The sequence below is a fragment of the Nothobranchius furzeri genome, chromosome 4, assembly GCF_043380555.1.
Source record: "Nothobranchius furzeri strain GRZ-AD chromosome 4, NfurGRZ-RIMD1, whole genome shotgun sequence".
Lineage (NCBI taxonomy): Eukaryota > Metazoa > Chordata > Actinopteri > Cyprinodontiformes > Nothobranchiidae > Nothobranchius > Nothobranchius furzeri.
The window spans coordinates 20809936-20881593 of record NC_091744.1 but is presented as its reverse complement, the minus strand read 5'-3'; the positions used below and the strand labels follow the sequence as shown (position 1 = coordinate 20881593).

The 71658-nt window shown below is 46.0% G+C and overlaps 2 protein-coding genes and 1 long non-coding RNA gene across 6 annotated transcripts; 1 reads left to right on the top strand and 2 right to left on the bottom strand.

Moving 5' to 3' along the window:
• Positions 1-2155: 2155 nt before the first annotated feature.
• Positions 2156-5055, bottom strand: LOC129160810 (uncharacterized). Its single transcript, XR_008561294.2, has 2 exons — positions 4171-5055; positions 2156-3223 (listed from the first exon to the last, which is right to left on the bottom strand). It is a non-coding gene; the product is annotated as an uncharacterized lncRNA (long non-coding RNA).
• Positions 5056-41146: 36091 nt separating this feature from the next.
• Positions 41147-42316, top strand: LOC129160813 (P2X purinoceptor 7-like). The gene is made up of 4 exons (XM_054737828.2): positions 41147-41500; positions 41573-41639; positions 41766-41917; positions 41982-42316. The coding sequence occupies exons 1-4, from the start codon at positions 41286-41288 to the stop codon at positions 42139-42141; spliced, it is 594 nt and encodes a 197-aa protein (XP_054593803.1). The 5' UTR covers positions 41147-41285; the 3' UTR covers positions 42142-42316.
• A 62-nt stretch (positions 42317-42378) lies between these two features.
• LOC129160812 (uncharacterized) lies at positions 42379-47571 on the bottom strand. Of its 4 annotated transcripts, none has more exons than XR_011520431.1 (12): positions 46575-47571; positions 45863-45959; positions 45541-45721; positions 45192-45468; positions 44934-45111; positions 44780-44856; positions 44514-44700; positions 44186-44434; positions 43554-43725; positions 43295-43443; positions 42812-43218; positions 42379-42735 (listed from the first exon to the last, which is right to left on the bottom strand). XR_011520431.1 is itself a non-coding variant. In XM_054737827.2 (12 exons), exons 1-11 carry the CDS (start codon positions 46881-46883, stop codon positions 43055-43057), a joined length of 2040 nt encoding a protein of 679 aa, XP_054593802.2. In that variant the 5' UTR covers positions 46884-47571; the 3' UTR covers positions 42379-42969; positions 43043-43054. The 4 variants fall into 4 exon arrangements, 3 of the variants coding, with proteins under 3 accessions (XP_054593802.2, XP_070406737.1, XP_070406736.1); XM_054737827.2 differs by having other exon boundaries at positions 42379-42969; positions 43043-43218; XM_070550636.1 differs by having other exon boundaries at positions 42379-42965; positions 43043-43218.
• Between the last annotated feature and the right edge of the window lie 24087 nt (positions 47572-71658).

The window sequence follows — 71658 nt, the reverse complement described above, 5'->3', positions numbered from 1 at the left end:
TGATTGGTAACATTTGATTGCAGATAGCACGCTATGATTGAATTCAGTGATACACTGTAAAAAAGAACCTCAATATGAACTATTGGCAGAGAGTGATTGTTTAAAGTAATCAACAATAGAAATGTGTTTGTCACCTAAAATGAAATATACGTTCTGACTAGAATGCTGTGAGAAGCAACTTGAGGGGTGATGTAAGTTGTTTGTTTGGAGTGAAATTATAAGGAACTGAAATGGAGTAACAGAAATGAACCGTGTGACTATAATTTCATGAGTTTGTAAAATAAATGAGACGTGAACTGGAAGGAAAAGAGAGGCATCCTGTCTTCAGTACTCTGCTTTTGCCTGCTTTATACAGGTAACCTACTTGTGACGGCAGTTACCACTCCTGGGACCCGTTACATTTGTGACCCAGGAAATGTGATCACTTTTCTCTGTTAACCCATAATAAAGACATTAAAGAACCAAACTTCATGAATGTTTTTTGTGACAAAGAAGTATCTGTTCCAATCACTCTATCAGAGAAAAATCTGAGTTTTAGAAATAACGGGACACTCAGTAGAGCCATTATATTATATTTTTTACAAGTGTATGTGAACTTCTGACCACAACTGTAGGACTGCATGAGACAGCATGGTTTCATCAAATCCATGCATCCTATATCTTGGCTGAAGTAATGGCTCAGGAAAATAACTTATATTTCATAAATAATGACGTATCTGCAGTGTTTATGATAATGTTTTATCTTATATTGTACCTATCTTTAGTCTGGGAGGCAGGGCTGTGCAGAGACCTTTGAAGGGGCGGGTGCTCAAGTTTAAAAAGGGGCACACAGAATAATATTTTCAAACACCATGACATAACCACAGTATACCCGGCTGAATAACAAATCATATTTATTAGAAATTCAAAATGGAAGCAAATCATTATATGCATCCTTACCACATAAGGACAATGTAAAGCAAAAGTAACTTGTTTTGGTAAATGGTCTGTATTTGTATAATGCCTTCTTAGGGTTCTACAACCCCCCAAGGCACATTACAACACAATCAGTCATTCACACACACATTAACACACTGATGGTGATGAGCTATGATGTAGCCATAGCTGCTCTGGAGCGCACTGACAGGTGAAGCTGCTGAGCACAGGCGCCACCAGTCCCTCCGACCACCACCAGCAGGCAAAGCAGGTTAAGTGTCTTGCCCAAGGACACAACAGCATCAATCTCTGATTAAAGTCAGGCTCAAACCTGCAACCTTCTGATTACTGGACAACCTGCTCCACCTCCTGATCTATTGCTGTCCTATTTTACCTGATGATGTGGTACAATTAGGGCTGGGCGATATGACGATTTTAGACTGTTTTACGATCTACACATCTGACGGTCTGTCATTTTTGAGAGACCTTTATATCACGATTCACAGCTCTGCTGTTGAATTTCTGCCTCTGAATGAAAAGGGAACTTACCTCAGGCGAAGGACACGCCTTTGTTTGACCCTTAACCAATCAGAGTGAGTCATAGTAATATATTAGTGCCCCACTTGTTTTCACCTGTGTGTGAACAAACATGGCTTCGGCCGCGGCTGAGAGCGACAACGAAGTTTTCGTTCCATTATATGGAACTGGTTTGGTTTTTCACCAGATGACAAAGAGCAGCGAAACGTCATTTGCAAAGTTTGCAAGGAGTGCGTCAAGGCAAGTGATGGCAACACCACAAACTTGTTTAATCACTTGAAAAGAAGGCATCCCAAACAATACAATGAGAGCCAGCTGACAGCTAAAGCTAAAAAGCCTGTGGCTGCAGCGGCACCAGCTAGTGCTTCTTCCAGGCAGCAAACGCTAACAGAAACACTCACAAAACTCACTCCTTACGACAGAGACAGCAGAAGATGGAACAGCGTGACAGATGCAGTGACGTACCACTTGGTTAAAGATTTGTGTCCCATGCGAACAGTAGGATTGGGATTTAAGAAAATGATAAAAACATTTGATCCGCGCTACGAGTTTTCCAGCCGCAAGTATTTTTGAACACCGCCATTCCACGCATGTACGCTGAAAGCAAAGTGAGAGTTGCAGAAAATATTCAGAATTCGTAGTTATTTGCTACCACAAGCGATCTCTGGTCCAGCCGCACATCAGAGCCGTATTTGAGCTTAACTATCCACTACATGAGCAACTGGGAGCTACATAGTATTTTGAACAAGTTAATGTTTGCACAATACGTTTGCAATTGACATGTTTGCACTTAAAATACGTTTACGATTTTAATTTATGTTAAGTTACTTGAAAAACGAGAAACTGATTTTTGTAATTGTTTCTCTCAGGGCTTTTATCATCTCTGGTGTGAGTTTAAAATATAAGTGTGTTAGCACTGTGTTGATTATCCCTAATATGAATAAATGTTTATTTATTCAATGTTTCTCTTCTTTAATACGCAATTGAAGTTATGCTATTCATGGATAAAAAATCGTGATAAAATCGAAATCGTGATAAAATATTGGAAAAATCGTGATATTCTATTTTTGCCATATCGCCCAGCCCTAGGTACAATGTAGCTGTTGCAGGGTTGCTCCTCTTGCTGCTGCTGATGATGCTGGAGGGCAAGGCTGTGTTGATCTCAGACTGTAGGTAGTAAAACGAACAGAGGAGAAATGTTAGTCAATTACAAAATTATTGTAAGATAATAAAAAATGGCAAAAATTGGTGAAAACTTTAGAACTGTAAGACAGAAATATCTGAGACAACACCTGTGGTAAATAAATGGAAATCTAAACATTGGTGGATAATAGAGGAGTTTATGTCAGAGATAAGAATGTGACAGAAATATAAACAGAAAGAGTTGTGTGTGTGTGTGTGTGTGTGTGTGTGTGTGTGTGTGTGTGTGTGTGTGTGTGTGTGTGTGTCTTCAATCTCCTCAAGTGATCTGTCACTCTCCACCTGCTGTCCATCTGAGAACAAGGCAAAATTAGCTATTGTATGAATGAATTATGTAGTTATTCACATTTATCAGATCTTGCACCTAATCCATGATCAAGTAGCTAACAAAAAAACTTTTTCTGGCATCAAAACATTGCAGTTGTGTATATTATTGTCTCTACACTTGTTGCTGTGATGCAACTTACCTGTACTCTTTTTTTTATCCAGCTGGTGAGGGACCCACTGCTTTTAGCTGCCTCATGTAGCTCTTTCTGTTGCTGCTTCTGCCTCCTCTCCTTACGAGGCATGTCTGTACAAAGATATATCATAATTAATTTACAAATATTTTTTCATGCATATAAAACTCATGCATACACATACTGGTACTTTTCATTCCTTTTCCAGAAAACTAACTGTATATAATTTGGCCCAAATTTGTTTCATGATGCTGATCCAGAATATTTCCATACTATTTTAATCATAGTGCTTTAGTAATTATAATAAAAATAAAGAATAAAACAATGTTTATGCTTTCATTCAGTTTTACTATCTACTTTGTGCAAAACAGAGAACTGTACAGATAAAATAATTTTGCTGTGAAAACAGTAGTTTTTTAAATGTACATCTTTAAAACATAATGCTTTTTAAAACAATACATTCAAAAAGAGAGCAAATATAAACTCCAAAATGTTGAGAATATGCATAGTATTAGTGAACTAAAAAACCCACCAGAAGGGCTGAGAAACCTTAAAATCTAAAACAAAACTATGTTCCCTAAAACGCTGGACAGAGTTTACAGACAAGGACTGAATATTTTGTAACACAAAACTTGTGGCGGATGTTACCTTTAGTATTTTTCTTATTTCCTTTCACAAAAGGTAGCTAAATTTTAAATTTGTTCAAGTTTTATCAGACTGCGAACCAGGAAGTGATTCTGTAAACAAGAAGCAGGGCTGTGTGAGACCCCAGTCAAGTGACACGCAGCAGCAATAGGAATGCAACTTTGCGGTACCTAGTTAACAACAACGACATTTTATTGGAAAATTCCCAATATTTAAGATTGGAAAAATATTTTCGTACAAGTACTTATGTACAGAACGTTTTAGGTTAATCCTAAAGCTACTGAGGTTCAGAATCGGTACCCAGCCACAGACACACCCAGCTAGTAATATATCACACACACCTAGTGCCACAAAACAACTTAATAATGTACAAAATAATCTAATAACTGTGTATTGTAGTGTGCATCCTACTTACCGGTTAGTCCGTTTCTCCCAATCAATATGTATGTCCTAAAAGCTCTGCACCTCTCGCTCGGCCATGAAGAAAATGTGGGTACTCGCAGCTTGTTGTAACCGGCTGTGCGCTCTGGCGTGAGGAAGAGACGGTGTCAGTACAGGATCTGCTCGGGTGCAAGATCGGCTCGGGGTCCTTCGACTGCCGATGACGTCAAAGTACGGCAGACCACTCGGACAAAATACACTACACATCTATACTGTTGGAAAGAATTTAGCAGTTTCGTTATTAAAATAATGTTTCTTACGACGTAAGTTTGTGTTTATAATGGTATTTGTAAAATAAAACACTATGTTGTATTCATAATGTTGAACTCCTCTTTGAGCACATCCCTTGAAGGATCATAGGTATTAGCAAAACCTGTGAAATTGCATTTGCAGGAAAGAAGTGTGTCCCGTTTATTGAAGTATTTTGTGTTTAGTTTTTGACGTCTTTTCTATGCGTAGTTCAGGTACGCTCATAGCTGCTAGCCAAAACTCTGGAGTTAAAAGTTTTCTGGCTTTACTAAAATACCTGTCTGTACTTATATGATTGATGGTAGTTTTACTTTCTATTAGACTCCAAATGTAATCATTTGGCACGTTTCTAATTCATAATTTGTAAGAATGTAATTGGTGATATTAGCATTAGCATTCCTATGGGTTTTTCCACGTATATTAGCATTGCGCTAACCACTCGCTGCCAAATTGCAGCCTTTGCGATTAGAAAATCTTTTGTCACATCGCAATTTAATTGCACATGCAGTTAATCGTTCAGCTCTAATATACATGCAGCTCTATGCTAAAAGTGTATTTTCAAAGAGGTAATGATGGATTTCTTTGTAAAAGCTGTCCATCTTTCCAACAGAAAAATTTGCCTGGACCAACGTAACGTGATAACAACGTAAAATGATTACGCAGTTCTGTAAGGTTCATGTTCAGCCAATCAACTACTTTGACGTCACCGGCAGTCGACGGACCCCGAGCCGATCTTGCACCCGAGCAGATCTTGTACCAACAACGGTATGGTCACGTGACTCACGCCAGCTATATAACTTTATTAAACAGAAATTTGATTAATTATTATTTTTGTTATTGTTGAGGGGGCACAAACAGAAAATTCTTAAAAAAAAATTTAAATTAAAAAATTTAAATAAATATAAAAAAATCATTAAACCTCAAAAAGGGCACTTTGGGCACATAGGACAAAAGGGGCAGGGTCTCAAGCACCCCCCCCCCCCCCCCCCCCTCTGCACGTACCTGCTGGGAGGTGTAACATATCATGATACAAGCCTTTTAAAACCTGTTAAAGTGTTACAAGAGGAGATAAAAGCATGAATTTATAGTTCATGTTTGGAGACTAACCTTCACAGTTTGGAGGCTCACGCTGGTGAGGAGACACTGTTAGTTCTAGTAACACCTGGGCTCCCAAGGCCTATTCTGACAGGACGGACGTTACGGGACCCTTAAGGATTCCAGTTGGATGATTGGAGGAGTATTTAGGAGGGTTGGAATGAACAAACTGATTTCAGTGGTGAAGGGTTAAAGGTATTGTCTCGGCATTAAAATTGTAGAAATGCAAAATAACTACACTTTACCATCTATATAAACATTTACTGGGTTCAGTTTTTATTTTGTTATGGACTTTTGTCAAAGATCATTACAGAAAATCCAAATCCTCTCCTCCAGACAGTGAAGAACTGTGTTTCACAAACGTCACTCCAGCACGTAAGACAAGGTAGCTGCTGATGCTAGTATTGTGAATCACTGTTATTTGTGTTGAGGGTCTGCCCTCGTGAGAAATTGCTGCAGTAATTTTCTCCAAAAGACTGTGCTAAATTGTTCTGAAAAAGCAGATAAGTTCCAGTGCCAAGACACTTCATTTCCCATGATGTTTTGTTCCCAGAAGCAATGTGATGACGTCACCGCCAAGGCGGAGCACGGGTTCTGTACATGCGCAGAACCCACAACAGTCAGCCCGCGAACCGCCAGAGTCTATAAAAGGGAGACAAAAGTGAAACTTCTCGTCTTTGTCCAGAGTTCTACTGGCCGTGAAGACGCAATATTCCGCTAAAGCTCTGGACCGCATGTGCACAGGCTGAACGGCTTGAAGTGGATGACACCGCTCCGTGGGAAAACAGCAGAAAAGCCATCAAACGACTAGAGCCCGGATGACGAGAGGACGCCTTTGCTTTGGAACAGCTGTTTGCTCCTGCATGTTTTAATTTTATTGTTTTAACTTATTTCTTCTTCCGTTTCTTCTAGACCAAAATAAGCGGTCGTAGCGCGTGACCGTTTCAAAATACCAACGGCTTTTTCTCTATCTCCGGACCAAAAACGCCACCCGGATTACCGTGAAGTAAGGTCGTTTCTTTTATTAATATCTATGTGTTAAAAGCTGTGGCCACAGCTTCACACAGATCATTAGATAATGCCTGGGAGTGACCTTTCCTTTTGTGTGTCTCTTGATATTGTTTTTCTGAGTTTTGTGAAGGAAGTTAGTATTTGTAAGTCACTAACTGTTTGGGAAAGTTGAAGAAACTTTACACATCCAGGTTCTCACTGTGGAATGCGAGAGGGAGGGGAAAGTCCCCCTCTCACACACACACACACACACACACACACACACACACACACACACACACACACACACACACACACACACACTCTCAGCAGAACAAAGGATCCCTTTGTCAGGTTCGTTGGCAGATCTGAAGCGTGACTGAGAGTTCTGTTGCCCAGACGCGGAGAGACGGAGATAGCCGGTGTGGTTATCTCCTGTAGGTGTAGTTTGAGTGTTTTGAGGGCTGGTAAGCCTGGAGACTCGATACAAAGTCTGGTGAGAAACGATGACTGAGCAATGAATGAAACGCCGGCACTTCCTTAAGTAGTGCCGGCGTGATGACGTCAGTCGCCACGTTGGTGGCAGGAATGAATGGAATGCAGTCAGCTGGAGGAGTTCGTGACAGGACCCCCCCCTCGAGGGACGGCTCCCGAAGTCCCAGGACGGCGGGCCCAGAAGTCAGTCAGCAGGGTAGGGTCGACAAACGAGCTCGTGGGCTCCCAAGAGCGTTCCTCAGGCCCGTACCCCTCCCAATCCACGAGGTACTGCCAACCTCGTCCCCGGCGGCGAGCGTCCAGAATCCTGCGGACCGTGTAGGTGCGATCCGCCTCAACACCGCGGGGCGGAGGCACCCGGACCGGTGGAGGGTGGAGAGGAGAGGAGATCACCGGCTTAAGCTGGGAGACGTGAAAGACCGGGTGGATCCGGAGAGTAGCCGGGAGGCGCAGACGGCAGGTGACAGGATTGATGACCTTAAGGACGGGGAACGGACCCAGGAAGCGAGGAGTGAGCTTCCGGGAGCCAGCCGGCATCCTCAGGTTAGCGGAGGAGAGCCACACCTGGTCGCCAGACCGGAAGACGGGGCCAGGCCGGTGGCGGCGGCGATGCTGACGGGCATACTCCGTGTTGGCCCGGGTGATGGCCGCACGGGCCCGGATCCAGGCGAGCCGACAGCGGCGGACCAGCGTCTGGGCAGCAGGGACCTCCACCTCGGGCACCTGATGATCAAACAGAGGTGGCTGATAACCGTAACAGGTCTCGAAGGGAGACAGACTCGTGGCCGAGGAGGTCTGGAGGTTGTGTGACAGCTCCGCCCACAGGAGAAAGCGGGGCCAGGTGGTCGGCTGGGACGAAGCGAAGCAGCGCAGGTAGCGTCCAAGCTGCTGGTTAGCTCTCTCTGTTTGACCGTTCGTCTGCGGATGGTATCCAGAGGACAGACTGGTGGAAGCACCGACCAGGCGACAGAACGCTTTCCAGAAGCGTGAGACGAACTGGGGTCCTCGGTCGGAAACCACGTCCTGAGGGAAACCATGGAGCCGCACCACCTGTTCCAGGAGCAGTTCGGCCGTCCTCTTGGCCGTGGGGAGGCCGGCCAGGGCCACTAAGTGCACGGCCTTGGAGAAACGGTCCGTGATAGTCAATATAGTGTCCAGGTGGTCGACCGCCGGCAGTCCCGTGACAAAGTCCAGCCCGATGTGTGACCACGGCCGCTTGGGCACAGGGAGAGGCTGCAACTCTCCAGCGCCGGGTCGGTTGGAGGACTTGGATCGAGCACACACATCACATGCAGCTGTGAACTCGCGGACGTCCCTCCTCATGGACGGCCACCAGAGAGCCCGACGGAGGAACTGGAGGGTACGGGCTTGCCCTTGATGTCCCGCGAGCCGTGAACAGTGCCCCCACGTGAGCGCCTCTTGCCGGCAGGAGGCGGGAACGTAGAGGCGGTTCGGTGGGGTCTCCAGCGGCGCTGGATCGCCAGGAAGTGCCGCCTGTATGGACTGCTCCAACGGCCATTGGAGGGAGGCCAGGAAGCGTTGAGCCGGTAGAATGGTCCGAGGCTCCGGGGGGCCGGCATCTGGTGCGAAACGCCGAGAGAGAGCGTCCGCCTTGAGGTTCTTGGAGCCGGGCCGGTAGGCGATATGGAAGTGGTACGGCTCGAAAAAGAGGGCCCACCGAGCCTGGCGAGGGTTGAGCTGGCGGGCAGTCTGTAGATGAATGAGATTCTGGTGGTCGGTCCAGATCAGAAAGGGATCGGTGGTCCCCAGGAGCCACTGCCTCCATTCCTCCAGCGCCCACTTTATTGCCAGCAGCTCTCTGTCGCCAACCCCGTAGTTCTGCTGTGTGGGGGAGAACTTCCGGGAGAAGTAGGCACATGGGTGGAGCTTAGAGTCTGGACCCCGTTGCGAGAGAACGGCCCCCGCTCCCACATCCGAGGCGTCCACCTCCACGACGAAGGGCCGGGTCTGGTCCGGGTGGAGGAGGATGGGTTCCTTAGTGAAACGTCCGACCAGCTCATGGAAAGCACTGACAGCCTCTGGACTAAGGCGAAAAGGGCGAGGCTGATTGGTGGTTTTGGTGAGTGAGGTCAGAGGTGCTGCGAGGGAACTGAAGTTGCGTATAAACCTCCGGTAAAAGTTCGAGAAACCCAGGAAGCTTTGCAGCTGCTTCAGGGTCGTGGGTAGAGGCCACTGAGCTACGGCCTGAACCTTCTGGGGGTCCATCTTCAGGCCCTGGGAGGAGATGGTAAAACCCAGGAAGGAGGTGGACTCCTGGTGAAACGCACACTTCTCCAGTTTGCAGTATAGTCCATGATCCAGGAGGCGGGACAGAACAGCTCGAACATGACGGATGTGCTCTTCGGCCGTGCGGGAGTAGATGAGGATGTCATCTAGATACACAAAGACCCAGCGACCCAACATGTCTCTCAGCACATCTGTAATGAACCGCTGGAAGACGGCGGGGCAGTTGCAGAGTCCAAAAGGCATCACCAAATATTCATAGTGGCCAGTGGGCGTGATAAAAGCGGTCTTCCACTCCTCACCTTCCTTAATACGGATGAGGTTATAGGCGCTGCGCAGATCCAGTTTAGTAAACACTGCGGCTTGTGTGATGGCGTCCAGAGCGGTGCCCATGAGAGGGAGAGGGTGGCGGTCCCGGATCGTTATTTTATTTAACCCTCGATAGTCTATGCAGGGCCGGAGATCCCCCTCCTTCTTTTTAACAAAGAAAAACCCCGCGGCCCCGGGGGACGTTGAGGGACGGATGAATCCCTTCTGCAGGGCATCAGTTATGTAATTGTCCATAGCCCCGGTTTCCGCCGGAGAGAGGGAGAACAGGCGACCCCGAGGGGGGGTGGTGCCGGGCTGGAGCCTGATCTCCAGGTCGTAGGGTCGGTGAGGAGGTAACCTGGTAGTGGGTTCTTTAGCGAAGACCTGAGCGAGGTCGTGGTATTGAGGAGGGACGAGCGTCAGGTCTACGTCTTTGGGAGGAGCTGCTGCTGCCCGAGGTGCAGGGGAGTCCCGGTGGTTATGGCAACCCGTGCCCCAGGCCAGGACTTTACTGGTGGACCAGGAGATGTGAGGCTCATGGCGGCAGAACCAGGAATGACCTAGGATGAGAGGCGTAGCCGGAGCCTGGATGACCAGGAAGTGGAGGGTCTCCCGGTGTTGGTCAATAGTCATGTGGAGACCCTGAGTTCGGTGGGTGAGAGGGTACGGCATGATGGGCCGGCCGTCCACAGAGGTCACGGGAATGGGTCGGTCGAGGGCGGTGAGGGGTATCTTGAGCCGAGTAACCAGTCCGTGGTCGATAAAACACTCCGCAGCCCCAGTGTCTAAAAGTGCCTCCAGTCTGGTCGGGCCTTGGTCCAGGTGGAGGGAGACCGGGAGAGTGGTTCGGTGTGGAGCCGGAAAAGTGGAGACTCCGGGCGGGACAGCTCCTACTCCGACCCGGAGGGACCTTTTCCCGGTCGTTTTGGGCACGTGCCACGGTGGTGACCCAAATCCCCACAGTAAGCGCATCTTCCCTCCTGGTAGCGCTGTGCCCGTTCCTCAGGGGGAAGATGTCCCAGCTGCATCGGCTCCTCCGTCGGTTGGTGAGCCGGCCGGCGGGGTGACGTCCTGGTGTGTACGGGGGCTGACATGGTGCTCGGCCGGTTCAGGATGCAGCGGTCCAGTTGGAGAGCCAGATCCACTGCCAGGTCCAGGGAGGTTGGGACCTCGTGCCCGATCATGCCCTCCCGGATTCTCGGTGACAGTCCCTCCAGGTAAACGGCCTTTAGGGCGGCGTCATCCCACCTCAACCGAGCTGCTGTCGTCCGGAAGCGAGAGGTGTACTGAGCCGCCGTCTGGGAGCCCTGGCGAAGCTGAAGCAGCCGCGTCTCGTCCGAGACCTCGCTGCTGGGGTGCACAAAAGTCTTTTTCATCTCCTTTACAAAAGTCTCATAGTCATTGCAGGCAGGAGATTTTTGATTGTAAAGAGCCGCCGCCCATTCACCGGCTCGACCTGTCAGCAGTGAGGTCAGCAGAGCGACACGAGAGCAGGATGTGGGGTAGCGTGCCGGCTGGCACTCGAAAGTCATGGCCAGGGTCGCCAACATGCCCTCCGGGGATCCCCTGGTTCCGTCCCACTTCTCTGGAAGGCTGAGGCGTGGTTCCATCCTGTCAGGAACAGCTGCGGTCTGACGTTGCAGAGCGGTGGTCAGCTGGAGTACTAGCTCGGTGAGTGACTCAATCTTTGTGGCTTGGCGATCAGCTATGGCACGGAGCTGGTTCATGTCTGCCGTCTGCTGATCCAAGATTGCGCGCTGTTGAGCCACTTCGGCACGCAAACGCGCGAACTCCGCTGGGTCAACTAGTGGCTCAGTCATCCTGTCAGGTTCGTTGGCAGATCTGAAGCGTGACTGAGAGTTCTGTTGCCCAGACGCGGAGAGACGGAGATAGCCGGCGTGGTTATCTCCTGTAGGTGTAGTTTGAGTGTTTTGAGGGCTTGTAAGCCTGGAGACTCGATACAAAGTCTGGTGAGAAACGATGACTGAGCAATGAATGAAACGCCGGCACTTCCTTAAGTAGTGCCGGCGTGATGACGTCAGTCGCCACGTTGGTGGCAGGAATGAATGGAATGCAGTCAGCTGGAGGAGTTCGTGACACCCTTTTACACACACACCTATACACACACACATCTTCGGTTACTATATCAGATCATTACATCATATTATTATTATTCCTTATTTGTTGTTCATTTGATAAAATAAGTTGGCTAATAAATGTGTTAAATTCAATTAAGTTCTGTCTAAGGTGACTTCTTTGTGTTGACTGAAAATCTCTGCTCCTAAAACGGATTCCAGAACTTTAGTCGAGACTGATAAGAGTTTGGATTCAATTTTCCCCCGGTTAAAAGGGGATGGTGCCCCGAAGATATCTAAGAATATCTTAATTAATTAATAAATCGGTAAATATTTCCATATTTACAGAATTTATTGAAGAATCCAAAAGTAAGTAAAAGCTTACAAATTATTCATTTATCTAATAAATCCCAACATTATATGGTGCCCCATGTGAGGCTAGGATACACATGTAGATTTTTATCTGACACAAACAAGCAAATCTTTTGGTTTCCATAGAGCTTGGATTAAAATAATTAGTTTGTCAGCCTTGAACAAGCTGTTTGCAACAGATTGGTGCTGATTTCACTGAGCAGTGTTTTTGCTCCCTCTCCTGGCCGGCCGGTCAAGATAGGGAGACATTTTGTTTGAAATCAGAAGCTGCATCAAACTCTCACCAGTAATTCAGTGCTTCCTTAAAGGTGCAGTGTGTAAGTAATTCTGGCTAACCCTTTTAGGCTAAAATTAACTGCTAATTTAGCGACTTTAACTCACAGTGGCTATTATAACTAACTGAAACCTTCACTCAAAGACTGATAACACCGTTTGCTAATATTTTGAAGGAATAAATAGCACTTTAACACTGCAAGTGTTGTAAGACGTTGCTACGGCAACGCAGCTTTTGCTAAAATACTGAAGGGAATAGTATTTTAGGCGTTAGTCACGGCATTCCGTGCAATCTTAAAACGCTAAAACCTGTTTGCACCAAGAGGTTAATTTAGTGTTTTCTGCTACAAAGCTAGCAGTTGCTGCCAAAAGGTGCAGCTTTGAGCTATCTGCAGAAGCTCTGCTAGGCTATTTTTGGTTCGGTTGTTTAAAATGGAGGATCAGAGTAGTGACCTGATCAACTCCCAGCAACCAGGTGGTGCTGCGGCCCACGAATATGAACCTGGCCTACTTTCTGGACAAATGTTGTCCAAACTGGTCGCGGTTACTGAATCACAGCGTAGTGAGGAGCTTTACGCTGTAATGTACCAAATAGAGAACCCGGATGGTAACGTACCAATACAGGTTCTATTGGCGAAGTTAGTTCTTCTCCTCCATCAGAGAGAAATTCAACGTGATCAGAAGATCATGGAACTCCAGAGTATGCTAGCTGAAAAACAGCGAAATGGAAGGCTGAAGGATGACGAGGAGGACGACGACGACGCCAGCACCGATTCTGGGGAAGATGGGGAGGAGACTCCCCCCCCCCCCCCCCCCCCTACTGATGAGAACACACAGTGGGAGGGGGGGGAACACCATGACTCTGAGGTTTAGCCAGAGTCCTTCCCCACGCTGGTACAAAAGCAAACCGGCAGAGCCGACTGGGGTCCGCCTAGGACGATCGGCAAGGAGCAATTGGTTTCCTCCACCAGAGGAAGCGAGGGACAGCCGTCCCGCCGTAAAGGTAGGCCACCTCTTTCCAAGGTACCTGGTAGCCTGCCTCCTGATACATCCCCTTACAGTAATCAACAGTATGTGGTGTGGGACACTCTGGACGGACGCACGCCGCAGGGGAGAGATGAAGCTTATCTGTCCCAACCTTCGGCCCCGTTCCCTACACGCACTATAGGGCATTCAGGACCACCTAGGGGCCGAGGGCAGTCCACCCTCGGACCCCAGGTTGGACCACCACCCTTATCTTCACGGCCTTCTCAATCAGTGAGAAGTCGACCAGCTGAGCGGCACCTCTATTTAGACCACTCCCCCAGTCCACGAAGGGTGCAAGGTGCCGATTGGGTTTATGCACAGTATACCCCTGCACCTCAACCATCCACCCATCCTAGCTACTCCGGTATTCGGCATGCCGGTAACCAGCTGCATGACAAAGCATCCTACGCCAGTCCGAACCCGACAAAGCGTATTACGCAGAAGCCCCAGTTGAAAGATGCAGGCTGCACCACGCAGACGTGCCCCGGGAGGAGGACCTCCCAAGGCACCTGCGTGACATGCCAGCAGCCCGCCACAGCATGCCGGACACCGATTTGGGCCCCAGGAGTCAACATTGGGAGCCCAGAACACACCAACGATATCCAGCGCACTCTGAGACAGACCATGGGTCAGAGTCAGAGGATGACGTGTCGTATCGTGAGTCAGGACTTCATGTACGTCAAATTGAGTCGCTAGCTAAGGATATAGAACGCTTTGATCCTAACACCAGTGAGTCCAACATCGACAACTATCTCAGGGAGATAGAACGTTGTCTGCTTGATCTTCCAGCACCCTCTTCAAGGGAAAAGCTCAAGCTAATTTGGAAAACCACATCTAGAACGGTGCATGGTTTCATGGAAACTCTACCACCTGACATTCGAGATCGGTACTCCTCGCTCTGCCGAGCGTTGAGGGATGAATACGCCACGTATGCAGACTCTGCATCAGCTACAATGGGGGCTTTCTCCATCAAACACGGGAGGAATGAACCCCCCAGAGAGTATTATCGCTGACTCAAAAGTGCTTATTTCCAAGGTCGAAACGCCCCTGGGCTCGAGGAAGACCCTGCCTTTAGATCCCTTTTCATTCACAACCTGCATGAGTGTGTTCGCTCCGAAGTCTCAATGTATTGTAGGATGAAAAAACTAACAACGCAGGAGATTAGGAGGTACGCCCAACAGGCTTGGGAAGCAGGCGGGAAGCCCCACAAGCCTGACGCACATCCACGCATCATGCACCTAGCTCCCGACGCCAAGCCGCGTTTGGAGCTCGAAGGCACAGAAGCTCCACCCACTAAGCCAAAATCAAGGTCAAGGTCAAGGTAACTTTATTAGTACCCGCAGGTAAATTTGATTTGCCATGTGACATGAGAATTAGCACCCAGTTACACACACACTCACAAAATATACACACATCCATAAAAATATAAAAAGTATAAAACCAATACATGAATAAATAGAGATAAAATCAAGTAAAGTAGCCACGCCAGACTCATTTCTTATTGAGAATTGTTACTGCCTCAGGAATAAGGCTCCTTTTATACCTCTTGGTCTGGCACTTAGGCACAATAAATCTCCGTCCTGATGGCAGGAGAGCAAACTGGGCATGTAGTGGGTGGCCCGTGTCCCTAACAATAGCGTTAGCAATTCTGTCTACCTGCCCACTGTACAGTTGTGCCACACTTTTCACTTGTTTTCCAAGCAGGCGACCCGACCACTTTACTATCCTGTTCAGTGTTTCCTTTTGTTTAAGATTTGCCTGACCAAACCATGAGGCTAAGGAAAAGGATAAAACACTTTCAATAAAAGAACAATAAAACATGGACATTATAGTCCTGTCCACATGGAATGAGGCCAGTTTTCTAAGGCAGTACAAACGCTGCTGGCCTTTCTTACCCACAGCATCACAATTTTCCTCAAAATTCAGCTCCCTATCAATAATTGTCCCCAGATATTTAAATGATTTCACCTGCTCAATAGTTTGACCTTTTATTATGGAAAGATCATGCTGTTGTTGAGGCTTCCTTCTAAAATCAATGATCATATCTTTGTTTTAATTACATTAAGTTGTAGATATGATTCATCATACCAAGAGATAAAATCGTCAAGAACAGGTCCATGGCTGTATTCCCCTTCTCTCAGGAGACTTACAACTACAGAATCATCAGCATATTTAATAATTGTCCTTCTCTCATGTTTGCTTTGGCACATGTTAGTGTATAAAATTTACAACAACGGGGACAAAACACAGCCCTGAGGAGATCCGGTAGACACAGTTCTCGTATCCGACAGGGTACTATTCACTCTGACCTTTTGTGTTCTGTTGATCATAAAATCTAGTATCCACCCAAGCATGCTTTTACTCAGGTGTGTAGTGATCTGTAGTTTGTATATTTATACACTGTAATTAGATCTAAATATTATAATCAGAAGTGGTTGTTTTTATCATCAGGGAGTTTACTTAAACACTCTGTATTGACTGAGAGACAAGAAAAGAGAGAGTTGGGATCATTTAAGAATCTTTAATTTCTATAATTATAAATTCTTACAATCTACCAGGACTAACTCTGTGATGTATGCATATGGATCTGAATGTTATCGTGTTGGTGTGTGTGTGTGTATGGGTTCAGGATCTCTAGGCTGACGTAGCGAATCTGGTTGTTATGACTAGGCTACCACGAGGCTTCAGAAGCTGATGACATGAGCCGCCATTTTGCCGTAACTACGTACCATGTGGAGCCTCCCGTGTAGATCAGGAATTGCCAGGTCCTCTGACCTTCAGGTGTACTGGAGCTGGTGAAACAGCGGTCGCAGCACTACAAAGCTCGTCTGAGGGTCGACTCCGGTAGCAGCGGCAGGCGTCAGCGAGTTCAGCACTTATTTTGAAGGGACGTCGTCTTGTTGTTCAAACGACGGAAATCTCCAGCTTGACAGTTCTCAGCTTAAAGTAGAAAGTGCATCTGGCCAGGCTGCACCTCTCTTTTGCGGTGATGGATCGAGAGCTGGTTGAAAACTACGTTGAGAGTATGATGTAACTCCTTTGGAACTCAGATCGAACAGAGCTGAGTTTAAAATGGCGTTGCCTTGTTTTATATCTCCTAGTTGTTTACAAATCTTAGTAAACCGGATTGGACAACTTCATTAAACAACCCAGATTCTGCCCTACAACAGACAAAAGTTCTGATTGGTTGAGAACAATGTGTCATGCTTTTCCATGTTAATGTAGATCAGTCTGTCTGGTGCAGTCCTGTTTATTCATTAACACATAACTCATGACATCTTTATTTCACAGATCATTCACCTGATTATTATTGATCAACATATGCTTTGATTAGCTTTATCACAAATAAAGTACTTTGATTAATTAATGGAAAGTGTTCTTCTTCTCTTCTTCTGTCTCTTCTCCTGGAATGTAAACATACTGAAACCAGCATCCGACCTTGGCGACTCCTACACATTGTTACTGTGTGAAGGGGCAGCTGTTAAGGGCAGACAATAGGATCTTAATAACGCTACGCACACTCCTTTTCAAGGTCAATGTGGTCCTGCAAGGGACCACTTGGTCGTTGAACAAACCCAAGTTATGAAGAATCTTGACAACCGACAGGATGCGATCCCACTGGAACAGCCAACTGTGGTGAGGTACGAACCCCACGCTGAAGAACAGTCTCGCACACTCCTCAGGAAGAACACAAGTCAGCAGGTTATTAACTATTCCCCATGGAAGCAATAATTGAAGCAACAGCAGCTTTATATCCTCACGGGCAAAAATGCAAAGCAGGAGCAAATCTTGTGTATATCCACGAGCAGGGAATTATTCCAAATAGAAAATTGAACTTTGTATCCACTGGCAGGGTAATATTCCAAATAGAAAATGACTTGGCAACAGTACTTATCGTAATCCCGAAAAAGGGAAGAGCAGTAGACAGTAATCCCAACGAATGAGGTGTCCCAGCAGCCATGCCGGAACCACGGTTGTCCAAGGCCAACGAGCCGGAGCACCACCCAGGAGTAGTCGATTCAGATGACGAGTCACGGATCCACCCCCAGGAAGCAGGATCCTCACGAGCTCAGCAGAGGAGAGAGAGCACAGTGCAGGCACTTCAATGTAGACACGACAAAATTGTGTTTCATGTCACCAAAGAAATAAAAACCTAACTCTATGAGTACCTGTTGTACTATGTGTAAGTTTTATGTGAATTACCCATTAAGTGAAGAAATGGATGCAGCCCTCTCTGTGTGAGATGCAAAAAAGGATGATGCGAAAAGCAGAAAATGGAAGAACCCTAACTGGTATCAGTGAATCCTCACTGGAAATACACGCTGTCAGGATAGGGGCAAAATTGGTTATAGCCCTGTAAGATAAATCAACGTTGATAATCATAATATTCACTTTTAAACAACCTGTCAAAGATACTATAAAAAACAGAAATGTAAATCAGTACTAAAATGTAAATCAGTAGTTAGTAATCACTTTCATGTTAATGTACCCATAAGGAATTGTGATTAGTAAAGATAAAAAAAACATTTTGGACCAGTACTATGTGGCCTAACCCACTCACTGTTACCTGGCCGTTTACCTGACTCCAGGAGCCCACAGCACGTCCGTCTCAACACACCCTAAGTCTACACGTGACGTATAACATGAAAGACAACTATGCACACTCACAAACAAACAAATTTGTGTAACCTGAGATAGAAATCTGTGGAACCAACGGGACGTATTTATCACCCCCCTTTTGAAGTCGGTAGATTGTTGTTGTCGTCATCGGCCAAATCTGCGGAACCCTTGTGCAGTTTGATATGGTCCCTGTGTACCCATTTGTAGACGGGCACCTTGTTGTTGCCGGCTATCTTGATCTGATACACGACCGGAGAGATCTTATCTGTTATCAGGTATGGACCCGACCATTTGGGCAAAAGTTTCTTAGCCAGCTTCCCTGAGGTCGCCTTATTGCTACCCGTTTTGGGAGCGAAAATGTAGTACCAGGCCTCATCACCTACATCGAGTTCGGAATGTGAGGCTTTCTTATCGTAATAAGATTTCCTGCCTTCAGCCGACTTCTCCAGAGATGCCTGTGCGAACGAGAATGCTGCAAGCAGGTGAGTTCTCAGGTCCTGCAAGTATTGGTCGCTCGTACAAGCCGGGGCAGTGTCGGGCTGAACCTGTTGATACAGCAGGTGAAGCGGTAGGGTCATTTGTCTGCCCGTTATCATTTCAAACGGGGAGACACCTGTAAACTCGTGGGGGGTAGCCCGTATGGCCATGAGGACCAACGGAAGCTTCACATCCCAGTCTCGGTGGTTAGCTGACACGTACTTCTTCAACATGCCGATAACTGTGCGGTTCACCCTTTCGACTTGTCCAGAAGACTGGGGACGGTGGCTAATGTGGAACTTAGCCTTGACACCCAACAGTTCCCACAGATGTTTCATCACTTCAGAGGTGAAATGGTTACCCCTGTCCGAGTCGACCCACGTGGGCAGACCGAAGCGGGCAAAAACATGATTCATCAAGAGGATCGCTGTTGTCTCCGCCGTATCATCAGGTGCTGGCAAACATTCAACCCATTTGGTGAATGCACAGGTGACAGTCAACATATATCTACTTCCCCTGGTGGATTTGGTCAGAGGCCCCACCCAATCGAATTGCAAGTCCGACCATGGAGTGGTCGGCACTCTTTCCTGTAGGGGAGCTCTGTGCGTAGGGTTGGACAGCTGGAACTGACAACAAACCAAGCAACGCTCGACGTAGTCCGAGATGTCACGACGCATCCCCGGCCAATAAGCAACCTGGCTCAGGTCACCGAACGTGGCCTTGACGCCCATGAGTCACGGGTGAGCACAGGTGAACGCCAAGCTCTGACAAATTTGTCAAATATTGTGGTGCTGGATTGAGATAAATGTTTTTTAGTTGGTGAAATCAACATATGTGGCAGTTGGCAGTATTATGCCCCCCAGGAAGGTGGAGCAGCAATCCAAACAAAACGAAAACGACGACGAGCTTCAGTACGTTGGACAAGGAGACATGGCAGGTGCGCATGGTGACAGAAAAGAAATATCGGAGTTGATACGCTCTGTCATAAAGGAAGAGATCAGCGTTGTGGTTAATAAACTGAACGCGATTATGGATGATATTTCTACTTGTGTGAGAAGACTGGGTGATGTGGAGGAGACTTTACCTAAACTGGATAGTCGGATGTCAAAGTTGGAGTCGGAGAATGCAACGCTGAACAAATCCAACGCCGAGCTGAGAGAGAGGACGGAGCGGCTTGAAATGCAGAGCCGCAAATACAACCTTCGTGTGTTCGGATTATCTGGTGACATTGGAAAAACCGACCTGACTACTTATATGGACACGCTGTTTAAAGATTTGTTCAGAGGAAAACTTCTGCGGGAACCAGAAGTGGAGATGGCGCACTGGATTGGACCTATGAGACGCAGTAGGAAGAGCGATGATGGTGCGGCTGCGGAGGCTTACAACAAAAGAGGAGATTATAAAGATGGCCAGAGAAGAACGTGTTTTCCAACTGCATGGTATGAAGCTGAAGATTTTTCCAGATCTGACCAGTGAAATGGCGAAAAAACGAGCTGGCTTCTGGGAAATAAGGAGTAAGCTGAAGAAGGCTCAGGTGAGACATGGCCTGATTCATCCCGCTACCCTGATTCTGACTTTTAAAAATGAGACAAAAAGGTTCAATGAACAGAGTGAGGCTGAAGCTTACTACAAGACTGTGATTGAACCAGGGATGAAGGATGGAGAATAATATGGACCAATTAAAAACGGTTTAATGAGTGTGAAGATGGACTGTTAGATTACTGTTTAGGTTATGTGAGGATTATGTTTAATTTTTATATAAGTATTAAATAACATCGCAAGATAGCCCGCATAATAAGAGTTATATAATTTGGTTATTTATGTGTCTAGAGCTGGTGTGTAAAATGTTTTATTTCATTACAGTGTTTGAGTTTGAGATGAATGACAGTATGAATGTGTTTGGTAAAATTATAAAAATGTTACAGGAAGCTCAGTATGATTTTTGCAGGCAGGAATTTATTCTAGATTTTGGATGACAGATCATGTTTGGTTGCGGGAAAAGGGGTTTAAAATAGCTCATTTGAATGTGTGCAGTTTGAGAAATAAGGTTGCGGATATTCAAGAAATTTTGCAAAATTATAATTTACATGTGTTAGCAATATCAGAAACACATTTAGATGACAGAATTAATAATGAAGTAGTGGAGGGTAGGGGCTATAATATTTATAGACTAGATAGGAATTTGTATGGTGGAGGTGTGGCCTGTTATGTCCAAAATCACATTCCAGTTAGAGTAAGAACAGATTTCATGGTAACTGAAGTTGAGACACTATGGTTAGATTTGCAGATTCCTCATTTAAAAGCTGTCATTATTGGATGTTGTTACAGACCACCAAATGCTCCTATATACCACTTGGATCAGATAGGAGGTATGTTGGATAAGGCATGTGATCTAAGAAAAGAAATTTTTTTCCTAGGTGACTTTAATATAGACTGGAAATCAGGAAATTGTCCATTGAGGAATAAATTGTTTTCATTTACCAATATTTGTAATTTATCACAACTCGTGCAGGCTGATACTAGAATTCAAATGAAAAGTAATGGCAAATTTTCTACAACTTTGATTGACTTAATTTTTACCAATATGACAAATTTATGTTCTAAAGCCGTTTCGATTCCAGTGGGCTGTAGCGACCATAATTTAATTGCGGTAACAAGGAAAACAAAGATGCCTAAAAAAGGCCAATTATTTGTTTGCAGACGGATGTTTAAATATTTCAATGAAGATGACTTCATAGAAGATGTGAGGAAAATAAGTTGGACACAGGTTTTAAGTGAAGATGATCCATGCCAAGCAGTAGCAGTTTTCAATGGATTGTTCACAAAGGTGTTAGACAGACATGCTCCTATAAGGAAACGTGCTGTGAGAAGGGTATCTGCTCCATGGTTGGATGAAGAATTAAAAGAATATATGAGGCAGAGGGATAAACTTAAAAATGAAGCAGTAAAAACTAATAGTCCAGATAAATGGAAAGAGTATCGTAGATTACAAAACTTTGTAACTAAATTAAATAATCATAAAAAACGGTTGTATTATCAAAAAAGACTAACTGATGCAAAATCGAATAGTGCAAGATTATGGGGTACATTGAATGAAATGATGGGTAGGCATAATAGGTCAGCTCCAACTTTTTTGGATGTAGGGGGAACTTATCTCACTAAACCAACAGAAATTGCTAATTATTTAAACCAGTTTTTAACTAATAAAATTAAGTTGTTACGAGATTCTATGGAAAATAGTCAACCAAAAATATTTCCTATCAACTAATTAAACAAAAAATAATGTTAAATAAAAACTGCCAATTTCAATTTGATAAAGTGACTGAAGACAAGGTTAAGGAGATAATATTAAAAAGTAAAAATAAACCATCTGGCATAGATAATATTGATATAAAATGGTTAAAGTTAGTAGATTATATTTCATGTCCTATTGTTCATATAATAAATGAAAGTTTTAAAGAAGGTATTTTCCCATCTCAATGGAAAACAGCAAAAATAATACCTTTAATTAAGAACAATAGACAACCACTGTCTGGTCAAAACAGTCGACCAATAAGTTTGCTACCAGCGTTAAGTAAAATCATGGAAAAAATAGCATATGATCAAATTCAAGATTATTTTGAGGTAAATGAATTGAACACAAAATATCAACATGCTTACAAAACAAATCACTCAACCACTACTGCACTTATTCAAATAACTGATTATTGCTTAGAGAATATTGATAATAATAAGCTAATTGGTTCTATATTTCTTGATTTAAGTGCGGCTTTTGATGTTTTAGATCATGATATTTTATTACAAAAACAAACACTATGGATTTCATACATCTGCTCTTAACTGGACTAAAAGTTATCTTACTGACAGAGAATATCAATTTTATTTCAATGGCAGTTTTTCTGAAAAGGGTCTGATGGAATGTGGTGTTCCACAGGGAAGTTGTTTGGGACCACTTTTGTTTTCTATTTTTTTGAATGATTTTCCGTGGGTGCTGCAACATGCGACTACAGCAGTATATGCAGACGATATTACTGTTTTAGCTTCAGCACATACGGAGAGTGCATTGAATGAAATATTAAATGAAGAGTTAAGAACAGTCGAGCAGTGGATAACTGCTAACAAATTAGTGATTAATGCAGGAAAAACTAAATGCATGGTAGTTGGCTCCAAACATATTTTACAGACGATGCCAAAGTTACATTTAACCCTGAGTAACAACATAATAGAACAACTAGAAGAAGTGAAATTATTAGGAGTTATAGTTGATTGTAAATTATCATGGACAAGCCAGATTAATTATGTTTTACGCAAAATGGGGAGAGGTATGGGCATAATTAAATTTTGTTGCAAATTTATACCACAATATTTACTCAAATGCCTTGTTCAATCATTAGTGCTTTCTTGTGTAGATCAAGCATCTGTTATTTGGTCCAGTACAAGTGAAAATAATTTGCATAAGCTACAAGTTGCACAAAATAAAGCTGCTCGTATTGTTTTAGGCTGCCCTTACAGAACGAATGTGGGAACCATGCATGAAAAACTTGCTTGGCTTGATGTGAAGAGTAGATTGAAGTATTTCTTGGTAACAACTGTGAGGAAAATAATAATTACAAAAACACCAAAAATTATACATAGCAAATTATTGTTTTTTTTCAGATGATCATACATATAATACAAGACAGATAAATGAGATGAAATGTATTTTACCACGCAGTAGAACAAATCAAATTCAATGATCTTTTCACTATAAAGCTATGCTTGCATGGAATGCATTACCTAGATTTTTAATTTTTGAAAGTAATAACATTTCTTTTCAGAAGAAACTGAAAATTTTTTTGTTTACACACTCAATTGTATAGTGACTATGAACTCTGCAACGAAGGATTGGGAATCTGTGTTTGAGGTCAAGTACTGGATATCGATTAACTATGATACGAAACAATGGACATGATGTCACCATTCTGTTATATTTTATTTTCAATCTTTATTGGTGTGATTAACTCCTTTCCCGATATTAGTTTATATATGTAATTTTGTTCTAGATATGTGATTTCATCTTGAGCTACTGGTATTATGGGAATTAGGGATGTGTGTGCGTGAATGTGTGTGTGTTTGTGTGTAAACGGTATTATCTCATGTAAACAATTGTATGAAAATGTATGAGACCCCAGGAAGACTAGCATCTGTACTTAGGCAGAAGCTAATGAGGATCTCAATAAAATGAAACGAAACGAAACGAAACGCCTTTGTGACCAGCGTAGGGAGAGTCATGAGCCTGCGTGATCATGCCCCTCCTTAGCGGCTTTGGTGTGACAAGAACGGGTGCAAAGGAGGCTTGGCGACGTGCATCAGCAGCCCTTCGACAATTCTCAGCGTGGACCGCACGCGAAAGAGAGACTGAAGCTCAGGAACGCAGTCAAGCTTGATGGAAGTCGGTAGCAGGGTTTTAGGATCAGAAATGTACTTGATCATCCTGCTGATAGCAGGGTCCCGGGATTGAAGACTGACAAGATCGGTACCCGAATAGGCAGGTCTAACGGACACCGCACCTTTGGTTGGTTCCGAGGAGGATGCGTTAGCGGCCTGAGCTCTAGTAACAACACACACCTGGGGTTGATCAGGGAAAGGCCACACCCGTCCCTCAAGCCACCTGGGGTCGAAAAACCACGTGGTACCATCAGTCGCGCCCCGTTTGGCCAAAGAGTCTGCGAGATCGTTCAACTCCTTTTCTGGACCGGGTGCGCGAGATTGACCTTGACTTTACGCCAGTAAACGTGCATGTCAAGTGCAGTCACCAGAATGTCACATGCCCTGAAGAGGGCCTGATGTTTGACGGGCTTCCGGTTAGCGGTCTGGAACCCGTTACTCTTCCAAGATGGTAGATGACATATGAAACTTAGACGCGTGTCGTCCGAATCAGTGCAAATAACCAGTTCACGGAAGCCACGGTCCCTAGCGCTGCGTAGCACAATCACGATCCCCGCTACTTCAGCAAACTGTGAGGTCCTCTCACCCAGAGAATAACATTGGGACTCCCTCTGGTCACCGTCTACCCAGACGACTCCTACGCCCGCTCCAGGCGTAGGACCGTGCCGAAAAGCACTGCCATCTACGTACACGGTCGGCAAATCCGCACGGAATGACTGGTCGTAGTAGTGGTGGTTGTGGTTTAGAAGAGTCTGAGGGGGGCTGGCTGGCGGGACTGACGTGATGGAGTTGTCCGAGCAGTGTTGGCACGCAGCCAAACCCATGCCAAGAGAGCTACGTCGGTTCTGGGCGTAGCGCACCTCGATGTCGAAGCTTTGAAGAGCCAGGAGCCATGACGCGATCCACGAATTGGTCACCACACCATCTCTGATGCGCTGACTGTTAAGGAAGGTCACCGGCTGGTGCTGTCTCAATGATGATTTTCTGGCCGCCAATGTAGTTCGCAAAGTACTTAACTGCCTACATGGTGGAAAGCAAAGCTTTTTCACAATCTGAGTACTTCAACTCAGGCCCAGACAAGACCTTACTAGCATAGACTACCACACGCCTGTCGCAGTCATGAACTTGGTAGAGACCAGCACTCAAACAGTGAGCCGAGAAACCAACCTCAAGGTGGAACTCCTTGTCACAGTCGGGGAGCGCCAAGCATGGAGCTGAGCACATTGCGGCCTTCAGGTCATCCATGGCCTGCTGGTGCTGCTTTGCCCACTCGAATGCCACATCCTTCTTCAACAGATTAGTCAGAGGTCGTGCTATGTCAGAGTAATGTTCCACGAACTGACGCGAGTAGTTGCAGACCCCCAAGAAGCTCCGAAGTTCTGAGACGTTTGTCGGAGGTGTGATGGTGGCAATGCCCTGAATTCTGCCAAGTTGAGGCTGCACTCCCTGTGGTCCCACCAGGAGGCCAACGTACTGAACTTGCGACCCGCACCACTGTCCTTTGGCGAGAGAGATCTTTGCACCTGCCGCCGCGAGCTGACCCATGACATGGTCCAGCTCGGACAGGTGGTCATCTAACGTACGTTTACGAATAAGAATGTCGTCGACATAGATGATGGTCCCTCGCTCTCGAGCATCGGGGCAGGCTTTGTTCAAGAAGATGTTGAACTCAGCAGGTGAGTTGGAATAACCAAAAGGACACCGGGTGAAGGTGTACTGCTGGTTGGCAAAGGAGAAGGCAAGTTTGTGTTGGTCCGATTCGTGGACGGGAATCGTCCAAAATCCGGACGCAATGTGAAGCGTGGAAAAGTACTTAGCATCTTTCACTCTAGGAAGCTCCTGCTCTAGGCGTGCCATCGGCCACCTAGACAAGGGAACCTGTTTGTTGAGTTGCCGGTAGTCGATGGTTAGTCGCCACTTACCATTAGGCTTCTGTACCGGCCACAACGGAGCCGAGTAGGTGCTGTTGCAGGGTCGAATGATCCCGTTAGCCAAGAGGCTGTCAACGATTTCCTGGACTGGACCTTGGGACGCCAGGGGAATCTTGTATTGCCGCACAAAGGTTGGCGGTGCATCTGGCCTTGTAGGAATCCGGACTTCACGGATAGTGGTTAGACCACAGTCCAATGAGTCAAGTGAAAGAAAATCCTTGTACTTTAGCAAAAGTTGTCGTAGTTTGTCTCGCTCGACCTTGTTGGTGAGAGCATCAGCTTGGTCTATTACATTCTCAATCTGGGACAGAACTTCAGGGGGCTTTCCCGGTGGCTTTGAGCGTGGTGGTGAGCCCGTAGTCGCGGCCTCACCTGAAAGACTTGCCACTAGGGTTGTCACGGTATGAAAATTTAACCTCACGGTTATTGTGACCAAAATTATCACGGTTTTCGGTATTATCGCGGTATTTTTTAAACGGTGTTGCATATGTTCAGAAAGCATTGATGGTCCTGTTCTACACAAACTGAAATAGTTCTGAAAAGGTTTAACAGTGTTTATTAAACCTAAAATAACACAAAGCCTTAGCAAAAGTGCAACTTTTCACAAGTAAAGGAACAAATAGCTTATTTTTCTGGAACATGTTACAGTAGTCAGTGCAGGTTTAAATTATACAAATCCAAACATTCGAAACATGAACAATATGTAAACAAATCAAAGAAACACCACGTGTTTTCTCATATACTTGTTTTCTTCATTATCAAAATGAAAATCTAAAACTCCAGTCCACACTTGACTTGAGCACTGTACAAGTCAACCTTAAAAAAATATGTATTTAAAATAAATAGCCACTTTAAACAAATTACTAAAATAACTACTACACTATGTAATGAAATCCAAATGTTCAAGTATAAATGGCATTGAATAAGTAAACAAATCAATGACAAGGAACTAATTGTATATTTCTCTTCATCATCAACAAATAAGATGCTTCATCCAGCAACAGGGTGTCCGTGACACGGTTTAAATGCTGGCATAGGACGCTGCGGCTGCAGTATATAGTGACTCGTTGCATTCTCCCTCAACCAAAAGTCCTCGCGTCATGCATTTAAGCTAAAATGCTATTGTTAACTTACCTTGCACTGGCTGTAGAGACGTGGGTGATGGTCACGCAGATGTGCCATTAGATTCGAAGTGTTGCTGCCTTTTGCAGACACTTGTTTCCTGCACGTTCTGCAAACGGGATAGCCGTCTTCTATTAACTGTCCCTCAGCATTTTTCAGAAATCCAAAATATGCCCATACTTCCGATTTAGTCTTCTTTGAGGGCTGATGGATGTCCTGGGCGCTGCCGTCTCCTCCTTCGGCCATTATTTCAGCTTCAAAGTTTTGGTGCCGTTGCAAATTAAAAAGTGCGTGTGCGCGCCACGGGAACTTCAGCTGAAGCGACGGTGGCTGGTAAGGGTCATCGCGCCGAAACCGCGGCCACGGTAAACCCACCGAGATAATATAGTTTTTTAAAAACTGGACGGTTATTTTTATTGTCAACTTTTTTACCGGGGTTTACCGCTATACCGGTTACCGTGACAACCCTACTTGCCACCGAATAGCGGAAGTCCGTGTCAGGCGGCGGTTTGTACGGCTTAGGCTTTCTCACACGCGCAAACAGTTGTCCGGACTTGTAGCTGATTTTAGAGTTAAGGCGTTGGAGACAGTCCAACCCTATGAGCATGGGAATGGTCATATTTTCATCGATGTACACGGGGTGTTTTAAGGACATGGCCCCTATCGAGATGTTCACCTCAGTCTTCGAAGACGCAGTCGCTGGAGCGCCACTGAAATCAGTGAAAATCATCGAGCCTGGAATGAGAGTGGGGGGTGAGAGGCCCTCCCCCCTTTTGTCGCACATGCTGTTGTAAAAACCTCCGCTCATGAGCGTAATGTCCGAACCTGTGTCTAGCAACGCGACACAGCGATGTCCCTGATGTAGAGTGACCTCTACTGCGGGCCTACTAGACCCCTTCCTCACGACCAGAGGTGCGAGCAAAATCTTGTCAGCTACGGCGATAGCAGTACTGGGGCTGTCGTCCATGGGTGCTTCGCCTAACATCGCCACGGATGGAACGACTGGTGAGGTGTTGTTGTTTTCCTTTGAGGTGTTGTTTTCCTGTGAGTCAGAACCTGTGAAAACATCAGCCTGCAGCATCTTCGTCGCATCTGGCGGCTTCTCGGCCAAACACGGGGTCGCTGCCCGTGTCGCCAGAAAATCACGCACAAAATGTTTGACGCCCTCGATGTCCTGCTTAAGAGTGCAGATCATGTTCATCATGTTCCTCATCTCAGTCATCATCGGTAGGAAAGCGCTTTGCATCGCCGCCTGCAGTTGTGATGGAAATTGCATCGTTTCCTCTGAGCCCATCTTCCAAATTAGTAATGAGTTCTTTAATTTACTAATTCTTCCAGAAACAACCTTACCTGTAGACTTATTAAAGAATTGGTTACAGGGAAGCTTGGCGTTTGAATGAATATTTTGGGCAAAATCGTTTAGTAATGCCAAAAATAACATTCTCTTTTGACCTACCCAAGATGGCCGGTCGAGCTACGTGTCGGGTTACCTAAGATGGCGGATTATTGCGCATGCGCTGTCCGTCACTCGGCGTTTAGCCCTGTAGCAAATTCGATTCTACACACTGGAGCGGTTTACAAGAACCACCGCTAATGTAACCAACTGTACTTTGTACCGGAAGGTTCAGCGGATTTTAGGACGCAGAATCGCTGCGTCGGAACGGTTTCACAGCTTATCGGGATGCGTTCCCGTGTCTAAACCGGGGTGGCTAGTTAGCTCTTCGGCTAAGCTAGCGAGTGTCTGGAGCGACCAGAACAAAATTGCCTGATTAACCAAACATGCCTTAGCGACGAGGTAATTAGGGACTTTAGCGTCTGCACTCTGGGGTGCAGATGCGCTCTTCGGTGTATAACGTCGGCTTATAGCGAATAATATTAGCAAGTTAAGCTAACTATTATGCTCGCGATGTTTACCGGGAATAGACAGACGCGGATCAGACGTCTTCCGAACGGAAGTAACTTCCGACGGGGATAGATCTATCTCCGATTTCACAAATATGTGCACACAGTGTCACAAACACAGCGACAAATAATAAAACAGACAGTTTTCAACGTACCAAGACAGGAAAAATACACCTTCATATGTAGGCCTCAAAATGGCCGCTAGTGCACGTCAGCTTTAAGGTGTTTTGATGAAACAGTGCCTCCTGTGGAGGGTGATGAATGTGCAGCCCCCCTTCAAGATAAAAGCTCTGCCTCAAGCTGAACGTGAAAAGCTCACTTTTTTTACATTTTTTTCTGAACTCACACTGAACAAAAGCCCAAATATGTCTCAAAATCGGCACAAAGTGTAATAAACTGTGCAGATATCAGGCTAGGCTCGCCAAAATGTAGTGATCTGTAGTTTGTATATTTATACACTGTAATTAGATCTAAATATTATAATCAGAAGTGGTTGTTTTTATCATCAGGGAGTTTACTTAAACACTATGTATTGACTGAGAGACAAGAAAAGAGAGAGTTGGGATCGTTTAAGAATCTTTAATTTCTATAATTATAAATTCTTACAATCTACCAGGACTAACTCTGTGATGTATGCATATGGATCTGAATGTTATCGTGTTGGTGTGTGTGTGTGTGTGGGTTCAGGATCTCTAGGCTGACGTAGCGAATCTGGTTGTTATGACTAGGCTACCACGAGGCTTCAGAAGCTGATGGCATGAGCCGCCATTTTGTCGTAACTACGTACCATGTGGAGCCTCCCGTGTAGATCAGGAATTGCCAGGTCCTCGAACCTTCAGGTGTACTGGAGCTGGTGAAACAGCGGTCGCAGCACTACAAAGCCCGTCTGAGGGTCGACTCCGGTAGCAGCGGCAGGCGTCAGCGAGTTCAGCTCTTATTTTGAAGGGACGTCGTCTTGTTGTTCAAACGACGGAAATCTCCAGCTTGACAATTCTCAGCTTAAAGTAGAAAGCGCATCTGGCCAGGCTGCACCTCTCTTTTGCGGTGATGGATCGAGAGCTGGTTGAAAACTACGTTGAGAGTATGATGTAACTCCTTTGGAACTCAGATCGAACAGAGCTGAGGTTAAAATGGAACTGAGTTTAAAATGGCGTTGCCTTGTTTTATATCCCCTAGTTGTTTACAAATCTTAGTAAACCGGATTGGACAACTTCATTAAACAACCCAGATTCTGCCCAACGACAGACAAAAGTTCTGATTGGTTGAGAACAATGTGTCATGCTTTTCCATGTTAATGTAGATCAGTCTGTCTGGTGCAGTCCTGTTTATTCATTAACACATAACTCATGACGTCTTTATTTCACAGATCATTCACCTGATTATTATTGATCAACATATGCTTTGATTAGCTTTATCACAAATAAAGTACTTTGATTAATTAATGGAAAGCGTTCTTCTTCTCTTCTTCTGTCTCTTCTCCTGGAATGTAAACATACTGAAACCAGCATCCGACCTTGGCGATTCCTACACGTTGTTACTGTGTGAAGGGGCAGCTGTTAAGGGCAGACAATAGGATCCTAATAACGCTACAGGTGAAACTGTTCCTCTAGCCTATTAACCAAAACATGAGGCTGGATTGTATTGAAAGCGGACGAAAAGTCCACAAAGAGGAGTCGAGCATGAGTTCCTACTAGTTCCTACTGAAAAAGCATATCTAACAGAGTGACCGTTGAATCCTCCACACCCCTCCCAGCCTGATATGCAAACTGTAGAGGATCCAGCAGTCGCTGTGTCTGCTTTAAAAGCTCGCATCTAACCAGCTTTTCAAAGATTTTCATTAAAACTGAAGTTAGAGCAACAGGGCGGAAATCATTTAAAATACCTGGATGTCTCACCTTAGGAATCGGTACAATTTCTGCATCCTTACATATTTTAGGGACCTTTTGTAACCGTAAGGATTCATTATAGAGCTGAAATAACTAATCGATTTAATCGATAATAATCGATTATTAAAATAGTTAACTTTTTTAGTCATCGATTAGTTGTTTAATAATCATATTTTACCGCATAAAATCTATTTTTACCACAATCTGACATCGGTTACAAGCTGTTAAATTTGCCGCCAGTGTGTGGCAGTAATGAGCCACTGATCTACCAGTGGAGCCGTAGAAGAAGAAATGAGCCTATGGCTGTGTCCGAATCCAGGGGTAGGATGCTTGTGAGTTAGTGATGGGAATTCCGGCTCTTTTTAGAGAGCCGGTTCTTTTGGCTCAGCTCACCAAAAAGAGCCGGCTCTTTCGGCTCCCAAGTGGCTCCTCAGATTTTCTGTTGCGTAGAGTACATTTATAACCAAAATAATGCTAAACTATATCTAAATTAATTTACTAATGTAAAAAAAGGCAATATATCAAATATTTATCATTTCTATGGATTTAATAACTGAACACTTTAAGAAATCTCCACTTTCTGACTGCTGGCGCTCATTTTCTCACTGTCTTCGTCGCACTCTCCTCCCTCTCACTCGCCTTTTTCCTCCTCCTCATTCCCTCTCGTCTCCCTCCTCCCACATGTGCTCTGCTGTGTGTCTGTCTGAGTATGATCCTCCCTCTTCCCCGCCCCCTACTGCTCTGTGTGTGGACAGTCTGGACACGCAGTTACACACATGTTGACCAATCGCCTGTGGCTTTCACCGGGGCAGGGGGGAGGGGGGAGGGGAAGGGACGGCTCCCAATGACGAGCTGGCTCCCGTCGTTCACTTCAAAGAGCCGGCTCTTAGAGCCGGTTCGTTCGCGACCGACACATCACTATTGTGAGTACGGGTCCTCGCCGGTCTAGCAAGGCCTGGTCCTTGCAAGACCGCTAAAACCGGAAGTCAGCGGCTCTGAATTCGGACAGTACTAGCCTCGTTGTTATTCCCGCCCCCAGGTCACGTTGCCTAGCTACCGTGACGGCGGCAAACAGGCTAACAAGCTAGTAGCGACGTTGAAAATGGATCCACAGCAATATTTCATTTTATTTGTGGTTTTTGAGGAGCTGTGACGGCTCAATAAACGTCACCGGCCTTTGTATTTAAAGTTTAAAAATCATTTAGTCCTGTTATCTGCTAGAGTTACAAGTATTATACTCATAATCTCCTTTTTTGCATATATCTGAATGTTAGTGATGTGACAGCCGTCGATTGAGCCAGCCCAGCAAACCCTTTTGATGGACGATGCAGTGGTCAGTGAGATGACGCATCCAGAAGCACCCTCTGCAGACCACTCTGTCTGATGTTCCACTTGCCAACCAGAAACGTTCAGCCACGGATCTCGGTTCCTGCACTCCATCCACCTCGATCCATGTTTAGTAGATTTAGCAAACCCACCAAAGACTCCCTGCTTTCCAAGTTTACTGTATATATTTTACTTTTATCTTCACTTTCATTCCTTGCAGTGTTCCCTTACAATTTATTTACTATGTTGTTACTTGTTAAAAACTGAATAATAAAACTGTTAATGATCAAAAAAGAGTTATCAATTAAGAGAAATTTTATTACATTCAAACAAATAACAAAAACATTCAAACACATATATAGAACCTGAACCAGAAGAAACTAAAAGAAAAAAAAAAACATTTCTCTGCCATCCTTTCCATCAATGCTAAAAATGTGTCCATCCTTCTTTCTCTCCTCTCCTCCGCTTCCCTCTGTTGTCTCATGTCCTCCCTGATCAGGTCAAGGAGCTGATCAGCCCTTCTCCTTTTTCTCCCTGATGAGTCCGGCTTCCTTCCACCACTCTCCCTGTCCTCTGTCTCACCCACTGCTGCACTTGGCCCTGGAGTGTCGTCAGGAATGGAAGCAATAAGGATAGGAGGCATAGTGGAAGGCCTCTGTCCCAACACCTCGTCCATGGGGACAAACTAGGGCCAGGTTTCAGCAGTGGGCTTTCCGCTGACTCCCTCTCCTGACCCTGGATACTTGCAGTCCTACAGACAAAGGGAATTAGAATTACAAGGCTTTATTGTCATTTAACAACAGAGAACACTGTGGGCATAATGAAATTACAGATGCTCCTTAAAGGTACTGGTTCTGGATGAGAATAGAGAGGAATAGAAGAACAAAGTCAGATTATAAATCATAGTTGATAAAACATGCAATAAACAATATTTTAATTTATCAACATGGGAGATGAAAATTGTGTTCTGTGTTTTTTTCCACCTAAAATGAAATTAAAAACATTAAATCAGTAATGTGGTTTCTTAAAAATTAACTTAAATAAACATTAAACTTAGTTTTCGTTATTTTTGGCGTTCGTTACATGATTACATAAGATGCAAGCTCTTTTACGGTGAGTTTTTTCCTATTAGACTTTCAAGCAAGTTTACGGTGGGGTGTTAACCTTAAAACAAATGATGAGAAGCTTTATTCGCTAAATAAACACACACACACACGGGAATTATGACGGGACCACCATACAAGCTCGTTCTCGCTGATTTCTGCTTAAAATGTACTTATACAAACGAAAAATGTCTATACACAGAACCGCTTTCAGCTTAGTTTTCTACCGCTATTTTCTTTTAAAAAGCCTGCTGGGATCAAGCTAGTTTACGGTGGGTTTTTTCCTACATTCAAGCTGGTTTTCGGTGGGGCATGTTTTAGCCTTAAATTACATGAAAAAAACAATTTGCGGTATTAGATCTTATATAAAAAACAAACCAAAAGTGCCCAAACACGTATTTTATTTTTTTGACCGCTATTTTTTAACTAACTTACATTTTAAGCTGTACTGCTGTCCCGCTCCATCCGCCTTTGTTGCGAGTGTCGAGTCCAGCGGCCGGCGCGCAAAGCATGCTGGGATACCCTTGCTCCTGTGAGGATCCATCAGACCCATCCTCGAAATGTGGGTGGAGCGAGGACGCGTTTGAGGACGCGAGAATGAGGATTCTTGGAATTCGGACAGTACTTGTTGCTGCGCTTTGACGTCATCGACCTCAAAATGCGCACTCACAAGCATCCTACCCCTGGATTCGGACACAGCCATTGAGTGCCCTCGGTTTTCATGACGTATCACGTTACTGACGCTCATCTTGCTGTGAGAGATGGTGGAACAAGAAATACGGAAGAAAAATAGAAGCGACAAAACAGAAGTGAAACCCCGGACAAAAACCTCACGAGTATGGGAGCACTTCACTCTAGATGCCTTGAAAAGACCGGTGACCTGCAAAATATGCAAAAACCATCTAGCATGGCACGGAAGCACGACGTCCCTAAGTGAACATTTGAGACGAAAACATGTGGGGGCTGATGCAGCAGAGGAAGAGCACTGCGGTCAAGTGAGCCGTCATTTGGAAGAGCCAGCCCGGTAAGTAACAGAAAATAAACAAGCTGGACTTAGTGTTTTAGCTGAGTTCGTTATAGTGGATGTTAAACATGTTTTTTGCCGCGTCAGTCTACAGTGTTCTACTTCTGATTGACTAGATGCAATCGTGAATCTCCTCTGTGTTGTGTATCATGCGCTTGCCAAATTCAGCACGTCTGTTTATAAGAATGTTCTCGTTAAGAGAAAAACGGCACAAACCCATAACTATGTTCCTCATTCAAAAAAGGACAACTCCGCAGTGAAAAATATACAGACGAGCTGTGTCCAGGTGAATATAACGCAGCATCGTTGTACGCTTTCAATTTTTAAATACAGGAGAAATTCAGAAAGTCATTTTTTTTACTATTAAAAGGCTGTTTTACTATCTAACGCTGTAAAACGCCTCACAACACCCGAACGCGAGTCCGCGGGTGAGTCCCTGACCAAAGCCGACCTCCAGGAAATGTTTCAGCAGTTCCTAGCTAAACAGAAGGAACAGCTGAGATCTGCAGATGAGACCTCTGCACCAAAGTCTTCTTCTAAGAAGCCAGACCCAGAGCCACCGTCCGCATGACTAGGCGTGGCTCAACCCCCCAGAGTGGCCAGGACCTACCTGATCAGCTGGGGGAACACTACCGGTAGATCACAGGAATCTCCTGAAATCTACCCCGCAGAGAAACCTGATACTAAATTTCTGAAGTTCCTTGGTGACTTAACAAACCATGATCATGCTCGCCGTTTGTACTGTAGCACCAACGTAGGTGGATGCATACAGGTTGATGCTCTGCTGGATACCGGCTCCGAAATCACCCTGATGTGCTCCACACTGTTCCATCGCGTGTCCGACACCATGCGGTTGCTCGGGAAACCAGTCCAGGTTGAACCTTGTGACCTGAAAATCACCAGCTACACCCAGACCCGGGAGTGTATCACTAACCGGGCATGGCTGGACATCACCTTCCAAGACATGACTCTGGTTCACCCGTTTTATGTCTGCCAGCTAGACACTGAACCACTTCTCATTGGTCAGGACCTGCTTGAACGTCTAGCTCCCCTCATCGACTGCCAGAAGGGTCAACTTTGGGCCCAGGTGGACACACCTAAGCCCTGGAACCCGGATAGCAGCCGACCATCCTCCATTCTTGAAGTCAGCCTAAGTGAGCCGCAAAACCCTTGTTCCAAGGTCATGCCCCTCCCTACGGCTTCCACAGACGATGTCCGCCTGCAAAGGCACGAAACCGCTCCTGGAACTCCTCTCTGCACACATGCGTCTTTTCTCTGCTCGCTGAAGAACGTCAGCCTGCAGCCATATGCACCACACATAGTTGGTGGTCTCACCATCAATTGCACCCACATCTCAGATGCTCGCCTTGCTCTTTGGTCGGAGAAGTCAGCCATCAGCCAGCAGCCGTTTGAACACCTGCGTCAGAAGGCCCCCTGCTGGTCAGTGTGACACGTAGCCATCGGCTCTTGTCAGCCACTTGGCCTTAGAGGCTCCTGAAAGCGCCAGAAGTCTGCTCTCTGACTATCCAGCTTGGAGCAAGACAGCTCACACATACATTCAGCATCATACCACAGCTTGACCCACCTGCACTCATTGGAGCAGACCTGCTGGTTCGATTAGGTGCCCAGCTGGAAACTTGCAATCAAGTCCTTTGGGCCCGCGCCATACCATCATCTGAGCCTTGCTCAGAAGGCCCTGCACACTTGCTGTCCGGAGAGACCATTCCACACGCCTGCCGAGCAGTGGTTGAGGCCAGCACGGTTCTGCCCCCACAGGTCAAAGGAATGCCTTTTCGTCTGACTGATGAAGCATCAGAAGCTGCCAAGCACCCAAGCCTTCTTCCAGCCATCACCGCATTTCTTGGAGCTCAACTTAGCCGTCTGTGGCACGCCACTCTTGGAGTTGAACAATCGTTCTGTCTACTTGTTGGTCGAAAATCCAACCCGGAGTCCTATCCACATGCCGGCAGGAAAGCCCTTGGGCATGCTGATAGATAGCTCTTTCCATGACTTCGAACTTTCAGTCCCCGTAATCGGACAACTTCCCTTGTTCGTGAACGACAGACAGATTGGTGCAGACACATTCAGTACTTTCCCCTCACAAATGATTACCATCAAGCGGCATGAAGCCCTTCCTGAGGAACCCATTTGCAGTGCAACCTTAGATACTGACGGCGGTCATTGTCTAACGGTTTTTGCAATAAATACTCAGCCATCTGAGTCACCGGTTGAAAGCCCGGACCACCAGAGACCCTCCTCCTCTGAACCTTATGACGGCTTTGAGGCCGAAGTCAGCCAGCAGCTTGACAAAGCGGATGCGCTGGAATCAGAGGAGCAGAGAGCAGAGCTTAGAAGCCTGTTCTATGAGTTTCAGTCCGTCTTATCCAGGGACTCCCTGGACTGTGGACTCACAAAAATGCACACGGTTCGCATTCCAACGAACCCGAATTCCCCTCCTACTTTTGTACGCCAGTACAAGATTCCCCTCGCTGCTTATGAGTTGATCCAGGAGATCCTCGATCAGCTGAAGGAGAAAAACATCATCAGAGAGTGTAACTCCACTTACAACTCTCCCATCTGGCCGGTTCTGAAACCGACTGGGAAATGGCGTCTCACCATAGACTATCGTGCACTGAACAAACAAGTACCTCTCTCCAGGTGGCCTATGATCCATTTAGATCAAGAACTAGCCAGAGTCAGAGATGCTCGTTTCTTCTCTACGGTTGACGTAGCGAACAGTTTTTGGACCATGAAGGTTGAACCGGCGGACCAGTATAAACTGGCTTTCTCCTTTGGAAATCGCCAGTATACTTGGAACCGCTGCCCCTTTGGCTACTCTAACTCACCTGCCGAGTTCAACATCTTCCTCCACAAAGCCATGTCAGATGCTGCTTCCAGAGGGAACCTCATATATGTCGATGACATCTTGATGAGGAGTCAAACCTTCGAGGAGCACCTGGCCGAGCTCCGTCATGTGCTACAACAGCTCGCTGACGCCGGAGCTAAATTGGCAATTCTCAAAGGACAGTGGTGTAGAACCAAAGTGGAGTATGTTGGACTGCTGGTGGGCCCTAATGGAGTCGAGCCCCAAGCGGGACGCATTAGGGCCATCCAGGACATCAAAGCCCCAGCTACTCTGACTGAACTCATAAGCTTCCTCGGGGTCTGCAACTACTCCAGGCAGTTCATTGAGGAGTACGCTGAAATAGCGAGGCCTCATACTGAACTGCTTCGGAACGACACACCTTTCGTGTGGGACAGACCCCAAGAACTCTCCTTCCAGTTCCTAAAACAGAAGTTGGTGTCCGCACCCTGTCTGGCTTACCCAGACAAGGATAAAGAGTTCTACATAGAGGCTACTTTCTCCTCTCACTGCCTGAGCGCTGCTTTGAAGCAGAAACACGATCAGGACATGAGAGTTGTGGCATACGCCAGCAAGCCTCTGAGCAAGGTGGAACTCCAGTTCTCAGACTGCGAGAGAGCTCTCCTCTCTACAGTCTGGGCCGTCGAGCACTTTCGTAGTTACATCGGTGGACAGAAAGTGATCATTGAAATGATCATTGAAATGTGTCATCAGCCCGTCACCTTCCTAAACAGCCAGCGACTGCGCGAAGGAAGAGTGTCAAACAGCCGCATTGCGACGTGGATGATGGTGCTCCAAGGATACAACACTGAGGTCAAGTATGGTCAGAACACCAAGCTAGCGCTAGGACAAGGGCTAGCAGGCTGCCAGCACTGTGACTCTGACTCCGTCATGGGCCCCCTGGACACACCTGCCGCAGTCTACCTAACCGCATCCAATCATCGCTACTTTGATGAGAATGTTTGCCAAGGCCTTCCGAAAGTCTACACTGATGGATGTGCCTACCTTCACGAAGGTCAGCTCCGTGCTGGGGTTGGAGTCGTTTGGGTGGACTGTGACCAAATCACTACCGGTTGGGCCAAAAGTCTAGTCAGTACACAGAAATCGCTGCAGTGTTGATAACCCTCCAGCAGGCGGCAGCCTTGGACATCACGCAAATCGTCCTTTGCTCAGATTCGAACTACGCTAGACACAGCTTCATTTCTCACTTCCCCATGTGGAAGGAGAACCACATGAAAAACGCCAGGAACAGAGACGTGAAACACTCAGAGTTATTCCTAGCGTGTGATCTGCTCACCACCGAGAAAGGCATAATGGTCTACTGGAAAAAGGTCAAAGGTCACTCCAGGACCCTAGGTCTGGAGAAAGATGGTAATGACGAAGCTGACCGCCTTGCTAAGCTCGGTGCTGACCAGGGAACCTGCTGGGAATTCAAAGACGAGTGGCTTCCACCCAAGGCTGTTCACGAGGTCTGCGCGATTACTCGTCGCCATGCTAAACAGGCAGACGAACCTCGGACCGTTGGGGTACCCGTGTTTCTAGGCAGAAAACCACAGGACGCGGACCTAGTCACCATGCAGGAACAAGATCCTGACCTGAAGTTCACCCGCGAGCTTTCCAAAAGGGCCCGATGCCTGAACAACCGTCACCACCTACTGGCGCAAGCCGAGATTTGGTAAACCTGCATCGTCAGCTCGCGCACCTGAAACCACAAAACGATTTGTTAGTTTATATGCATGACGACCACAGCCCGCCGCGCTGGGTTGTTCCACTCGACCATAGAGGAGTAATGCTTGCCTATGCCCACGGCGCTCCGGTTGGAGGTCACCGTGGAGCAAAAGCTACCCTCGCGTCACTGACAGAAGTAGCATATTGGCCGTCGATGTCCAAGGACGTACACAGCTATGTCCAAGGCTGGGTAATTTGGTGCCCAAGGCGAGAGTGCCCATTTGCCCCCCCCCCACCCCCCACCCCCCCACCCCCCGCCTCTCACCCAAACCCAAGTCCACACATTGGAAAAAGCAACTCCACAGTTATTCCTTAGTTACAAATTTTTTATTTTAAATATTCACACAGCAACTCTTTAAAGTCAACAGTCTGAAGAATAAATGTAAGCTTGTAAGATAAGTAACCTGGGAATATTACAATAACCGACAACTCAAGATGTTGTGCAAATGTCATTGGGGGGGATGCAAAATCAACACACACACACACACACACACACACACACACACACACACACACACACACACACACACACACACACACACACACACACACACACACACAAAGCAACTTAACCCTCTGATGCATGAATTAAGAACAGTGCCACTTTCACATTCAAAAACAGGTGGAAGTGAGCGCATCCATGGGGAATATTTGAAAAAACGTATGTCTCACTCTCAGGTGCTCTTCAGCATCAAATAAATCGTAGAATATGAGGAAGAAGAACCGGTGATCTGAGGCACTCTGAGGATTTCATTAATTAAACAAGGAAACACCGACGCGTTTCTGTACGACCTTCTTCAGGGCATAAACCTTTATACCTTGAAGATGACTCACTATGTCACAAAAACTAACGTCCATCCTTTTTTACAAATTTACAGCCTAATTGACAATAACATCTTAAGGAGACAATTTCAGATGTTGAGATTATTTAATATTCTCAATGCTAAATCAATGCTGCACTGATTGTGCCAAAAACAAGTGTCTGGTGTGGATTTAAACAAATAAATTTTGCATATCGATATATGTGATAAGCCGTTTAATTTGAAAAAGTCCGTTTCTACTGCTGATTACAAATAGCCTAAAAAGTAACTTACTCACCTGGTTGTAGATGCTGAGATTGTAGCTCAGTAAATGTGCTGCTGCTGCGTGATGCCTGGATAGAAGACGCTGCAGCGTAAACAAGAAAGAGACGGTATAAGATGTCATGCTGTGTTTAGGCAGTACTCACTCCCCGCCGGGCCCGGCGGCAGCGGGGGAGTCACCGCCACGGCCGCGGCGGTGCCGCCCGATGTGTCGGACAAAGTTGAAAATTTGCCACACCCACACCTAACGTTCTTCTGATATACAAATATTAAATTCATATTGTATGCGTACTTAAAACTTGAAACAACGTTCATAAAAGGCTGCAATCAAGCTCCAAAAGCCATTAAAAAATCTTACATTCTTCATCATCACAGTGAGACTCAACATTGTCTCACTGCATCTGGACACGATGATTCAAAAGTAAAATGAATGGGTTAAAGTTACAGATACTGTATTGTGTGTGTGAACAGCTAGCGAGGGTCTGTCCGTGGACCGCGCCTGGCAGGAGAGGCAGTTAGCTACAATAATAATGCAAAAAGTTCCTTTGCAAAACTTATAAAGTCTACATACCTCTGCTTTGGGCCCGTTTTTATTCTTCTTCCTTCCTTCGCTTTCGGAATGCTGATCCCGATGGCTTAGGCGTTGTTTTCCTTGTAAAATATCAAACGTTTAAACGCGACCACAACAGGATGTCCTTCTACAGTGCCACCCACACACGTAATCTCTATGGCAACCTTAACGGTCAAATGCATCGGAGCGGTGGCTCAAGCGGTAGCTCGAAATGCAGCCAGATCATTAGAATTTAAATATTGATGTTTTAATTTCATGTCATTTCAAAGGGGAATTTTGAGTATGTAGAGAGTGCATTTCCTATTACAAACATGAATTTAATAAACTTTTTTTTTTTTTTTTTAATTTTGCACCCATCAGATGGCGCCCCAGGCGGCCGCCTGTGTCGCCTGTCGACAAAGCCGGCCCTGTCCAAGGCTGCCTCATCTGTGCCCAGTTTCAACCCTCCCAGCCGCTCGCTAGAGCCCCACTGCAACGCAGGGGAATAACCTTCCCTTGGTCCCACCTGCAGATCGACTGGGTTGGACCGGTTCCCAAATCGGCAAGAGGAAACAAATATATGCTAACTGTAACTTGCAGTTTCACAAAGTGGGTGGAGTGCATTCCAGTGCCAAACGACACAGCCGTCACTACTGCTGTACTGCTGATTAACCACGTTTTCAGTCGATGGAGCCTTCCGCTCTGCATCGACTCTGACCGGGGAACCCATTTCACATCCAGTGTAATGACGTCCTTGTTTGAACTTCTGGGAGTGGAAGTTAAAGTAGTGGTAACAGCCTCCTCAGAGTCTTACTCCACCCACATTTCATATTTGAAAAATGCGGCCCAAAGAGGCGTTTCCTGTAAGACCGAGAAGGCGGAGCTATGGCCGTGATTGACATACTGAAATTTGAATACAGATGGCGACGGAGAGCGACACTAGCTCAGAGCAGTCATTCGAGGTGGAGGACTTTTCCCCACCTTCTTCCCCAGAGGATAGGGAGGAGGGCTTATTGGGGGAAGCAAGCGGTCCTGAACCGTATCTTTTTGAGCCACTAGCTCGTGAGTTGTCAGAGGCCCCTGGAGTCGAGCCAGCAGGAGTATCAAGGCATCGAATGGGTCCAGTCTCTGAGTGGTAAGTAGCTTTTAGCCACAGCTAGCTATATTTAGCTTAGCTAAAAGTAATATTGTATGACTGCCTCGACAGGTGCACCTGCGGCCACTGCACATCATTGTCTGCCAGAGAAAATGTGTGCTGCAGAGAAACGCCCAAGGTATAAAAATAAAAGTACCCCACCATGAGAAAAGCATTCTGTAATGTACACATTTGTTACACAATCACTAACATCATACTAATATTGAACTCTTATAGACCTGATATCAGTTGTTCTTTGTCATAGGTAATGCTCAGGTGTCAGCAGGTGGGTGTAACCTCCTGCATAACAGAGCATCCTGGTTTTGAGGCTGTTGCTCTGAATCCCTACGTGTTGCAGGCAGTTTATGGCACCTTTCTGCAACTCTATGGGGAGATGCAGGAGACTACGCTCAACAGGTAAGACAACTGTCAAATTACTTTTTTTATGAATACTTTATAACTCATACCACCTCTTTCTCAGCTGTTACAGACATCTGGCGTACCGGAATGTGGTCAGGTGGTGTTGGGGTTACCTGGGACAGCACGTTCGTGTTGTGATCCCGTCATGCGCTGTCTCCAGAATAAGGCAGGAGTTCCCAGAAGACGGTGCATACAAAGGATTCCTCCCTCCTCTGAACTAATATATTTTTTTTTGATTAAATAAATGTTATAATATATATTTCCTGTATTGATTCCTGTCCATAAAAAGCTGCATAAATCACAAAACGGTAAATGCACTTCTTTACACTTTGACATTATTTATATATACACACATATAGCCACATACTTTCAAATGAGCTCTTACAACAGTAAGGTTCTAATTCGGGGTTAATTAATGCTGCTGTAACAAGTGAGTTTACACCCTGTGTGATTAATGAAGTATATTCTAGAGCAGGTTCAATTAGGTAAAAATGAATGATAATAAATGTGATATATGTATTTATACACATCAAAATATCAATATAATTGTATTTAAAAAGACACAATTGCGCTTTAAAGATAACATTTATTATAGCTACTACTAAGACAATGTTAGATAACAATCTGATCATAACTTTCAAGATTTTTGACAAAACTCTAAACCACAAGCAGAGATTCTGGAGCCATGTGAGGAGAGGTTGGGCCAACAGTGATGTTTCATAGGTTCCTTAGACTGGAGGTAGCTTTCACTGTGATGACAAACGTGGAGATGGATCCCGGGAGCACAGGTTTTTCTGTTACAAGATCAGGAGGCTCTAAGGAAAAAGTAATATTAGTATGACTAGTATGACTTACAAAAGCAAGACTGGTGAGTTTTGCTATGTTACATACGGCCAAGATTTTCAAGTTGTATGGGAGCCACAGAGCAGAAAGGTTGTAGAGATCAATAGACATCTGGGAGGTGGACAGCATGAGTCACGAGTGGATGAGCATAAAGATCCATAATGACGACAGGTAACTCCTCTGTCGTACAGTGGTGTGCAGCCTGGCTGAGGAGGAGAAAAGGAGAAACCACACAGAGTAGAGTACTAACTAATAATTACAATCTCCTGTGTAGCTCACCTGACGTGCACTTTAAAACCTGGACCTGTGCCTGCTCACAGCATCCCGTTTATCTGGTCTTTGGAACTGGGCACAGAGCGGTTCTGGAACCGTAATTTTGTCCGAGTACTCCTGATATGGGAGAGGATCCACCACCACAGAGTCGAACAGCAGGTCCATAAGCTTGTGCACATATACTGGAAAAGGGTTTTCAGTATTACAATAGCTCTCCATGACCATCATTTTGGTTTTATCATACAATATATGACATACATGAGGTTGGATTGGTCTTCAGGGCTCTCACTGTGTAGTCTCCACGTTTGTACTTTGGGTACACTACAGCATATCTCAGCTCACCAGTTGCTGTTGCTGCATGTGAGCGTGCTGCATTTTCATTATAGTGCATTGCAGCAATTTGTAATCTGAAATAATCAAATAAACAAACCATGTAGATTTGAGGCAAAATTCTACATTTCATGCTAAAATTTGAACAATTAGAGGCATTAATTTGAACATTTGTTGTATTCATTACCTAGACAGCATTCCTTTGAAGGAGAAGACTTGACTTTTTGGAGTAAATCTGATGATGAGACTGTGGAAAGCCTCCAAGGTGGATGTGTGGTACTGAGGGCTTATCTTCTCTACGTCCTTCACAAACCGTGGAGCTAACAGAATGGCAGTGAGCTTCTCACATGATGCTGTGCCTACGTAGAAAATGTTAATTACAAAAATTACAATTTGATCAACTTTAGAATGTTGCTATTATTTCCATTGAGAAAAAGTTACCCATAGCTGACATTTTTAGATGACAAATGTATGAAAGAGTGACTAATAGTGCTGTAGACAGGTGTGGTCATTACTTACGGCATTTTAGTACATATTATGTCAATTATGGCTGTTCTGCCTAAAACCATGAGTTGTGTGGCGCACTCGTGTGTTTAAATTTCTGCACAGCATTTTATTCTTAGTAATTAATTGCTGTTGGCCAAATGGTGGTGTGTGACCTTAGCAGCTACATGTGATGTCTGTTACTCACATGCTCAAAAAATATTTCTCCATGTTGAAGGAGGTGAAGACAAATATTCTGTTGTGGGGTGACGTGTTTTAAATGTAAATAAACCAAACAGTAAAGGCTCAGCTGTAATGAGTACATGCTACACTTACTTGGTTTGAGCCACTGTCTTGCCTGTTCTCCATCCAGAGGTGCATGCAGACAGCTAGGGAACAGGGCGTTGTCATGGCTGTGCACATTTTGGATGTGGTTGGCAACTGAAGTCCACTTTGCAACTGCCTCCTGTCCTGAGGAGGAACTGGATGCTGACCAGTAGAGGTGGTTCACCACACTTTGCTTCCACAGTCTCACATCCTGGGTCGTCTTTCTCTTCCCCAGCTCTTCGATTTTCTTACCAATTCCTGGAGAGCCAAATAGACCCACATTTAAAATAGAAAAAAAAATCCTGTAATATTCACTATATACATCCCCAAAGATTACCTTTTCCCATGTGCCAGGGGTCAAAGTAGTGACTGATTTCCTTTTTTTCCTCCCTCAAATACTTCTGCACTCCTGTGTGGCGGTCAGTCACGACTTGCTGCACATCGACCCCCCTCTCCAAAAGTGTGCTCAGACTTCTCACAAATCCCTCCTTCTCCATTCGCACACTATTCCCAACTTCATTGCTCTGAAAATAAACATAATTCTCCATTGATCTGTGAATAATTAACCATTAAATGTTTTGGAATCATCAGGTAATGTTGTACCTGTACAAGTTGGATATCAATAACTTTGTTTCTTTTGAGATCCATCATGGTGTAGCTGCCATATTTGGCTGAGTGTCCTTCAAGAAATGCAAGTTATTACTTAATTTACATTTGATAGCAAAGGAATAAAATAAATAAATTTAAACGTATTCACCAGGTGAATCAGCTCGCATGTCACCACCAAGAGTCACAGGTCCAGATTCAGTAGCCTCCTGGATGATATCAGCTTGCTCTAGCTGCCACTGCCAGCTCACTGTTGGAATTAAGAGCTTTGCCTGATGCCGACAGAATGACTGCTTGGACAGTCCCTGCACATTGAAGGCACCCAGGAACTAAAATATGAAAAGTTACGTCATGAAATGAGAGACGCACAGACCTTATCAAAACTAACCTAAACAGTTTTGGCCTATACCTTAGAAATCTGGCTAAATGATGAGCCTGTGAAAAGGACAGCAGCACAGAGCTGGAGGTTTCCTGCTGGGATGCTGTTCACCATGGGCTGACTGGACCATTCATTGTAGTGCTCACAGCATGAACACCGTTGTGTCACACGGAGCAGTGTGCCGACTGTTGTCGTGTTCACAACACAACGACCGGTACAAACGGGACACCTTCTGAACAGCCCCAGCAACTGTTTCTCATGAACAATGTACTTCTTGTCCTTTTGTGGATGGACCTCAGTGAAAGAGCTGTATAGAACACATACATTTATATATATGGTCATAACTAAAAAATTCTAAAATGTTATAATTTTTTTTTACCTTGAACAGTTCACTGAGCTTGCACTGTCATTGAGGTGGAAGCTGGGATCAACAACAGACACCTCATATCGTGGTCTTTTCAGGGGTGTGGACGCAGCTCTGGGACTTTGTGGAAGATGAATTTCCGTCACGGTACCTGTGTCACAAGACACACTGCGGCTGGGAGCTCTAAACTGTGTGGCTATGTAAAATACAAAGAAGCAGCACATTTATAAATGTTTAAAATAGCATAAAATCACGTGTAACAATAATCTGTAAAACAAATTAAAACTAGAAGGTAATAATAAAATGTTTACATAGAAGATTATTAAAAATAATTCACCTTTGCTACGTCGATAAGGCTTTACATGAGCCTGGACAAGTGCATTTTTGCAGATTACTAAATCAGTCTGACAGCCAACGTCTTGGGTAGATTTAGCCTGAAACAAAAAATAGAAGCACATTGTTGTTGGAGTTTATAAAGTCATATAATATACAAAAGAAACTGTCCAATATATATATATATATATATATATATATATATATATATATATATATATATATATATATATATATATATATATATATAGGCGCTTTATAACATTCCTAGTGTGTGATCGTTATTATAACGTCAAAGTCAGTCACATATGATGTGAAGAACCTGAAATGCGACCTCCTGAACAGAATTCCTCACAGAACCGGGTTAGGCTTTGGTGTAAAGCTGGATTTCACGCTGTAATGATGTCTGTCAACTAGTGCTGCGTTAGAGCCACTGTTGCTGAATTACCGACTGACACAAAAACAACCCGAATTTTCTCCGAGCCTGACAGAAATAGTCAAGTGGACCTTTTTTGTCGGCCAGGGCTTTGAGAAATGTTCCGATTCGCCGCTGATTCTAACCTTACATCCCGTTCCACATTTTGTGAACTTGACAAATTAGCCCGAAGGCAGTGCAGGCTGATATTAGCTAAATGGAGTGAACCACGTCTCTCAAACTTTGCATTTAGGTAGGAAATTGTCTTTAGAAGATGCTAACTTTTATTTAGCTTACTCACCTCAGACTGGAGCCCGCCATGGTGGGGGAGCAGAGTCGGTGGGCTGCATCTAATTCGTGGAAGAGCCACGGTGGGCACGGCCTCCCTCTTCAAACGGAGACGTGCAGAATAACCCAGTTCAAACTCCATCATGTTGGCGAAGGAATCGCGGGTAAAATGCTGGTTGCAGACTACAGCACCAGGCGGGAGCTGACTGTTTTCCAGTACACCGATTGCGCGCAACCACTGGCGCCTAATTTCTAAGTCCAGTGGAAAGGAGTGCAACCCCACAGAGCCACCACAACCAACTACACTACACCTTTTAACCATACTAACACGATATGGAACACTAAACCTGAATTACTTTCCTAATAAAACTAACAGCTAAACACTAACTAAACTACAATATCTAACAGCCAAGCTAACACTAAATAAGTATGTATAACACTAAAAGCTATGCTAAAGACTAGAATATGCTAATGATATATGCTAACGATATGTAACACTAAACCTGAATTACTTTCCTAATAAAACTAACAGCTAAACACTAACTAAACTACAATATCTAACAGCCAAGCTAACACTAAATAAGTATGTATAACACTAAAAGCTATGCTAAAGACTAGAATATGCTAATGATATATGCTAATGCTGAACTACCGCTAACCGTCCTACACTCGCTTGCAAATCCAACTCCCAACTCGCCACAGGGCGTGGCCGAGACTCTCGTTGCTTTATAACTTTGGCACAAGAGCTGCTACGTAGTACTCTACTGGTTTACGTAGTATCTTACTCTTTAGCCATTGGCTAAAATTTATTCAAAATGTGTCAAATTCTGTGTTTTAAGCTGAAGGTGGCGCATTACTGTGGTTTTTAGGCTGAAAAATTAATTTTTAAAGAAAATGCACCAAAATGCTAAAATAATGAATACACACATTTAAAACACTATTAGACACTCATTTATACAGTTCATCAGCAAAAAAAAGTTAATTTAGACGTTACTTGCTCTTTAAGTTCCACCTCCCCTATCACCCACAGTCATCCGGACAGGTCGAACGGATGAACCGCACGGTCGTGTCCATGCTCAAAAAGTATGTCTACTCCACCGGGAAGGACTGGGACGTTAAGCTCCCTCTGGTCCTGATGGCCATACGGTCCGCTCCCCAGCGATCCACGGGGGTTACGCCCTTTGAGATGATGACCGGCAGACTGATGACCCTATCACTGCACCTCCTGTATCACCCAGTGGATGTCAGTGTTGCCACTGCCTATGCGCGTTATGCGCGTGGGGACTATCCCGTTTCCTATCCTCTTGTTTTGTGCCTGACCAGGATCCAAGGCAAAGACCAAAGACCAAAGACAAAGGCGTCCAAGGTAGTGTTGTCAAAAAAATCGATACCTAGATATAAATCGATACTAAAAGTGGTATCTAAATAAGATATTCCATCCCTGTGGTATCGATATTATAGACTATTATACACAGCCTTCTTCAAGTACACCGACACGCACGACAGCCAGATGCCGTAAAGCAGCCTCCGCCTCCCAGACAAACAGAAGAAGAAGACGCCGCATGGTTACATTGCAATTTCCCACGCGAATTGACTCCGATCCAAGTTTTGTCTGCCAAATAAATAAACAAAAACATAAACTGCGAATTTGGGAGGCGCTTCACAGCCCAACTTAATTAGCATACCAAGTCCGACACGTAGTTGTATATTCACGCTTATGTGCTTAAAGGAAACTCCCGTTTATTGCAACCCGGACTTAATTTCTAGCATGCAGTACGTTTGTTTACTCATGCTGACAACTTTGGTGCTACTTGGATTCCCCGGGGTATTTAGATCCATCGGCGAATCGCCGTCAGCGTATATCCATATAACGGGTGCGGACGGGCGCCCATGGTGCAGTCTCGAAATAAGACATTATCTGCACCAAAACATCTTCATGTCTAAAGGTTTTGTTAGGAATCATTAACGTGATTCCCCTGTTCGTTTGGAGCGGGTCTGGGATTCACTTGACCGCAGTATTTCTAGGCGTAGACAGACTAGCTGCGGCTAACTAACCGGCGCTTTTAATGACGTCACTGCCGTGCGCCAATCTGTTATTTAAGATTACCGGTAAATGTACCTTTGTCCTACTGTGGAATTCGTTTTCTCCCTTTATTGACCAACAGAGTTGTTCGAAAGTACAGAACAAAACATATGGCATTACATCTTATGACAAAAATGCAACTTAAACAGAGTTTAAGCAGCAAAACATCACTCTGCAAATAGTGTGTATATAGTGGAACAATTCATGATTTAAAGTGTTAACTTTTGCCAGTTTTTGTATGCACGTTTTAAAAAATGCTAATACTTGAAAGGTTTAAGCACTTAATGTTGTGTGACGGGGTGAGTACTCCCTCTTCTCCACAACATCTTTGTAAGACTGTCATTCCAGGAGAGGGCACTCACCAGCTGCGGGGCATTACCGATCAGCGGCAGCTGCAGATCCTCTAATCAACCGCAGCAGAGCTCTATTTAAGAGGAGAGGGAACCACTTCACATTGCTGGATGATTAACTACTCACGGTAGAATCTTGCCACTCAGTACTAGGTTTTACTTGGTCTCTGCTCAGACATTTGTGCTGTCACAGTTTTTGGATTTATCTGGTTTTTTGTGCTTGGATTTTTTGGTGTTTGGACTCAAGTCTGTTTCATCTTCAGGATACTTGGAATCGCTGAACCACAGATGGATGTACCTACCTGGAAGTCACCATAACCCGCCTGGATTACACACTCAAGGTTCACCTCTCCTCCAGCTTCACTTGCCCTCTGCCGCCATCATCAGGCTCCCTCTCCTGGACGCACCCCGTCACACCGTCTGCCCTCCCTGCTGGCTTTTGGACTCTTGCCGACTACTTCACACTTGGATATCTCCAGGACACTTTTAGTTAGGGTTAATAAATCATTGTTTGAACTTTCTGCCTTTGTCCTGTGATGGTTCTTCATGTTGTGGGTTAAACACCTTCCCAGAAACATGACAGAATCATCCAGCCAAGACGCTAACCCCACGGAATCATCACTCACTGATTTTAGTTCTAGGTTAACTCAGCAGGAACAGGCCCTACCGGTATTATTGGAACACCTCCAGATTGTTAACCAACGATCTCAACAGCTGGAGGTCATGATCCGTCAACTTCAACAGGGTTTGACCCAGCTCCAGGCTCAGGACTCCTCTCAGGAAGGAGCCACCACCTCCCATAGAGACCTCGCTGTTCCTGAGCCCAACACGGAAGGGGCCGCGGCCACGGAGCCCACCTATTTCCACAACGCCCCTGCGCTGCCTGCTCAGACGTACAGTGGTGAGTTTGAGGAGTGCCACAGTTTTCTCCTCCAGTGTCAGTTGGCGTTTGCTCGGTCTCCTGGAGCCTTCCACACTGATGTAAGTCGTATTTCTTATATTGTTGGACTGCTACGAGGAAAGGCTTTAAAGTGGGCAGAAGCTAAGAGCCACAACCCTGCCTTTTTGGCAGGCCCCCTGGAGGCCTTCCTGGCAGAATTTAAGTTGACTTTTGGCTCTGACATATCCCCCATGGACATAAGCAGGAGGCTGTGGACGCTGTCACAGGGGCAGAGGACGGTGGCAGAGATGACTTTGGATTTTCGTACCCTGGCGGCTCGATCCGCCTGGAACGAGGAGGCCCTCATCGCTGCCTTTACGGAGGCTCTAAACAGCCGCATTAGGAACCAGCTTGCCATGTGCCCAGAACCTCAGTCCCTGGAGGGGCTGATCAAGCTGGCCATCTCCCTCGACAAGAGGCACCGGGAGCTTCACGTGCCCACACCTACACCGTCAACTGGGTCAGTGAGTCACCCCCCGGAGGAACCCATGCAATTAGGAAAGACCAAACTCAGCAAGGAGGAACGTGAACATCGCATGAGGTCAGGTCTTTGCATGTACTGTGGGGGGTCTGGGCACTTTGCTAAAACCTGCCCGGTTCTGGTAAAAGGGGCGTGCCCACCGGTAATGTCGGGACTACTGGTGGGCAGTCAGAACTCTAAGGGGTCCCGTAGTGTGTTACCTTGTATGTTGTACGCTAATGCTAAACAGTTTCCGGTAGATGCTTTATTGGATTCAGGTTGTGAACAATCTTTGATGGACACGGAACGAGTACGTCAGTGGGGAATTCCCACGACCCGGCTCTCCACTCCACTCGCGGTGGCGGCTCTGGATGGACGCAGCTTAACCACCATCACGCATCGGACTGTCCCAGTAAAACTCAGAGTGTCGGGAAATCATGTGGAGGAAATAGAGTTTTTTGTTTTTCCCTCCCTACAGACTGCAGTAGTGCTCGGTCACCCTTGGCTCCTCCGCCACAATCCCCAGGTGAACTGGGAGACGGGAAGAGTGGAGGGGTGGAGCCCGAGATGCTCCCAGTCCTGCCTCGGAGCAGCCCCTCCTAACATCAGCGCGTTTAGACCGCCATCAGCCGAGAAGATTGACCTGTCTAATGTACCAGGAGTATCACGACCTCGCACAGGTATTTAGTAAGGACAGAGCTACTTCTCTTCTTCCACACAGGCCTTTTGACTGTAGCATAGAGCTGCTGCCTGGGGCTCCTCTTCCCAGCAGTCGTCTGTACCACCTCTCCAGACCTGAGCAGGAGAGCATGGAGACCTACATACAGGAATCCCTGGCCGCTGGACTCATTCGACCCTCTTCCTCTCCCCTTGGCGCGGGGTTTTTCTTCGTCCCAAAGAAGGAAGGTACCCTCAGACCTTGCATAGACTATAGAGGACTAAACCAGATCACTGTAAAGAATAAATACCCGTTGCCTCTACTCAGCTTGACCTTCGAACCTGTGCAGAACGCACGGGTGTTTAGCCGTCTGGATCTTAGGAACGCGTACCACCTGGTGCGCATCAGGCAAGGGGATGAGTGGAAGACGCCTTTTAAGACTCCTATTGGACATTATGAGTATTTGGTTATGCCTTTTGGGTTGACTAACGCCCCTGCTGTATTCCAGGCGCTTGTGAACTCTGTGTTGGGCGATTTCCTGAATAAGTTTGTAACAGTTTATTTAGACGACATTTTGATTTTTTCAGAGGACTCTGCACAGCATGTGGAACATGTTAGAGCGGTTCTCCAGCGGTTGTTGGAGAATCGCTTATATGTCAAAGCAGAGAAGTGTTTGTTTCATGTCCCACAGGTCAAGTTCCTCGGGTTCATCGTGGAACACGGGAGGCTCAGAGCGGATCCGGAGAAGGTCCGCGGGGTCACAGAGTGGCCCACCCCCTCATCCAGGAAACAGCTGCAGCGCTTCCTGGGATTTGCGAACTTTTACCGGCGCTTCATTAAGGGATACAGCCAGGTAGCCGCACCGCTAACTAACTTAACGTCTGTGAAATGCCCATTTGTCTTGTCCCCAGAAGCCGAGGCTGCTTTCCAGGAACTTAAGAGGCGCTTCACCGCCGCTCCAGTCCTCCACAGACCCGATCCCCAGAGGCAGTTCGTGCTAGAGGTGGATACATCTGAGACCGGGGTGGGGGCGGTCCTCTCACAGGTAGCGCCCGAGGACAATAAACTGCACCCGTGTGCCTTTTTCTCCAGGCGGCTGTCCCCGACGGAAAGCCGTTACGACGTGGGAGACCGGGAGCTGCTCGCGGTGAAACTCGCCATCGAGGAATGAGGCATTGGCTGGAAGGAGCGGAACAGCCGTTCCTAATATGGACAGACCACAAGAACTTAATCTATCTGAAAGAAGCCAAACGTCTTAACCCCCGCCAATACAGGTGGTCGTTGTTTTTCTCACGCTTTAATTTTCAGATTTCTTATCGCCCTGGATCAAAGAACACTAAACCCGATGCCTTATCCAGACTGTATGCACCAGACCAAGAACCCGAGCCCGAACCCATCCTTCCTTCGTCGTGTGTGGTAGGTGGGATCACCTGGGAGATCCGGGACAAGGTTTTGGAGGCACTCAAAACCGAGCCCGGACCAGGGGGACCCCCAGGGAGGCTATTCGTTCCTCAGGCGCTTAGGGGGCAGGTTATACATTGGGCACACACAGGAAGGTTTTCCATTCATCCAGGTGTGGGGCGCACTATAGCTCTGATACGACGGACCTTCTGGTGGCCCTCCATGTATATAGACATTAAGAACTATATTTCAGCTTGTCATGTGTGCGCTCAGCAAAAGGGAGACCACCGAGCCCCAGCTGGGCTCCTCTGTCCCCTTCCTAATCCGTCACATCCCTGGTCGCATATAGCGCTTGATTTTCTTGTAGGTCTTCCAGAATCTCAGGGCTTCACATGTATCATGTCTGTGGTCGACAGGTTTTCTAAAGCATGTCATTTGGTGCCTCTTAAAGGCCTTCCCTCCTCCACTGTTACTGCCAAACTCCTTGTGAAGCATGTTTTTAGGCTGCATGGTATTCCCGCGGAGATTCTGTCTGACCGGGGTCCCCAATTCGTGGCTCGGGTCTGGAAGGAGTTCGCAGAAGCTCTGGGCGCCAAGGTCGCCCTCACCTCCGGCCACCATCCTCAGACTAATGGGCAGTGTGAGCGGTTAAACCAAGAGCTGGGCGCCATCCTGCGTTGTGTCTGCTCCTCCCAGCCCAACACCTGGAGTACACATTTAGCATGGATCGAGTATGCTCACAACTGCCATGTATCCACCTCCACCGGTCAGTCACCATTTGAGGCGTCTCTGGGTTACCAACCCTCACTGTTTCCACAGCAGTCCTCGGCTTCAGTCTCCATCCTGCAGTTTCTCATGGGGGCCAGACGGGCATGGGCCTCTACCCGGGCGGCTTTGGAGCGCACTGCCGCCAGGAACAAGCAGCTGGCAGACCGACACCGGCGCCCTGCCCCGCTGTACTCTCCTGGTCAGGATGTTTGGCTGTCTTCCCGGGACATCCCGCTAAAGGCCTCCTCTAGGAAGCTCACTCCTAGGTTCATCGGCCCCTTCAGGGTCCTGGACACGCCTACTCCCACCACGGTTCGGCTGGACCTCCCCAGGAATATGAAGGTACACCCTGTTTTTCACATTTCCTTTGTTAAACCCATTGGTTCCAGTCCTCTTTGCCCTGCTCCTGCGCCTCTGCCGCCGGCCCGTCTCTACAAGGGGGGACTGGTCTACTCAGTCCGGCGGATCCTCGACTCTCGACCCCGTGGTCGTGGGGTCTAGTACCTGGTCGACTGGGAGGGGTACGGCCCAGAGGAACGCTCCTGGGTCCCGCGCTCCTTCATCGTGGACCATTCCCTCATTCGGGACTATGAGGAGTCGGTTGCTAGGATGCCAGGTGGCGTCCGTTGAGGGGGGTGCATTGTTGTGTGACGGGGTGAGTACTCCCTCTTCTCCACAACATCTTTGTAAGACTGTCATTCCAGGAGAGGGCACTCACCAGCTGTGGGGCATTACCGATCAGCGGCAGCTGCAGATCCTCTAATCAACCGCAGCAGAGCTCTATTTAAGAGGAGAGGGAACCACTTCACATCGCTGGATGATTAACTACTCACGGTAGAATCTTGCCACTCAGTACTAGGTTTTACTTGGTCTCTGCTCAGACATTTGTGCTGTCACAGTTTTTGGATTTATCTGGTTTTTTGTGCTTGGATTTTTTGGTGTTTGGACTCAAGTCTGTTTCATCTTCAGGATACTTGGAATCGCTGAACCACAGATGGATGTACCTACCTGGAAGTCACCATAACCCGCCTGGATTACACACTCAAGGTTCACCTCTCCTCCTTCTTCACTTGCCCTCTGCCGCCATCATCTCGCTCCCTCTCCTGGACGCACCCCGTCACACCGTCTGCCCTCCCTGCTGGCTTTTGGACTCTTGCCGACTACTTCACACTTGGATATCTCCAGGACACTTTTAGTTAGGGTTAATAAATCATTGTTTGAACTTTCTGCCTTTGTCCTGTGATGGTTCTTCATGTCGTGGGTTAAACACCTTCCCAGGAACATGACACTTAATACACTTAATTCTTAACATTTAATTTTTGCAATATAAATTGAGGAATGTTATTTTTTGAATAAACTTATTCAATAAATTGGTGTTTTTAAATAGTATCGAAATCGAGTATCGAGTTTTTATTCAAGTATTGAATCGAGTTTGAAATTTTAGTATCGTGACAACCCTAGTCCAAGGAGACCAACGTCCTAAGGGACAAACCCATCTGTGCTTCCGACAATCAAGTCGACCGACAACCAAGTCGACCGACGTCATGAGGGACAAACCCATCTGTGCTTCCGACAATCGAGCTCTGGCGCGATCCCCGAAACCAAAAGCGGGAATGTTGAGGGTCTGCCCTCGTGAGAAATTGCTGCAGTAATTTTCTCCAAAAGACTGTGCTAAATTGCTCTGAAAAAGCAGATAAGTTCCAGTGCCAAGACACTTCATTTCCCATGATGTTTTGTTCCCAGAAGCAATGTGATGACGTCACCGCCAAGGTGGAGCACGGGTTCTGTACATGCGCAGAACCCACAACAGTCAGCCCGCGAACCGCCAGAGTCTATAAAAGAGAGACAAAAGTGAAACTTATCATCTTTGTCCAGAGTTCTACTGGCCGTGAAGATGCAATATTCCGCTATCGCTCTGGACCGCATGTGCACAGGCCGAACAGCTTGAAGTGGACGGCGCCGATCTGTGGGAAAACAGCGGAAAAGCCATCAAACGACTGAAGCCCGGATGACGAGGGGACGCCTTTGCTTCGGAACAGCTGTTTGCTCCTGCATGTTTTAATTTTATTGTTTTAACTTCTTTCTTCTTCCGTTTCTTCTAGACCAAAATAAGCGGTCGTAGCGCGTGACCGTTTCAAAATACCAACGGCTTTTTCTCTATCTCCGGACCAAAAACGCCACCCGGATTACCATGAAGTAAGGTCGTTTCTTTTATTAATATCTATGTGTTAAAAGCTGTGGCCACAGCTTCACACAGATCATTAGATAATGCCTGGGAGTGACCTTTCCTTTTGTGTGTCTCTTGATATTGTTTTTCTGAGTTTTGTGAAGGAAGTTAGTATTTGTAAGTCACTAACTGTTTGGGAAAGTTGAAGAAACTTTACACATCCAGGTTCTCACTGTGGAATGCGAGAGGGAGGGGAAAGTCCCCCTCACACACACACACACACACACACACACACACACACACACACACACACACACACACACACACACACACACACACAAACACACACACACATATACACACACACACACACACACACGCACCCACTCTCAGCAGAACAAAGGATCCCTTTTACACACACACCTATATACACACATCTTGGGTTGCTATATCAGATCATTACATCATATTGTTATTATTCCTTATTTGTTATTCATTTGATAAAATAAGTTGGCTAATACATGTGTTAAATTCAATTAAATTGCTAAGGTGACTTCTTTGTGTTGACTGAAAATCTCTGCTCCTAAACCGGATTCCACAACTTTAGTCGAGACTGATAAGAGTTTGGATTCAATTTTCCCCCGGTTAAAAGGGGATGGTGCCCCAAAGATATCTAAGAATATCTTAATTAATTAATAAATCGGTAAATATTTCCATATTTACAGAATTTATTGAAGAGTCCCAAAGTAAGTAAAAGCTTACAAATTATTCGTTTACCTAATAATCCCAACATTTGTTTACTTTCATGCTCCTAATTATTATGTAAAATTGCGTTTAGAGCTGCAGCAAAAGGTCTGAGCCATGTGTCTGTGTCCTACACGCATTTTTAAATAACATGTCTGATCTAAAATAATAACCTACATCTATAAATCCATCTAGAACTTCACCGCTACTTCTGGACTCCAGACGAGTCCCGTAGGCACAGGGGTCGGCAACCTGTTCCCATCAAAGAGCCATTATTACCCGCAAGGGCGTCAGTTTGTTTTTAGAATTGCTGGGGACAATAACCATACACTTGAGTGGGGTTTAAAAATTGCTGGGGACAATCATTAAATAGGCTAGCATATTTAAGTATTCATCAGTTTTTAATGTTTCACTCCAATATGCACAGTAGTGTATTGACAGTTATTAAATATCCTGTTTTGTTTTTCCAACGGCACTGAAACCCCTCATTTGCCTGTAAGCAAGGTGGAATCTTTACATCCATATAGCTAGCCTAGCAAAAAAGATCTTGTATTATTATTATTATTATTATTATTATTATTATTATTATTGTTGTTGTTGTATTATATTATATACGTATATCCTTGTTAAATTATTTGTGACTGTCAAATTAGATTTTCAGAGAAAAATACTCATCGTTACATCAGGCTCCACTCTCTGGTCAACTCCACGCTCCGACAGCCTAGCTGTCTGTGAACTACCGGATTCATTGATTTTTTTAAAAGTTAAGAAGCTGAAGTAGGTGAAAAGTAGGTGTCCGTCGACCATGTCGACAAGAAAGAACGCAACCGATATCAGATGGTTTTTCGGCAAGAAAAAATGTGCTGTAAGCATGCCCGGATTAACGCAAAGGCAAAGTAGGCACGTGCCTAGAGCCAGATTGGCTGGATGGGGCCCAGACAGAGGGACAAAATAAATAAATAAATAAATCAAAAATAAACTGTACAAATGTCCTGTGATAGAATTTGTAGAGAGGACTCGTCCTCTCTACAATCTATTTAAATATTTATTAACTGAAAATAGTGACAATGTTTATCTTAACCATAGACTGTTACATTAGCTACATCACATTAACGCCAGCCTATCACAGTAGCCTATAACTTGGGCGCCACCCAGTTAAGGACGTCAGAGAAGGAAGCGGTCAGAGTGGAGCGGGATCATCGAGCGGGACACGATTAAGCTAGTAGCAGGTGTTTTAGGTTAACTTTCGCGATGCTTTCAGGTGCAGCAAAACGTAAAAAAAAAAAAGAGAAGAGGAATAAAAGAAGAAACAGCGGGGGGCTTTAAAGAAGTTTCTGTCGGGCTGCCGTCCGACAGCTGTGAACCCTCTGGAGTCAGCAGAGCCAGAGGCCGGGCCGGAGGAGACATGGCCCGAAGACGAGGTGGAAGATGCGGCGGGAAATGCGACGGAAGACGTTGTTGCGCCAACAACATCAACGCAGTCGCAGAAAGAACTGGAAGGACAGCAGCCAGCCAGAAGTGAGCCCAACATACAGCAGGAGCCTCCAGACCCAGAAAGGGTATTAAGAAGAAGAACCTACCCATCTGATCCTGCAAAATGGTGCGAAATTGATGACAGGATGCGTGAGTACTTTGCCCTAAACCATCCCTCCCAAGATATTGGAGATTTCTCTGCATCACAGAGGAAATACGGAGACGTAAACCGATGCTTAACTAAGAAACATTTCTTTAGAAAAAAGCTAAATGGAGAAACGCTGTCAAGAAAATGGTTAGTGTACTCACCATCTACTGGAACTGTATTCTGTTTCTGCTGCAAGTTGTTCAGTGTAAGAGACAATCAATTTGTCACTGGATATAATGACTGGAAAAACTGTGCTAATCGCTTGCATGAACATGAGAATAGTATGGATCATCGTACTGCTGTGCTGAGTCTAGCATCTATCAAGAAGACAGGAGGAGACTGGAGAGAAGAGGAGCAGAGAAGAAGACAGGAGGAGACTGGAGAGAAGAGGAGCAGAGAAGAAGACAGGAGGAGACTGGAGAGAAGAGGAGCAGAGAAGAAGACAGGAGGAGACTGGAGAGAAAAGAGGAGCAGAGAAGAAGACAGGAGGAGACTGGAGAAAAGAGGAGCAGAGAAGAAGACAGGAGGAGACTGGAGAGAAGAGGAGCAGAGAAGAAGACAGGAGGAGACTGGAGAAAAGAGGAGCAGAGAAGAAGACAGGAGGAGACTGGAGAGAAGAGGAGCAGAGAAGAAGACAGGAGGAGACTGGAGAAAAGAGGAGCAGAGAAGAAGACAGGAGGAGACTGGAGAGAAGAGGAGCAGAGAAGAAGACAGGAGGAGACTGGAGAGAAAAGAGGAGCAGAGAAGAAGACAGGAGGAGACTGGAGAAAAGAGGAGAAGAGAAGAAGTCAGGAGGAGACTGGAGAGAAGAGGAGCAGAGAAGAAGACAGGAGGAGACTGGAGAGAAAAGAGGAGCAGAGAAGAAGACAGGAGGAGACTGGAGAAAAGAGGAGCAGAGAAGAAGACAGGAGGAGACTGGAGAGAAGAGGAGCAGAGAAGAAGACAGGAGGAGACTGGAGAGAAGAGGAGCAGAGAAGAAGACAGGAGGAGACTGGAGAGAAGAGGAGCAGAGAAGAAGACAGGAGGAGACTGGAGAAAAGAGGAGCAGAGAAGAAGACAGGAGGAGACTGGAGAGAAGAGGAGCAGAGAAGAAGACAGGAGGAGACTGGAGAGAAAAGAGGAGCAGAGAAGAAGACAGGAGGAGACTGGAGAAAAGAGGAGCAGAGAAGAAGACAGGAGGAGACTGGAGAGAAGAGGAGCAGAGAAGAAGACAGGAGGAGACTGGAGAAAAGAGGAGCAGAGAAGAAGACAGGAGGAGACTGGAGAGAAGAGGAGCAGAGAAGAAGACAGGAGGAGACTGGAGAAAAGAGGAGCAGAGAAGAAGACAGGAGGAGACTGGAGAGAAGAGGAGCAGAGAAGAAGACAGGAGGAGACTGGAGAGAAAAGAGGAGCAGAGAAGAAGACAGGAGGAGACTGGAGAAAAGAGGAGAAGAGAAGAAGTCAGGAGGAGACTGGAGAGAAGAGGAGCAGAGAAGAAGACAGGAGGAGACTGGAGAGAAAAGAGGAGCAGAGAAGAAGACAGGAGGAGACTGGAGAAAAGAGGAGCAGAGAAGAAGACAGGAGGAGACTGGAGAGAAGAGGAGCAGAGAAGAAGACAGGAGGAGACTGGAGAGAAAAGAGGAGCAGAGAAGAAGACAGGAGGAGACTGGAGAGAAAAGAGGAGCAGAGAAGAAGACAGGAGGAGACTGGACAAAAGAGCGGTCAGTAATGTGAGAAAAGTGAATCTCTTTCTATTGTGTTGCTGTTGTTAGCATAAATACTAACCTTTTCTTGTCTACAATAAACTCATATGTTACAGTAAATCAGAGCTGTGGAGAATGGAGAGAAGACAAGTGGAGAATGGAGACTTAAGAGGAGCAGAGAAGAGGACAGGAGGAGACTGGAGAAAAGAGGAGCAGAGAAGAAGACAGGAGGAGACTGGAGAGAAGAGGAGCAGAGAAGAAGACAGGAGGAGACTGGAGAAAAGAGGAGCAGAGAAGAAGACAGGAGGAGACTGGAGAAAAGAGGAGCAGAGAAGAAGACAGGAGGAGACTGGAGAAAAGAGGAGCAGAGAAGAAGACAGGAGGGGGAAACTGGGCAGAAGTGGTGAGAGCCTGCCTAGTGTAGTTCATTTATTTAATCCGGCTCTGGCTGTAAGTGCATCCCTACAAAAAAGACTAAGATATCCAGTTTTATCATTTGATATTGACTTACTTAGCAGTAAATAAGAGGGCAATATTTCTCTCATCTACTGGTAACAGTTAGCTAGCAGCGATAACGGTTTAGAACCATGCACTTTAGGTGACCAAACCTCTTTTTCCGTGAAATTTTTGCTTTTTATGTGCAATTAGGGCATCTGGGAAGATTTCATAAATTGATAAAATGTCTAGGTTTTCATCGTTTTTCAGAAGACTTCAACTTAGTGCTGGGCGATATGACGATTTTAGACCGTTTTACGATCTACACATCTGACTGTCTGTCATTTTGGAGAGACCTTTTTATCATGATTCACAGCTCTGCTGTTGAAATTCTGCCTCTGAATGAAAAGGGAACTTACCTCAGGCGAATGACACGCCTTTGTTTGACCCTTAACCAATCAGAGTGAGTCATAGTAATATATTAGTGCCCCTCTTGTTTTCACCTGTGTGTGAACAAACATGGCTTCGGCCGCGGCTGAGAGCGACAGCGAGGTTTTCGTTCCGAAGAGAAATGCCTCGTCCATTATATGGAACTGGTTTGGTTTTTCACCAGATGACAAAGAGCAGCGAAACGTCATTTGCAAAGTTTGCAAGGAGTGCGTCAAGGCAAGTGATGGCAACACCACAAACTTGTTTAATCACTTGAAAAGAAGGCATCCCAAACAATACAATGAGAGCCAGCTGGCAGCTAAAGCTAAAAAGCCTGCGGCTGCAGCGGCAGCGGCTAGCGCTTCTTCCAGGCAGCAAACGCTAACAGAAACACTGACAAAACTCACTCCCTACTACAGAGACAGCAGACGATGGAACAGCGTGACAGATGCAGTGACGTACCACTTGGTTAAAGATTTGTGTCCCATGCGAACAGTAGGAGTGAGATTTAAGAAAATGATTAAAACATTGGATCCGCGCTACGAGTTGCCCAGCCGCAAGTATTTTTCGAACACCGTCATTCCACGCATGTACGCTGAATGCAAAGAGAGAGTTGCAGAAAATATTCAGAATGTGCAGTTTTTTGCTACCACAAGCGACCTCTGGTCCAGCCGCACATCAGAGCCGTATTTGAGCTTAACCATCCACTACATGAGCAACTGGGAGCTACATAGTGCAACACTGCAAACAACCTACTTTCCAGAAGACCACACAGGAGAGCAGATCGCAGCGGGTCTGAGAGAGGCTTTTGAAACGTGGGGCCTTATAGAGGAAAACATGACCTGCATGACAACAGACAGTGGATCTAACATGGTGAAGGCCTTGGACCTGAATGGCTGGACACGACTGCCATGCTTTGGCCACAGATTACATCTTGCAATAGGTGTGTTTATTAGTAAATAATCAGTTTTAAATAATCATCGTTATTTACAACATATATATTTTTTACAATTTTAAAGTGTAAATGTGTAAAAATAAACTCAACATTTGTGTTATAAACTGTTTTCAAATAGTTGCCTGAACACGTTTATTTTTTTAGATTATTTGTTTCAGAAAATGGTTCCAGAGATCCCTGGATTGAAAGAGCAACCTCAGTTTGCAAGAAAGTGGGCAGCACATTTTCCCTTAGTTGGAAAAAGAAACGAGCTCTCACGGATGCCCAAGCAAGCATGAATCTACCCCAGCAGAAGCTGAAAACAGAATCACCAACTCGATGGGGTTCCAGATTAGCAATGATTGAGAGAATACTTCAGCAGGAAAAGGCCATCTCTCATGTACTCAAGTCCGACAAGAAAACAAAACATGTGGCTCCCACCTGGCAAGACCTTGATGTCATGGACTCAATTAAGAAAGCCCTAGGACCACTCCGAGACTTCACTGATGCACTTTCTGGGGAGGATTACGTCAGTGTCTCCTATGTGAAGCCTGTCCTGCATCTGCTACATAACAATCTTCTGAAACCAGAGGACGATGACACAGAGCTGACAGCACAGATAAAAACATCCATAGACAACTACCTCACAGAAAAGTACCAGGATCCTGTCACTGATGCTCTGTTAGACATGGCATCTCTTGTCGATCCCAGATTTAAAACCCAGTACATTAACACCACAGAGAAAGAGCAGAGGCTGAGCAGAGCTGTGGCTGAGCTGGAGTCTCTGCTGACTCCTGAATCAGAGCACCCAGTGCCCTCTACCTCCTCTACATCACAAAGCCAAAGCCCTGAAGCACAGCCAGCAAAGAAAGCAAGAAAGTCTTTGGCCTGCTTTTTCAAAACTGCAGCAGTTCCCTCAACATCCACTGAAGGACCCACACCGAGAGAGCTGATTGAAAAGGAACTGCAGGCCTACTTGTCCACACCCAATGTGGATAGTGAAATGAATCCACTTGAATGGTGGAAGGCCCATGAGGTCTTTTTTCCAAAAGTGAGTCAGCTTGCTCAGAAGTATCTTTGCATCCCTGCAACAAGTTCTCCCTCTGAGCGAGTGTTTAGCACTGGTGGCAATATTGTCACATGCCAAAGGGCAGCCCTTAAACCAGACAAGGTGGACAAACTCATCTTCCTGGCAAAAAACCTGTGACTTGTTTTGTTTTAGTTTTGCTTGGATTGATGGAAGAATAATTTTCTTCACAACGTTACTCCAGTGTTAGAAATGCTTACACGTTAACTCTGTTCCATTTTATTAAGAAACTTTATGTGTGCGTGTTTAGTTCATCAGTATTTTGAACAAGTTAATGTTTGCACAATACGTTTGCAATTGACATGTTTGCACTTTAAATGTTTACCATTTTAATTTATGTTAAGTTACTTGAAAAACGAGAAACTGATTTTTGTAATTGTTTCTCTCAGGACTTTTATCATCACTGGTGTGAGTTTAAAATATAAGTGTGTTAGCACTGTGTTGATTATCCCTAATTGGAATAAATGTTTATTTATCCAGTGTTTCTCTTCTTTAATATGCAATTGAAGTTATGCTATTCATGGATAAAAAATTGTGATAAAATATTGGAAAAATCGTGATATTCTATTTTTGCCATATCGCCCAGCCCTACTTCAACTTACAATACATAAATACGACAGCACAGCCCTGTGATATACTCCTGACCTGCTCAAGTGGAAGGTTCTGAAAGTAGGTTGCAGTAGCCTAAAATACAGGTGTTGCACCCGTCAGAGTGGTGCTGTTTAACTAATTCCAGCTAGGTCCCCATCTAGCAAATGGTCCTATTAGGTGCAATGACCCATCCATAACTAAAAAGTATTAGAGGGATAAAATTTTAGGTTGAAGTGTGTAAATGAATAAGTCTCAGAATAAAGTTTTGGGGTGTAAAAGTGACTGGGAAACCAGATTCTAACAGTGTGACTCTAACCCCTTACATTACCTTAACCAGCCCTTTCTTAGCCTTGCAAAACTGTGTTAACCTTAAATCAGATTTTGATGGCAATGTTTAAAGCAAATCATACCCACACTTCCAGCAAAGAGGCTGCCCAAATTCTTAGAGGGATGCAACTAGAGGTCAGAGGGCTCTTCTCACAAGTTGAGACTCTGGTGAGACTGCTAATTGTGGTCCCAGTGTCATTCTGTGAGGCTGAAAGGAGTTTCAGCGCTCTGCGATGGTTGAAGACCTGGCTGAGGTCAACAATGACACAGCTGAGGCTCAACAGCACTGCAGTCTGCCATATCCACAGGGATGGACTGAAGAGGCTAGACGAAAGAGAAATAGCCACAGCTTTCATTGGTACATCTGAGAGACGGGTGTACATCTTTGGCCACTATTAACTCTCTACCTGACTTGGAAAACTACATAAAACACACACAATCCACTTGTTTACTGTCTCAAACAAACTCAAACAGCATTAGTTAAGATTACAGTTCTGACATCAAGTTCAATATGCATTTAATTTTGGTTCAATTTTTTTAGCTACATTTAATTTAATCGATTGTGTGTCAGCGTGCTCTTACACCCGTGAAGAGCTTCTAAACGTCAGAACATCAACGCCGACGGATCTACTTCCAGTTTTTTTAGTGGGTGTAGCGGATTTGGTCCACTTTTTAATTAAGAAAGTGAGATGCCGTAGGAGGGGGAAACGTGCGGGAGTGCTCGTGCGTCTACAAAGACGCGGCTCACGTACGCCCTTACCTGGGATTTTCCTCTCCAATGTCCGCTCACTTAGCAAAAAGACGGACGAACTCGCGTCGCTGATGAGACGGAACAGAGACTTTTCTTCCTCCTCTGTCTTATGCTTCACGGAGACGTGGCTCAACGAGCAGATGCCGGATTGCGCACTCCATTTGGAGGGATTCCAGCTCCTCCACGCAGACAGACAGCGGGTCTTATCCGGAGGAAAGACAAAAGGTGGAGGTGTCTGCTTCTACATCAACAATGCCTGGTGGTCGGATGTGACTGTGATCTCCCAGCACTGCTCTCCTGCCCTGGAATTCCTCTTCATAAACTGTAAGCCATTGGTATCAGGGTAAGATGGCGCTCGCGCGGGTGCACGCTGCGAGCTGCTCGTCCTCTTTATGCACTGGTACCTTGCTTTTTACTGGCTTTTATTGGTGTTTTATTGGCTTTTATGCATTTTTGTTGTCTCTGATGCTTTTTTTGAATGGTGTGGATCCTCTGCTGACATATGACCGAGCTGCGCTGCTGAGGCTTCGTCCTTCCGTTGATGTAGCGGGCTACGCGCGCTGGGAACCGGGCTGCGCGAGCTGGGAACCTCACGGATGGTGCTGCTGGTTGGACTGCCCGTTTGCTCTCTCCCCACAAGCCGTGATGTGTCGGCCCTCTGTCCGCCCCAGCTCGAGAAGGAAGCATTGGAGAAGACGGGGAAAGAGAGGTAGCCGGCACGTGAGATGTCGGCCTGGATCCCTGAAGAAGCGGCTGGCCCGATTCGGCCCAGCTTCTGACCCGGTGGTTCCGAGATGTCTCCTGGATTAGTCAGCGCCCTGCCCATGGAACTTGGCCGGCTCTGAGGGTGAACTGGCACCGCGCCACGGCCAATCGGCTCGAAGATCTCGCCAGACTGGGGTTTGCTGGGAGAATCTGCGCTCGGTTACGGGCACTGAGTTAAAGGAGTCTGGGCCCGTGCGCGATCTCGGTGCTGCAGCCCCGCCGCAGACCCGGTTTGGTCTGGTCAATGCCAGGTCTGTGCTGAACAAAACTTTTATACTTCGTGACTTCTTTATTCAGCATGACTTGGGTTTTCTTTGCATCTGTGAGTCATGGATCCCGTTTGGTGACTCAAGCACCCTGCTGGAGCTGGTTCCACCTGGCTGCTCCTATTTTGATATCCCCAGATCACGGGGCAGAGGTGGAGGGCTGGTTGTTGTTTTTAAATCCAGCTTTCCTTGTAAACAGCTTACACCCACCATGCCATTTTCTTCCTTCGAATTATGCCTATTTGAACTGTGCACCTCCCCCCGCCTGTTCGTTGTGCTAATTTATCGCCCTCCAAAGACTGACTCTAACTTCCTTAATGATTTCTATGATCTTGTGGCAGACTGCATCCTAAAATATGACTATGTAAGTAAGTAAGTAAGTAAGTAAGTAAAAGTCTATTTATATAGCGCCTTTCACAGATATGTCCTATTTTTGGTGATTTTAACATCCATATCTGCTGTCCTGACAATGTGCTTGCTAAAGGCTTTTTGAATTTGCTAGATTCATTCAATTTGACTCAATGGGTAACATCCCCAACTCATGCCAGGGGTCACTCCCTGGACCTGGTTCTCTCTTTTGGTCTACCCGTCATGAACCTTGTGACTTTGCCTCCTGTGTTCTCTGACCACTCTCCTATACTCCCTGTGTGTGAAGCTCCTGCTACTAGGTTCAGAGCCCTGGATGCAGAAACTATTTCAAAGTTTGTGGACTGTAAGGTTAGAGACCTTTAACCCTGATCCATCTAACACTGAACACTATTCACAACACTTTGATTTACTTTGTAATCAGGTCCTGGACGTGGTTGCCCCTCTCAAACTTTGCAAGTCTCGGCCTAGGAGGGAGCCTTGGCTTTCTGATGTCACACGGGCTTGTGGGTGGGCGTGTAGATCCTCTGAGAGAAAGTGGGAAAAGGATGTCCTACAGGTCTCGCGTGAGTTGTTCAGAGCATCTCTGGTTGCTTATCAGGATGCTGTGAGGGCTGCCAGAATGGCCTATTTTGCAGAAATCATCGAAACAAACTCCAAGAATCCCAGGATTCTCTACAAAACACTAAACTCTGTTCTGGTGTATCAGGAGCCCAGCTTCATGTCTCCTACAGCTGCTGGAAACTCTGAAGATTTTCACAGATTCTTTGTTGATAAAGTATCAGGCATTAGAGCAGCTATTTCTGGTAACTCGGTTGACCCTGTTCCAGTTCCTCCATCACCACCCACCCTGAGCTCCCTCAATACTGTTTCATACTCTGAGCTGAGTAAGCTTGTTGCGAGGCAGAAGCAATCTGGCTCTCCACTTGACGTTCTGCCGCCTTGTCTCTGGAAGGCGGCCTTTCCGTGTCTTGGCCCTTCACTTGGTCAGATTATCAATGGGAGCCTCAGCACAGGTGTGGTCCCAGCTGCTTTGAAAGCAGCAGTTATATGGCCGAACCTGAAGAAACCTGGTGCTGATGTCTCTGAGATCGCAAATTACAGGCCTATCTCTACCCTGCCTTTTACATCAAAACTGCTTGAGAAAGTCGTTTATCAGCAGCTGGTCTCACATTTAGCTGACTCTGATCTGTTTGAGGTTTTTCAATCAGGGCTCAGGTCTGGCCATAGCACAGAGTCAGCTCTACTGAGGGTCCTAAATGACATCTATCTATCACTAGATCAGGGTACATCTGTGGTGCTTCTGTTGTTAGACCTGACAGCAGCCTTCGACACAGTTGACCACGCGATTCTACTCGATCGCTTGGAACGATGGGTTGGGATCAAAGGGTCTGCTCTGGACTGGTTTAGATCGTATCTCCACAACAGGACATTCTGCGTTAAACTGGGTGATGTTTTTTCATCTTGGAAGGGGCTCCGCTGGGGGGTCCCGCAGGGATCGATCCTTGGTCCTCTTTTGTTTGCCATTTATCTGCTACCTCTGGGGTCAATCTTTCGTAAACACGGCCTATCATTCCATCTCTATGCTGACGATTGCCAGATTTACTCTCCATTGTGTCAGGAGAAAGGTCACTCTATCCAGGCCTTTGTGTTCTGCATTAACGAGGTGAAATCTTGGCTAATGGCCAACGTTCTACATCTGAATGAGGGAAAGACAGAGCTCATTGTTTTTCACTCCAACAGCAGGAATGTGGATCGTTATGTTGATCTTGGCCCTCTTTCTCCCTACTCAAAACTAGTTGTTACCAGTTTGGGGGTGAAATTTGATGCTGGACTTAAATTTGATGCTCACATCAATTCTGTGATCCGGTCCAGTTTCTTTCACCTGAAATGCCTTGTAAAAATCAAGCATATGCTGTCGAGAGCCCACCTGGAGTGGGTACTGCATGCCTTTGTTATTTCTAGGCTTGATTACTGCAACTCTCTCAATGCAGGGTTGTGTCAGTCATCACTGCATCGCCTACAGGTTGTGCAGAACAGCACAGCCAGGTTCCTGACTGGGACCAGGAAACGGGACCACATCAGTCCGGTTCTGGCCTCCCTGCAATGGCTTCCGGTTTGCTATTGCTCATAGGGGTTGTACGAAATAGTCGACTAGTCGACTAGTCGACTTCACGGCTCTGTAGTGACTTTTTATGCCTGTCATCAACTAGTCGCTGTCACGTGATAATGACTGACAAGATGCAGTCCTCGGAAAAGACAGCAGGTGATGAGCCCCTGCGTGTCTGGATCGAGGCGGAGGCGACGCGCTGTGCGGTACTGACACTGGCAGTAAAACGGACATTTAACCAAACTGTGACCTTTTCCCTCTTGCAATTTAACCTTCCCCTCACCCCCATCCTAATCTTAACCAGTTTGTGCATGCAAAGCTCTGATCATTGACGTGCGCTCCAGACATTGCGTCCTGAGCACCGCCAAATCAGGTGTCACCACCTCAAAAACAAATTAAACACGCGATCGTTCATGTCAGCTCATTTCCTTTCATGTTTTCTGTCTGTTATTTGTGCCTGATGCATTTCGCTGCTGCGGAGCGAGGTGCATCACCTGTTGTCCTCCGGTGACGCACCCCCAAGATTCCACTATCTCCACTCCGCTCCGCTCCGGCATGAACTCCGCAGCAAAAACAGTCCCGTTGTAGTCGGCCGGCGAGCAGCGGCACTCCGCTGTTTTGCGGTCGGTAGATCTTTTAGAACTGCAGTTCAAAGGTAACTCATGAGGTGAATATATATGAACCCAGGTAGCAGTTTTTCTTTAGGATTGAGAGGAGATGCAGGAAGATAATAAACAGGCAGGACAGAAAAATAGTCAAATAAAAACAAGTTTGTTTTTGTACTTGGTGGTTGCAACAAACAGACACCACTGAAGGTAATCAGAAGTGAGGAACAGAAATGAAATAATTATTTTAATGTTTAGAGCAGCAGGAAAGGGTGCAGGCGCATCAGTAGCTGCGTTTTCATGTGGCAAATTTCCTCAATCCGATTGAAATCTTGGTTGATCGGAATTTCCGAATCTCTGTTCACATGGACACGAACTGAAATGATCCGATCATGCCGTGCGTACATACGCACCAAGCATTTAATCCGATTAAATAGGTTGAGCATGCGCAGAGTTGCCTTTGCCGAAAGAAAAATTGTAAACAAACGCCATGAAACGAAAAGAAAAATGTAAAAACAGAAATAACTATTCTTCCTGCTTTCCTGATCTATTTATTCAATTTAATATTTTTATTTAGCTCATAGAAGTGACGTTTTCTTCAGTGAATAACTGCACATATATGCTTTGCTGCATTTTATTGTTGATTAAAATAAGGGAGGGTTATGTCTGCCTCTTGATCAGCTGGTCCGCGGGTCTGAATTGACAGCTGTTGCGCTGCGCTGCGGCACAGAGCGGGGGTGGGTGGGTGGGGGGGGGGGGGGGGGGTTAGCCTCATGTTTTATTACTGAGCTCTGTTGTGGCTTATTATTAATAACATGTGACGATCAGCTGAAACTGTTGAGAAAAATTTGTTCAAACTAAATAACAGAAGATGTTCAGAAAGTTTTAGAAGCCTGTGTTCATCATTAACGAACCGCATCTCAGGTCATCTGCGTTTACGTGCTTCTAACACGGACTTTACTGTCGTCCAGAGTGTTTAACCGAGGACGTTTTCCTACCCAACATCAGACTCCAATCAGGTCTGTAAAACCCAGATTATCCTGTCTTCTTTACAAGCGCGTCTCCATCACCTGCTGCAGAAGCTGCTGCATTCAAAGCTGACAGAAACGGGGATCCGTGCGCTGCAACCCCCGCAATAAACCTGCGTATTTCCAGTACAGATTTGAACATGTTTGTCGAGTGATTGGTGCAATAATCAGATTTTTATTTTACTTCCACAAAATACAAGTTCTGAATTAAATATTACTGAAACGGGGACGGCTTGTCGTCGGATTTAAAAGCCACCGCTCGTTAATTACACCGTCATTTTTGAAGTCAGGCAGTCCAAATGACAGCGGAGAGGCCCGCTGGCTGTTGCACACATGCGCAGTGGGCATTATTTTACCCCAACAATCCGAATGGCTGTGTACATGCACGTCAATCGGAATGAAGAACGGAATAAACCACCTCTCTCAATCGGATTGAAATTTCAATCCGATCGGGCCGAATCGGATCAGAATATTCCGATTGACATGTTTACATGCAGAATTTTCAATCTGAATGGGCATTCAATCCGATTAAATATGCGCATGTAAACGTGGCTACTGATGGCCGTGTAAAACTGCACCATCATCTGGGCCGGCAGCTTGGCCTTTTTCAACTGCCGCAGAAAGTACATCCTCTGCTGGGCCTTTTTGAGCAGGGAGCTGATGGATGGCTCCCACCTAAGGTCATGTGTGATGGTGGTTCCGAGGAAGCGGAAGGAGTCCACAGTGGTGACGGGGGTGTCCGTCAGGACGAGGGGGAGAGATGGGGCTGTGACTTTCCTGAAGTCCACAATCATCTCCACTGTCTTCTGAGCATTGAGCTCCAGGTTGTTGCTGCTGCACCAGTACACCAGCCGTTCCACCTCCCTCCTGTAGGCGGACTCATCACCGTCAGAGATGAGCCAGATGAGGGTGGTGTTGTCTGCAAACTTGATCAGTTTAACTGAGTCATGGCTCGAGGTGCAGCAGTTTGTGTACAGGGAGAAGAGCAGAGGAGACAGTACACAGCCCTGTGGAGATCCTGTGCTAATAGTCTTAGTTGTGGAAACATTCATCCCCAGCCGCACGCACTGCCTTCGGTCCGTCAGAAAGTCAGTGATCCACCTGCAGGTGGAATTGGGTACGTTGAGCATGGAGAGCTTGTCCTGGAGCAGAGCAGGGAGGATGGTGTTGAATGCAGAGCTGAAGTCCACAAACAGGATCCTAGCGTAGGTTCCCGGGGAGTCCAGGTGCTGCAGGATGAAGTGGAGGGCCAGGTTGATGGCGTCGTCTACAGACCTATTAGCTCTGTATGCGAACTGCAGAGGGTCCAGGAGAGGGGAGGTGAAGGACTTGAGATGAGGAAGGACCAGGCGCTCAAAAGACTTCATGACTACAGACGTCAGCGCCACAAGCCTGTAATCATTCAGTCCAGTGATCCGGGATTTCTTAGGGACAGGGACAATGGTGGACAGCTTAAAGCAGGCTGGAATATGCCAGGACTCCAAGGAGATGTTAAACATGTCCGTGAAGATTGGAGACAGTTCCTCTGCGCAGTGTCTCAGGGTTGCGGGGGAGACACCGTCCGGGCCCGGGGATTTCCGTGGGTTTTTGCTTACGGAAAAGCCTGAGCACATCCTCTTCTGTCACTGAGAAGGCAGTGGAGGGGGAGGGGTGGTCAGCGGGGACTGTACTGTTCACAGTAGGGTAGGTGGTGGGGGGGGGGCATGTGACACCAGAGTGGCTGAAGAAACCTTTGCAGTAGGGGGTGTGGGGGATGGGTGTTGCAGTTCAAACCTTGCATAAAAGGAGTTAAGTTGCTCAGCCAGTTGTAGGTCATCAGCAGCATGTTGGGCTCTAGGCTTGTAGTTTGTGATTTGCCTGAGCCCTCTCCAGACAGAGGCGGTGTCATCGTCAGAGAACTGCTCCTTTAGACACTTATTGTACCGAGATCTCGCCTTCTTCAACTCTTTTGAGAACTGGTACTTAGCACCCTTGTAGCTTTCTCTGTCCTTGGCTCTGTGGGCTGCTTCTTTCTCCCTCCTCAGCTGTCTCAGTTTGGGTGTGAACCAGGGCTTATCGTTGTTAAAAGTGACCCTTGTTTTTGTTGGAATAATGCTGTCCTCACAGAATTTTATATATGACGTCACAGTGTCACTGTGGCAGATCCAAACACGTTCCAGTCTGTTGTGTCCAGACACATGCGAAGCTCCTCCACAGCCTCGCAGGTCCACTTCTTAGAAGTCTTCACTGCAGGTTTGAAGAGCTTCAGCATCTGCCTATATGAGGGGATGAGGTGAATCATGGCGTGGTCTGAGAAGCCGAGAGCAGCTCGCTGCACGGCTCGATAAGCTCCACTGACTGTGGTGTAGCAGTGGTCCAGCGTGTACTGCTCTCTTGTCGGGCATTTAACAAAATGTATGTACTTAGGCAATTCCTGGCTCAGATTTCCCTTGTTAAAGTCCCCAAGGATAATAACTAGAGAGTCCGGAAAGGTCTGTTTCACACTTAGGATCTGCTCCGTGAGCGCATGTTGAGCCTCGTGCACGTCCG

Excerpts from the sequence above, each read along its gene's own strand:
- LOC129160813 (XM_054737828.2), top strand. The coding sequence starts at position 41,286 with ATGGCGACGGAGAGCGACACTAGCTCAGAGCAGTCATTCGAGGTGGAG. Across the intron at positions 41,640-41,765 it reads GCTGCAGAGAAACGCCCAAG|GTAATGCTCAGGTGTCAGCA; the intron begins GTATAAAAATAA and ends TCTTTGTCATAG. Across the intron at positions 41,918-41,981 it reads CAGGAGACTACGCTCAACAG|CTGTTACAGACATCTGGCGT; the intron begins GTAAGACAACTG and ends CCTCTTTCTCAG.
- LOC129160812 (XM_070550635.1), bottom strand. The coding sequence starts at position 46,883 with ATGGTTAAAAGGTGTAGTGTAGTTGGTTGTGGTGGCTCTGTGGGGTTG. Across the intron at positions 45,112-45,191 it reads CATTTAGCCAGATTTCTAAG|TTCCTGGGTGCCTTCAATGT; the intron begins GTATAGGCCAAA and ends TTCATATTTTAG. Across the intron at positions 44,857-44,933 it reads CATGCGAGCTGATTCACCTG|GACACTCAGCCAAATATGGC; the intron begins GTGAATACGTTT and ends CATTTCTTGAAG.